Here is a 72,089-nt window from a genome sequence, read left to right on the forward strand (position 1 = left end):
ATTGTGATAGACATATTTTAGGAATAATATTGATAATCTAGAGAGCTACAGAAGAATGAAGAGACTTAAGTTCATATCTTATGAAGTTTGACTGAAAGTGCTGATAATATTTGACTCAGGAAGGATAGGTAGAGGTCCTCAAGTATTTAAAACTCTGAATTAACTTCAAGATCAATTTGACTTCATCTCTTTGGTATATTTACAGCCCTCTAAGTCTTGCTTTTCTAGTCTTCCCATACCTTACTTAATTCCATAGACTACAGGATCTTTGCTTTCTTCAAGCATGACATCCTATCTCCTACTTAAGCACTTAGACCAGTGTCTGTAAGTAGGTGATGTTTTATAAAACTTAATGGACTGATCCACTGGCTTTGACTCAACTATTTTCTAGACCAAAAATGTTCATATCTTGGTTTGTCTGAAGTTCTCTAAGATTCAGCTCAAGTCACATGTTCTAAGGACACATTTCCTGATCCTTCCTGGCTACTACTTCTTGTTTTCTCTGAGAACCTTCCTTCTATTCAATGTAGGACTTGCATGTACTTAGGTAATTTACTGTTGTCATCTCCATTAGGAGGTTCTTTAAACTTCCTTTATTCCCAGCAAGTAACAAGGTGCCTGGTACGGAGTAAGACTTTTTATTTTGTTCTCTTATACTTGTCTGCACAGTTTGTTTTGTCAGTTTCATTTTTTTTCAAATTTAATTCAATTCAATAAATTTCAGTGAACAAACATCTATAATTTCTCCCTTGACTCCCCCTTCCGAAAATGGAAAAGAATAATGAAATGACAGCAACAATAACAAGAATAATCAAAACCTTGTAGTAAAGCAAAATAAATCCCCACCTTAGTTATATATATATTAAAAATTCAAGTATGAAGTATCAGTGGTTTGTTAACAAATGCTTAACATCTGACTCACCAGAAAAAAAAAGTCACAATAAGCTTTTGACTATAATCTGCATAGAGAGCATTTTCTCCAATTTTTAAATCTAGGAAATCAAAAGCAAAACAAATCAATCCCTTATTTGTACAATTTATTCATTTCCAAAGTATGAATGTTCATTTTGAAAAATAAACCATTATCCTGAAAGCAAGTACAATCTGGCTCAAGCATACCCCTGGATGTTTTTTTCCCCCTTTATGGAGTCAATTATCTGTTTGTCTGGAAGTGGAAAACATGATTTGCCATTGATTCTCTAAAATGTTGATCATTAACTCTTAATTCTCATTCAAGATTGCCTTTATTGGTCATTTTAATTATTAAACTTACTGGGGGTAGATAAAATTACTGTTATTTGCTCAGGGCCTTGCAGAGCCCATCTTTGAGTATGACTGTAGGCAGAATTATATACCATAACATTGAACTGAGAAACAAAAGCTTCTGATTTGCTATGTTTGTTCTCCTAACTTCCTTTGTGATCTTAGAAAACAAATTTAAATTCTTTGAGCTTTAGCTTCCTAATTGTAAAATGAGGGAGTTGGACTGGCTAAATGTTACTTTCAGGTATGACATTCTATGTTTTTTTATTCTAATATTAAAAAATTTTGAGTCCTAATATTGCCCTTTCATTTTTTCTTTTAACATTCTTTGTTCACCATTTAATATTCTTATTCCATGCTGGTGAAGATGTGGTACGCTGGTGTGCTGGAGGGGGCTGCTCTATTCACCATCTCCACTATGCCTAGGGACCATGTTCACATGTCCCACCCCTCTGCCCAGCAGATGAATTTGAAAAATTTCTCTCTCTGCTATCTGAGATAAAGTGGGGGGCTCACTGGTATCTTTTTATTTTTATTTTATTTTTATTTTGACTATTTTCCCTTAGTTACATGGTTCACAGATATCTCGAAGGTGCAGTTTGGGCATTCAGTCTCTAAAAGGTTTGCCAACACTGCTCTGATTCACCATCCTTTCCTAAATCTTTGGATTTCAATCCAAAATCTATTTTAATGACCTATCTGTCTTCACAAGGCAATCTTCATCAAGGAACTTTTCCTCTTCCTCTCATTGAGCTCCACCTATAGGCTTATACTTGAGAATGAAAAGAAATGGGAGGTTTGATTTCCTATTTGCTGTGTTATTCAATTATTTCTTTTATTTTTCTTCTTATTCTTTTAACAATTCTCCTAGCTGTAAAGGAAAAAATTACTTTAGTACCAAGGGAAGAACCATGTATAGTGAATGAATGATATAAAAATATGTCAGGAGATGTTTGTGTTAGAACTAAAATAGATATCTAAAAATAAATAAGTAATATATTTTTAAATGATGTAGTTCAGTAGTGAAAGAGGTCAGAAGACAGAGAAAGAATTTCCTATTGCACAGAAGGTAAACTTTATTCTAGTTTGCTATTACATAGAAGGAAGACTTTATTTTTTCTAGTTTTTGTCAGGGCAGAATCAGACATATGAAGTTGGAGGAAAAGAAAAAACAATTTGGAATTGATATCAGATAATGAAACAAATTAAGTAGAGTCTCAGATCTGAAGTCAGGAAGGAAGATATCTTTCCACCTTCAAATCTGGCCTCAGATACTTACTGTGTGACCGTAGGCATGATATTGACCCCTGTTTGCCTCAATTTCCTCATATATACAATGAACTAGGGAAGGAAATGGCAAACAACTCAAGAATCTTTGCCAGGAAAATGCCAAAAAGGGTCACAAAGAGTTGGGCACAACTTGGAAAATGAGTAAACAACAATGAATGAACAGAAATATCCCAACAAATGAGAATTGTCCAAAAATGACTGGTGTTGTAGGAAATACTGTAATCTATAGCTCTAGTAGTTTTCAAATTCCAAGATGTGATTTTTCTAAATATTTTAAATGTTACTCTTTCTAGGGTTATCTGTTGAATTATCTGTTCAGTTCTATTATTCCATTGAGGACTAATCAGGAAAGTCAATAATAAGGGAAATGAAAGAAAAAGAAGACAAGAAAATTCAATATTCTTCAAATAGTCATTTTTAAACACATTTCTAGATACATTTCTTCAAAGCTTTTATTGAATATTCTTCTGAAGTAGAACTGAGGTATCATAACTTCTTATTCAATATTCACTATTCACATATAAAAGAATCAAGCTGGGCTGCTCTCAATAAACATTAAGTAGAATCAGGCAACTGGATGCTTTTTTGCAGGACACTGACAACATTAGTGCTCCTAATAAAACTTAGGTACGAAGTAGGCAGAATGATCAATCAATAAGCTATTCAAACCATATCTACTAAGCACCATTAGAATAAGAACCAATAAGATATTATGTTAATGTTATTGCCTCTCCCTTATCCTACTTTTCCATATTCCTTTAAAATCCAGGTTGGGGACAGCTAGATGGTTCAATGGATTGAGAGCCAGGTCTAGAGATGGGAGTTCTTAAGTTCAAATGTGGCCTCAGACAATAGCTGTGTGACTCTGGGCAAGTCACTTAACTCCCATTGCTTATCTCTTACCCTTTTCTTCCTTGGAACCAATACTCAGTACTGTTTCTAAGACTTAGATAAGATTTTTTGTTTTTGTTGTTTAAGTTCATGTGGTGCTATGACCAGAGTGGAAGTTTTCTAGTGCAATAAGCTGTCTACCACAACAAAAATGAAGGTAGGTTTCTGCTCTCCAAAAGCTTGCTAGTATGATGTTAGAGCTGATTCTGCCCAGGAGGCTTTTAATTCACACAATCTATATTTTAAACAGACTGAACTTTGAGACATTAGAAAAGAATTTAACCTCCTGGAGTTCCCAATTTCCTCATCTATTAAATGAGGATGTTATCCTAGATGTTAACTGAAGTCCCTAAATCTATGACCTTTTTATCACATGACAACCATCAGTTATGCTGTTTCCTCCTGCTTTTCCATATGTCTGTGCTATACCCTGTGCTGGTTGGGCACTGTTCCAACATCTTAGACATCTTTGTGTCCCCAGGGCCCAGCCCAGAATAGTAGGTACATATTAAGCACTTGCCGATTGATTGATTGATTGATGTCATTTCTTATATGTAAATCGTCATTGCCAATGTGCTACAGGCTGCTTACACCCACCATCTGTCTTTCCTTTGTCCTTTGGGCTAGTACAATCGTTATTCTTCCCAAAAAGTAAAATTCTAAGAATAAATAATTTTCTCTATTTATTTTGAACTTGAGATGGCTCACTACTCAATGCATTCTCCCCGTAATAACATTTAACAGGTGAAAAATCAGAGAGAAGATTTTATCTCTCATGGTAAATGAAGAATTGTTCATTGGCCCCTAAGATGTCAAGGTCCCTAAAAGCTGACATCTGCAATAATATTTTAGTCAATTGAAAGAAAGAAGAACATTCATTCCAGAAAGGATGTGCCTATTGCTTCTTCAGGGATAACCTCTTTTGTTGTGATTCCAACACTGGCAATATGAACTCATACCTTTATATCTCCACTCTAACTAATGATGCCTTTCACACATGACAAGCCCTCAATAAACATCCATTGAATAAATGAATATCTAAAGGAAAATGAAAGCAGACTCAGAGGAGAAAGTAGTATTTTCCATCTATATTGGGCCCACAAAAAAGCAGATGACTTTAAATTATCTGAGAATGAGTTTTCACTCTGTATAGACAAACATAGTTGAGTGAAAAGAGCAATGTGCTTAAAGGTGAGAAATATATGATTTTCAATCTCATCTCTGGCACTTTCTAGCTTTGTGATCCTAAGTATGTCAATTAAGTTCTCAGTCTCCAAATTCTCAAATACAAAGTGGAAATAATGAGACCTTCATAAGCTAGCTCAGTATTGTCATAAGATTGAAATCAAATGAAATGATCCATTCTTATCACATTAACATCAATCAATCAAAAAGGTATATCAGGCACTTTTCTAGATATTAAAATACACAGGTGAAAGCCCAATGGTGCCTGGCCTCATGTAGATTATATCAATGCATAGAATTTTTCTCTAAGCTAAAATTCTCAAAGCAGATACAAAAAAAATTCTTGATCTTAGAAAAAATCCAATCCTTCATTTCAAATTATTCAACTTTCAGCAGATAGCACATGAAATAAAAGGCCTTGGAATTCATTGATGCCATGTACAATATAAACTCCTCAAGGTTGCTGCTTTCTTCTTCTTCTTCTTCTTTTTTAGCATTATCTTGTGTCTTATAATCAATTGATTGCAAAGTAGAAGAATGGTAAAGGTTTTGTAAGGGTTCTGTGGCCAGATTTGAATTCAGGACCTCCAGTCTCCAGGCTTGGCCCTTGAGGCACCCTGCTGCCTGATTGCCTTATTTTTTTTGGTAACTTCCCTAAACTTGCCACAAAAAGGAAGACTATTAATGAAATTTCTGATTATGACCACATCTGGCAATGCTTCCAGAATTCTAAAGTCTCCCATCTCTCTGCTGATAGGAGATATCTTTGTTGATTGACTAGTTCTTTGGTAGGATTGTTGGCATTTCTGTTGCTCAGAATTTGATTTCAGGTGCTTCCATGTTAAAATACATCCTACTATCCCCTCTGTGAGAGGAGTCTTTGTCCCTTATCATGTGTGCTCCTGCCCTCATTTTTTCTTGGTCTGCCTCCACTATGACAGATGGCCTGGATGTCTGACATCAAGTAATGGATACATCTTTGGCTGAGGGAAAAAGGTATTTGTTTACTTCCTACTTGGCTTCCAAACTCTGGATTTCCAGGGTGTTTCCCTGTTACCAGTTACAATGAACACAGACTGCCCAGTGATTTTAGTCCTAGGTTTAGAACTGAGCAAATCATATTCATAAAGATTGCTTTTCCTTGGTGTGTGTGTGGGGGGGCTTAACCTGTCTCCTATGTAGGTATTTTGAAAAGAAAAATGGCTTAACCCCATCTGAATTCTAGTCCATTCCTCTGGAGAGTCATGCTTCAGCCAGCAGACACTGAAGAATTAAATGTTCTTGGGACTTCTAAAGTGCTCAACTCATCCCCTTTGATCTCTTCTTTAAATCCAAGGATGAAAGACAAGTTGGCTCAGGACTCCCTTAGGTTTTTCTGGGAGACTGGATCAGAATTTGGAAAGAGCATTAATGCACTATGGGGTCATTTGATCTTTTAGCCTGAAGGAGGAAAAAAAAAACAAACTAGTACATTTCAGGAATAGATAGAGGCAAAAGGAAGTTGGAGGAAGGAGGGGAAAGATGTGTGTTGTCTAGGCCAAGTTCCTGGTGTTATCGGTCAGAATGTTAGATAGTTCCTACGTTATTGGTCCAAGGCATAAGTGGCTGGGAAGAGAAGTTTGCTGAATTAGGATGGGTTGGTCCCTAGGAAAATATATATCAGGGTAGGTGGAAATTCTAAAATACTGAGTCTTTTTGTCTTGGGCCAAGACCAGAGATAACATAGCACAGAGGCAAATATTGGCTTCAAAGAGTTAATGCTGAAAAGTTACATGCAATTTATAGCTGTTGGTTGCACAAAAAGAATAAGGCAATATCACATTTAAGGAAAATTGATGAAAAAAGGCCAATTTCTGCTTTATTCACTAATAATAACAACAGTTCATTTAATGGGAAATGATTGAGATAGTATTTTCTTTGTAATATCCTTATTTGGTAGATTAAGGCATAGTGGATAGAGTTCTGAACTTAGAATCAAGGAGACATGAATTAAAGTCCTTTAGTTCAGTCATTTACTACCTTTGAAATCTTTGCCAAGTCATCTAAAATCTCCGAATGGCAGTTTCCTTGCCTGTAAAATTTGAGAATCGTATTTGCTCAAGTTTCCTTTCAACTCAAAATCTCAGATGCTATCATCCTTTAGATGATACTCATTTTACAGATGGGTAGACTTCAGCTCAGAGGTATGAGGTAACAAGTTCATAGCCACATAGCAAAGTTAAGAGTCATTACTCAAACCCAGGTCTCCTAATTCCCTCTAGACCTAGCAGAATGATTATAGCAGTTATCAACAATGAGATTTCACACTGGGTTCATACAGTAGAGATTCACTCTTGTTAAGAGGAGCACAAAATGATGGATGCAGGAAAATAAACTTCTCTACCTCATTTCTCCTTTCTGTATTTCTATCTGAGATTGTCATTAGAGGAAGTTATCCAGTGGAACAAAGACTTGAATCCTTTTATTGAGGCATCCAGATCTCGGAGGACAGCTAAGATAAAGTTAGTGTTCCAAAGTATTCCAAGGGATACTCTTGCTTGGTAGCATTTATTTTCTTGTCAACATGTCAAATCCTGAATGCTTGCTTGAAAATGAAACAAAAAATGCAATTACAAATAACTCTTCTATCCTCTACCAAGGTCAGATGCCACGTAGAGAATTTTTTAGCTTTATTCATCACTTTTGGGAGAAGACATGGGTAATCATGGAAGTTTTCCAGGGAGGGCAACCATCATGGGGAAGGCACTCAAATGCATGTCATATTAAGTTTACTTCAATGAACTGAGGATATTTGTCTGGAAAAAAGAAAAAGCACTGGGTGACACAATTATTTTTTTTCAAGTATTTCAATTGCTATCACATCCAAGAGTGATTCAACTCATTCTGTTGGCTCCAGAAAGATAGTCCAGAAGCAATGGCAGAGAGTAGTAAAAAAAATACTAAACTTGATATCAAATATCAAAACATCAAAAACTTTCCTAACCGGGGGCAGCTGGGTAGCTCAGTGGATTGAGAGTCAGGCCCAGAGACAGGAGGTCCTGGGTTCAAATCTGGCATCAGCCACTTCCCAGCTGTGTGACTCTGGGCAAGTCACTTGACCCCCATTGCCTACCCTTACCACTCTTCTGCCCTGGAGCCAATACACAGTACTGACTCCAAGATGGAAGGTAAGGTTTTTTAAATTAAAAAAATAATAATAAAATAAAATAAAAAAACTTTCCTAACCATTAAAATTATCCAGAAGATGAACTACTTTGATAAATAGTGTCTTCAAACACACACACACACACACACACACACACACACACACACACAAATACACATGAGTCCTTTAGCCTTTTATACCAGAAAAAGTTGTATACTTATTGGGTTACATGTGATATTAGCTATATCTTTTGAGGTATGGTTGATAAAATTTAATGTTATTTCTAAATGAAGTTCTATGATTCTGTAAGGTCACTCAGGAAAATTAGATCCTTTTATTTTGAATGATTTTGGAAAAGCAAAGAATCTAAAATGTTATGGTATGGGGGAGGGGAAAGAAAGTTGAATTCATCTCTGGAAATGAGAGTTTGCACTCCTGGTGTATTGCTTTCTCATTTTTCGAGCATGAGAAAGTCATTATTCCATTTTTGTCTTTGTTTTACCCATTTATAAAACAAATACCTTAAAATTAATATATTTTTCTAACTCTAGTTAACATGAGGAAATAGTATGATTAAATGTAATATATGGTATTATTTGTTATGACACAAATGTCCAAGCAAGCCCAAGTTTTACATTTTAACTTTATATGTTTTAGCAAAAGGCTACGAGATAAAAATAAATAATAATAACAAAAAAACCTGCCAACATCACAAAAAGATTTCTTGAAAAATATCAATAAATGGCAAATTCAAACATGATGTTTCCTTTCATAAAAAATCATTCATTTGCTCCTGACCATTAATGTTATTCAGGTATTTAGGTCATATACAACTCTTCATGATCCCATTTGGACTTTTCTTGGCAAAAATAGTAGAGTAGTTTGCTATTTCCTTCAATAGGTCATTTTACAGATGAAGAAACTGAGGTGAATAAGTTTAGGTGACTTACCGAGAGTCTCAATGAAAATATAAATGTTAGGCTTGCTTGAACTCTATATTCTGTGTCATCTAGACTCCTTGCTATCTGTTACCTTTATGATAAAGTAGTACTGCAATTATTCTGTCTGATATTTAAAGTCCTTTAAAATTTGGCTCCAACTTATATTTGCATATTAATCTTACATTAATTCTTCTGGATGCACTTAATATTTCATCCAAACTAGCCAACTTCAAAAAAATTATATTCCATCTCCTTCCTATATATCTTTGCATAAAATGCTTCCACAGCCCAACCCATCAAAAATGTTCTTCCTCACCTCCATCTCTTAGTCTCCCTATCTTTCTTCATGATTCAACTAATTTACTTTATCAGAGAAGAATTTTTGTTGATTCCTCACACATCTTGTTAGTGATACTATCTCAACACTGAAAATACTTTGCATTTATTTACTCTCAATATTTCCTCTATCATGATTTGTTATCTCCTCTTCTCTATAGTAGAATGTGGACTGTTTGAAGGCAAAGAATATTTGTTTTTGTGGTTGTTTCTCAGGGGTAAAACAATGTCTGGCATGACAAACAAGCAAAAAATAAAATTGTTGCATTTAATTGTTTTTTGAATTGGAGTACCCCCAAGGGTCATTCAGTTAAAGCTAGTAATATCCTTTACATTTCCATCCATGTTATCAACGACTTTTTTCTTTATTCTTTTTCACCTTAAGGTCAGACTTAGACACAAGAGTAAAGTGGGTACCTTTCATTCTAATATAATTCAGTGCACATTAGTCCAAATGCTCGAAGTGTTTTCTATGTCAGGGACTTTACTTTGTCCTGGGGGCACACAAGCAATGGCTGTTCCAAACAACCTTGTGATCCAGTCATACTTTGCTTAACTCTGTTTCCCAAGAAGATCAGGGAAAAACAAAAAGAAGCAATATGTTTCAAAATATTTTAGAAGTCTCTTTATTGTAGCAGGAAACGGGAAGTTGAATGGATGTCCACCAATTGAGGGATGACTGAATTAATATTGGTAAATGAATGTGATAGAATATACTGCACTGGAAGAAATGATAAACAGATTAATTAAAAAAACAACTTGGAAAGAACTACATGGAATAATGAAGAGTGACATGAATAGAATCAAGTGAACATTATATACAGCTACTATATTTGAAGAAAAATCGATGAATGTTCGACTGAGAGAATGAACTGAAAAAGGGGAAAATGAAAGATACAATCTATATACACATATTTTAAGAGTTTATAAAGATATTTGTTTTACAAATAACATACATTAACCATTTTACATACAAGTTTTTTGAAGTATAATAATCCAAATTGTCTTCCCCATTTCCCTCACTTCCCCTTCCCATAGATGGTAAGCAATTTGATCTGGGTTATACTTGTATCATCATGCAAAATGTGTTTCCAAATTCTTCATGCTTATAAGAGAATAATCATATAAACCCCAAACCCTACAATAAAAATGCAAATAAACTAAACTGAAAAATAATATGATCTGATCTGCATTCAGACTCCAAAAGTCCTTTCTCTGCATGTGAATAGTATTCTTTGGCATAATTCCTTCTGGATAATTCAGAATGATTATATTGCTGAGAGTAACTCTTTCACAGTTAATCATTCCACAATATTGCTATTACTGTATACTTTGTTCTTCTGGTTCTGCTTATTTCACTCTGAATCAGTTAAGGTAAGGTTTCCCAACTCTTTCTGAAATCATCCTGTTCATCATTTCTTACAGCACTTTCTATTTCTTCCTGCTGGATTTTTTTGGTAAAATGTAGATATGCAGATGATTTATGTGAGTTTATTTTGTATTCTGCAACTTTGCCAAAGTAATGATTTATTTCCGCTAGTTTTTATTAGATTCTCCAGTATTCTCTAGTTATAGCACCATATCACCTGCCGAGAATGATAGTGTACTTTCTTTAATGCCTACTTTACTTCCTTCAATTTCTTTTTTTCTCTTATTGTTAAAACAAGCATTTATAGTACAATATTAAGTACTTGTGGTGATAATGGGCATTCTTGTTTCACCCTTGATTTTATTGGGAATGCTTCTAAATTTTTCCCTTTGCAGATTGTACTTGCTGATGATAGATAATACTTAACATTTTAAGGAAAGACACATTTATTCCTATGCTTTCTGGTGTTTTCAATAGGAATGTGTGCTGTGTTTTGTTGAAGATTTTTTCTGCATCTATTGAGATAGTCATGTGATTTCTCTTAGTTTGATTATTGATATGATCACATAGGTAGGTGGGGATACAGCATGATTGTAACCATTGTTCGGGTGATAAACTTAGTTGTCACCAAGTCAACCAGGTGTATTCAGCAGAAATTCAATTATCTGGTGCTGAGCTATCAAGAGAATGAGCAGTCATCAACCAGAAGTTTTCTTATTGATTGTTGTTGATCAAACAAAACAGTTCTTGATAAAAATTTTCCTTGAACCTATTTTGTTGTGGTCCCATACAAACATGAAGTAAAATTTAATTTCAAAGAAACTATATTTATTATTTTCTATACCCCACCCCTCACTCCATAATTCGGTGGCAAGATAAAAAAAACACCTAGATCTGAAAATGGGTTTGAATTAATACAAAGGCAGAGGAATCACCAAAGGGGTAATTGATCCTTCAAGACTATAGTCATGAACATGATTAGTACTTTATTTGTCCATTGATGCTAAATTATTCCTGAGGTTATTTGTAAAGTTCAAACAATTTCATTGATTAAAAGACAGGGCTGGTTATTTTAATATTTTATTGTTAAGAATAAAAGATCCAGAGTTAGAATTGTGATTCATACAAAACACAGACTCCAACACAGATATGCAGAGGTTGGGATATGACCTAAAAAATAAATATATGGTTTCTTATGACAGTAAGGGAAAAAATATGATCAAAATAGTGCTATTGTTTTCTTTTTTTTCTGGAAGGTAGATAAATAGTATGATTGTTGTCTTTTTTCCTTATTGCTATTTCACAAGGCAGAGTTTTTTTTCTTTCTATCTTTTCTTTCTTGATCACTCTTTGCACTGATTACATGATCCCCTGTATCTTAGGATTGTCTAGCATCCCCTCTCCAATATATCTTGAGTTTTGTGAGAGGAAAAACTGTGTTATATTCACATATATCATTTCACTCAACAGTGATACTTAACCCCTTGAGTCCCTCGGAAAATAAATCATTTCATTGACATTATTTGAGTTTATGTGCATATTGGGTTTCATCATTTGTATATTTACCTAAAATCAAATTAAAAGGCATGATAAAGTGATGAGCATTTCTTCTTTCATTTAACAAGCACTGCACTGTAATTATTGCTTGTCTACAGTAATTGTCATTGTTTTGAAAATAATATTATCATCAAAACACTGGTAGGGTGAACAGAAAGGAAGACATAAATTCAAGTCTTGTCTATGATGGGTACTTACTGTTTGAACAAGGTTGAATCATATTTTGATACTTTATGATCTATTAGAAAAAAATTACAGTGGATAGAGTATTTGACTTGGAGGCAAGGAGAAATCAATTTAAATTTTGTCTCATTCATTTATTAGTTACATGACAATGTCATAAGTTAATTGGGTCTCATTTTCCTCATCTATAAAATGGGATAATAATATAGTATCAACCTCACAGAGTTCTTGTTAGGATCAAATAAGGTAACATATATAATAGGATTTTTCAAATCATAAAGTGATATACCACAACAATAACAACAACAACAACAACAACAACCAGTTCTTCACTTAAAGTAGCCTAGAATCAGAGAATGGAATGAGTGAAATAATGTAATAAAAGGCAAAGTCTTTGGGGGTAGAGACTATTTAATATTTTATCAGTTTTATCAGAAACTACTGGGATGCAAATGCTTGCTGAATGAATGAGTAAATGTTATCATTATAGCATACTTTGTAATTTGATGATTTTAGTAAAATTCACAACTAGTATAAACACATACATAAAGAGAAATATTAAATTAATCCCAAAGAATGGTACGATTTCCCAGGGAAACAGAGACTTAAGCACCAAAAAAGTAACTGAAGGTTCTTTAAATTCCACAATTTGATGGAGAATATCCATTCTCTCATTTCAATACCCTCTAGCTACAGAACATCTTCCAGTTCAATATTCCCACCCTAACTCAATTTTGTCTCATCAAATTTGTACCTCTCTATATCCCATTCTTTCTCAACTAAAATCTGAGAGGAAAAATAACTAATCAGAGTATTTAATTAACCTGAAAGTGTTCATTCCCATTTTATGAATAGTTCAAATATTTATGACTTGATTTTGTTTACAAAATGCTTTCTTCAAAACAATCTCATGGAACAGTAAATTATCACACTCACTTTACTGATGACAGATATGAGGTTCAGATAGATTAAATAATTTGTCCTGTATCATTCAGGGTGATGTCACTAGGGTCCAAGTTTAAATTCAATTTTCTTCTTGTCCATATCTTTTTCTACTGTTCCACCATAAATGCCAAATTAATCTCAGGTTTACACATGTGATTGAAATATAACTAATATGAAGAGTCTTTGGATTTAGAAACTACAATCAAATTAAAATTGCCACTTAAAAGCTTTGTGTCCTTGGGAAAGACCCCTTGCCCGACAAGTCTATATCTTCATTTGAGAAACATTATTGGACTTCATCTCTAAGAATCCATCCAGAACTAATTACATGATCTGATATTGATCATTTCAATCAATAAACATTTTTAAAAATTCCCACCATGTGCCAGTTATGTGAGAATCACTGGGGATAATAAAAGAGACATAAGTCAATCTCTGCCTTAAAGGAAATTATAATCTATACGAGTTAAATTCATAACACAGCTCTGCTTCTTATAACCTTTGGGACCTTGGGCATGTCCTTTAATCTCTTGGAGATTTTTTCATATGTAAGATGAGATTGAACTAAATGTATCTAAGGTCCTTTTTCATTCTAATTCTCTGATCTCATTAGACCTTCTTTAATATACCTACACTGACTGTGGCTACCTGTGTGGCATTGGATATCAACCTTGGCTTTGTTATCAGCAGGAAGCCATGTGGATCAGTGGAAAGAGCACCATGCCTGGAGTCAGGGATTCTTTTAATTGTGAGTTCCAATCTGGTTTCTGAAGCTGACTGGCTGCATGACCCTGGGCAACTCATTTAACCTTGTCTAGCCCAGTTTCTTCATCAGTAAAATAAACTGGAAAAGGAAATTGCAAATCTCTCTAGTATTTTTGCCAAGAAAACACTAAATCATCTCAAAAAGGGTCAAGCAGGAGTGGAAAATGACTGAACAACTTATTTTCCATATGTTTAAATTAGGGAACCTAAAAAGTATATTAAGTATGACATTGGACTTAGATTCAGAATGTCCTGAGTTCAAATTTTGGTCATTTACTATTTGTATTACCCTGGTGAAGATGCTGAACATGTCTCTGCCTCAGTTTCCTCATCAATTTCATGAAATTATTCTGCGTTCCAATGTTCTCATAAGTCTGAAATGAGGTGTCATTTGTAAAGAACATTTCGAATCTTAAAATCATAGCTATTAATAACACTAATATTACTATTTGGATTTAGAGCAAATGTCCTCTAAATGTATTCTAGGGCTAAACATATGATTCTATAGTCTGTATCCAAATACAGTTCTTTGAAATTTGAATCGTTTCACATACACATATTCTCTTTTATCATCAAAATAGTCTTGTGAGATAAGCACATCAGGGGGGATATCACAGAAGAGAAAATTAGAATCAGGGAGGTCAAATCAATTAATGGAACAATCAGCATGCTTTTTTAAAGCTCCTGCCCTATGTCACATATAAATGCTGAGGATCCAAAATCAAAAGAGAAACAATTCCTACTCTCAAAGAGGTTGTGATCTCATGGAGAAGAAACATGTACTTAAAAATACGTATGTAGAATGCATACACTATGATTTCCTCATAATTACAAACCTAGTGAGCATCAGAGCAGAGAATTGGAACTCAGGTGTTTCCAATTTCAAATGCATCCCTCTCGCAGATAATTTGCCACATTATGGAAAGCTGGGTCACATTTGATGCTCAGAAACCAGCTTCTAGACAACCACTTGCAGGATATGATAGTTACGAAACTCTGAGACTAGCAGCTGTCCAAGGTCTGTGATTTTGAACTGCTCACAGAATCATTTGCTAAAACAAGATAGAAAACGAGAGGAAATGACTTAAAATATAAAGATTCTGATCTTTGTCTCTGCTTAAGCTAATAACCATTTCCCTCCCCAAGGGAGCCTTCTCAGCAAACTGTACTGTTCCCAAATTCTCTGCCTTGATGTGTCCCTGCAATTGCAAATCAGCACAGTGCCTTAAACCATGGGGCATGGCATCAGTCTATCATTCTGAAAGCATATTGCATGGAGCCTGGGAATGTGCGAGGGGGACAAACAAAACAGTGGTTTCCTGACAAAGTAGCTGGAATAGTCTTCCGTTTGAATGTGCTTGCAAAGCACATCGGAGAGCGTCCTTGTTTCCTCCCCTGATTCCAGCAGCTATATCACACTGAAACAGCTGAACAGGAAGGGCATTCTGGGTAATGGCATGCAAATGTAAGCATAAACTATCTCCTTTTGGCTTCTGAGCATGGATGATGGAAACTGAAAAGCCATTCCAAAAATCGAAACCTTGTTCATACCGAGTTGGAATATCCTTCACATTTTTTTTAAATATTATCTGGGAAGTAAAAGGGGACTGAGAAAGCAATTATCATTTCACTTCTTCAATTTTCATTTCCACTCACTTGGGAAGGCCCTTGATAGGTAGTAGTGATGCATTGAAGAGAATGCATCTCTTAGAATCATTAAGATATGTTCAGATCTTCATTCTGAGTCAAATGTAGCTGTGTGACTCTGACTGAGTAAATTATTTAACATCTCTCTAGTTGCGGACAACTAAACTTTAAGTATTTACCAACTAATGATGCCCCAAGCCTGTTGATGCAGCATGTCCCCCATGAAATTATTCATACTTCATCTATTGGTTGCTGCTCACTTGAGGACATGCAAATGAGGAAAAAAGGGGGGGGGAAGGGGAAAAAAGAAACAAATGATCAATTTCTTCTTTGGTGCTAATTATAACCCCTCTGGGATTATCTTGAGTTTACCCTGCGTATGTCATGTATATATGCTATTGTATTCCCTTCTTCATATTATTGCTAATTTATTTTATATCTTTTATATTTATACCTTATTTTATACCATTTATACCTTATTTGTAAATTTCCCTTTGAGCATTTCCCTCCCATTAGATTGGGAACTCCAAGAAAGCAGGGAATATCATCCTCTCTCTTTGTTTCCCCAGTGGTTAGCACAATGCCTGGCACATACGAGGTGGTTTAAAAATGTTTATTGCCTAAATAATTATTCTCAAATTGATTTCCTCATTCCCATGTGGACTTCATGAATTCAGGAACTGTTTTTACCTCTATTTGCATCCACAGAGTTTAGAATAGTGGCAGATAGCAAAAACCTAATAAATATTTTTAGACTTGCTCAACAATTTAGAATGGGGCAGTCCAAGAATGATTCCAGTCCCCCTGAACTGTTTAGCTTGGGACTTCCTAATGAATCTTCATTTCAGAATGGCAGTTAGTGTAGCCAGAAAAGGTGACATTTGCTAATGCTGTATTTGCAAAAGACAAGCAGAAACTGACTGCTTAACAGAGGCCTCCTACTCTGACAGTAGCATGCTTTTTTTCTTTGATAATAATAAAGGGATTGTAGTATATTCGCTTATGGGAGAAGGACACTTTCTAGGTGATGGAGTTATCATTCTATAGCAGAGGAAAAAGAGGAAAGTAACTGTGTGACTGCTTTGTCTCTTCTACTACCATTGACATGAGTGTCTTTGCCCTCATCTTGTCTCGTGAGGCTATTTATTATTGGGATATGGGTGTTTTACTGTTCTACAAGTCTAGTATCCAAGCTGGAAAAATAAAGCCTGGGAGGAAATCGAGCTGGTGTCTGCGGTTAGAGACATATTTGTTTATTTTATGTTAACTTTGGAGATTTACCATTAGCCCAGGTAGGAATCACAAAGAGGCTGAAAAAAGAAATTTGCTTTTTACTCAAGGGTAATAGCAGGCCATGTCTGGTGACCTGGAAAGATATAATGTTCAGCGTGTTGAAAAAGAGAAACTCAGTATGACCTAATGATGTGGGACATCATTCAAGGAAACCAGTGTGATCTTAGTGGGGGGTAAGTGATAGGCAAGCCCCATGCCTCATTGGCATCCATCTAACAACGAAGGAGTTGGAGCAGGGATTCTGCAATGTGTGTGTGTGTGTGTGTGTGTGTGTGTGTGTGTGTGTGTGTGTGTGTTGGTTCCCTTTGATAGTCTGCGATAAAGCTTATAAACTGTTATTGAGAAAAGAAATATAAATGCTTAAAATAATATACCCCAAATCACAGATGGAGAACAAAATGGTTTTATAGAGAGAATAAAATGACATATACCATATTCAATTGATGAAATTAAAATCATTAAAATAGTCTTTAAAAAAAAGTCTACAGACCCTACATAAGGATTCTTGAACTAGAGGAAGAAAGCCTTACCAATATTGTGTGGACACCATGGAATGATTTCTAGAAAGACAGTGGGGAGAATTGTCTAGGATCAATTAATCAATTAACAAATATTTGTTAAGCAGTTACTGTAGGTCAAATACTGTGCTAATTGCTGGAAATGAAGAGACAAAGAAAAGGAAAAGCAAAATTAATCCATTTTTGTTCCCAAGGTATTAATCTTCTTTCATTAGAAAAAAGATGATCACATTAATAGACATGTACAAACACATACACAGGATCATGGTATGTTTTGGGCCGAGTAGGGGGATAACCCAGGGATATCAATAAAGATCCCAAAGAATTTTTTGCACATGGGCTTCCTTTTGAAGAAAACTAAAGATTTTAGGAGGCAGAATTGAGTGAGTGTACGTTCTAGGTGGCAGCCATGTACAAAAGTGTTAGAAAGTAGATGGAAAGCCATATGTAGTAACAACAAAAAACATTGTTTGGAATGGACTGAAGAGTATGTGAAAGCAAGCTATGTAGGGGCAGCTGGGTATCTCAGTGGATTGAGAGTCAGGCCTAGAGATGGGAGGTCCTAGGTTCAAATCCGGCCTCAGACACTTCCCAGTTGTGTGACCCTGGGCAAGTCACTTGACCCCCATTGCCCAACCTTACCACTCTTCCACCTATAATTCCAATACACAGAAGTTAAGGGTTAAAAAAAAGAAAGAAAGCTATGTATAGGAGGCTGTGAAGATAGGTTGAGGCTGGCATGTGAAGGCCTTTACAAGATAAATATCTGCTTTTGCATTTCATATGAAAAGGAATAGGGAGCTAAGAGAGTTTGTTGAGCAGAAGAGTAACATGGTCAATCTAAAGCTTGGTTACTCCAAAACTGAATGGAGAAATGAAAGCAGAGGAGAGCAAAGCGGCAGTGAAATATGTTAAATATTTTATGCAGTCATGCAGGAGGGAAGCAATGAAGGCATAGACGCCTTGTACCTGTATTGTTAGAGATTAATGGAACCCCAGATCCACTAGAATGGGTAGGATTATAGTAGAACGGATGGTTTTCTGTTCCTGAAGCCACAATTTAGGAAGGACAGTAATAAGCTGAAGAAAGTCCAGAACTATGGTGGTGTCTTAAATTTCTGGCACATGAGAAGAACTTAGAGGGAATAGAGGCTTTTAGTGAGAACTTTAAGAAAAAGACTTATGAGAAACATAAAGGAATATTTAGTGAATAGGATGTACACTTGTTTTGTTTGAACAAAGAAGGCAAGACTAGAAACAATTTCCTGAGTGTTAGAAAGAGGCTTTTTTTAGGTTTGCTATCAGGGCAGAAAAAAATCATAAAAATGAGAGCTTTCCCAAAGTCAAATGGTCTGCTGATGGATTTGTGTTTTTTGACTACTGGTCAGAGTTTGTATAACTGAAGAGGGTTGTGCTGGTGTCCTGATGAGCTCTGATTTCAGTGCAAAGACCCCAGGAATAAGTGCTTTCAACACCCTTCATCAGTCTGCTCATAATAGTGTTCACATATCCTGGAAAGCAGCCAGGCCAGAGACTACTAGCCAGGGAGATGGAATAAGATGCTGACTGGGATGAAGAAAAATTGATGGCATTTATACAGTTCTTTAAGGTTTGCAGACCGCTTTACAAATAGAAATTCATTTAATTTCACAAGGATCCTGGGAGATGCTTTTATTTTCCCCTTTTTACCAATGAGAAAATTGTGATGGAGAGTTTAAGAGACTTGTCTATGTTTATGCTGCTTGTATTTGAAATGAAATTTGAACTCTGGTGCTCCTAACTCTAGGCGCAATGCTCTATTTCCTGTACCACCTAGCTGCCTCCACAGGGAGCCATGGCCAATGACCATCTCTCTTCTCTAGAAGTCAATGAAAATATGAAAAGTGAAAAATGTGTAGGCAGATGATACTACTATAAGTATTTCAAGGCCTAACTTGGTAGCAGAACTTTGCCATGGGTATTCTTCAGGTGCTGGGAATATCCCTGCCCACTAACTTCTATCTCAATAAAATCGAAATGGTCTATTATGTGCTAGGCACAGTGCTAGATTCAAGGAATAGAGCTTAGATGACAGTTTATTTCTTCAATTCCCTTAAATCTCAGTAGGGGAAAAATTAAATCTGAACATAAATATGTAGATTATAGACACATGTATTGAGAATTAATGGTAATTAATAAGAAATAATGAGCATTTATTTAGTATTTGAAGGCTTGAAAATCACTTTATAGATTTCTATATTTACTTTTCATGTATTGTAGATAAGTATATACACACACCAAAAAAAATCCATATGCATTATCTACATATAATTTTAAAGTAATTTTGAATGCAATGATAAATTTCATGAGAACATAAATTAGGCAATCAACAATTCAACAAATATTTGTTATTCAGTTAACATATACTGGGCAAAATAATAAATCTGATGATTAACATCTTTATCATTTTGGGTAAGTTATGCGCCCAAATTGTCAGGTCCCCATTAATTAAATGAGTAGGTTGAGTTCATTGGCATCTATTCTGAGTATATATATATATATATANATTAATGGTAATTAATAAGAAATAATGAGCATTTATTTAGTATTTGAAGGCTTGAAAATCACTTTATAGATTTCTATATTTACTTTTCATGTATTGTAGATAAGTATATACACACCAAAAAAATCCATATGCATTATCTATATATAATTTTAAAGTAATTTTGAATGCAATGCTAAATTTCATGAGAACATAAATTAGGCAATCGACAATTCAACAAATATTTGTTATTCAGTTAACATATACTGGGCAAAATAATAAATCTAATGATTACCATCTTTATCATTTTGGGTAAGTTATGCGCCCAAATTGTCAGGTCCCCATTAATTAAATGAGTAGGTTGAGTTCATTGGCATCTATTCTGAGTATATATATATATATATATATATATATATATATATATATATATATATATATACACATGTGTGTGTGTGTGCATAGATTTCTGAATGTTGTTACCCCCAACTCAAATGGGAGATGCTTAAGGTCTGTTTCTGCTTTTCTCTATAACCTCAGCATTTAGTATAGTACCTGAAATAGAGTAGACTGAATGACCTCTGAGATCCCTTCCAGCTTTATATGTAATATATTATGTCACTATCCTCAAATCTTTTCACCTTTATAGGACTCAGTTTCCTTATCTATAAATCAAAGAGTTAATCAGTTTCCCAAATCTTTGGTATCTCTTTTTCTTCTAGATCTAGGATCCTAATATTTATGAAATAATGTCTGCTCTTACCTATTATCAGAAGGTCTCTTTTAAGAGTTAAAGAACAATTGAATTGAATCTGGAAGGGAGGGATCTGGTTGTCAAAAATTGGAGGTGAGGAACAATAGTATTCTAGCCTTTGGGGAGAGTCAGTGCAAAGTCAAGAAGGTACAATTTGCCAAACATGGGGAAACAGTAAATAGTCCAGATTGACTTAAACAAAGAGTTTTAAAAGGCAAATGAGTGTGATCTTGATAGAAGGATTAGTTGGGGCCAGATTTTAAATGCTAAAGGGGAGCTTGCATTTTATCCAAGTGATATTAGGGAGAAATTGAAGGGTTTTAAGGAGAAGTATTATTTTTAAAGCCCTTTGCTTTAGAAAAATTATCTTATCAGTTAGAGGATGATGATGGGGGCAGATGAGAGGTGTTGTGGTATTAGAAAAGACAGGACGTGACAAAGGATCAGATATATAAATGGCTATCTCAATTGTTATGGATGTCTATAGGTGTATATATGGGTCTAAATAATATTATATATGTATTATAGAAAAAGGTGTATCATATGTACATACACATATAAATCTTAAAATATGTAAAGTCACAAACTATTTAATTTGGACCCTGGACTGAATGTGAAAAGAAAATCTTTGGAGGAGATATTGAGCATTGAGAACTGAAAATTCATTGAAAATAGTTCCTTTAAGTGATATTAATGGTATAAGACTTTAAAACTGTTGGTAATTCTGACTGATTTTTCAAAGTATCACTGTTCTTGTGAATGTCCTTGTAGTAAATATTAAGGATAAACTTCCCTTAAGTTGAGAAGTATATGTATTATCTGAATTTGATAGATGAACAAACTGAGGTAGAGTACCTAATGGCTTTGCTCTAAGAGTACAAAACCAAGAAGAGCTAGGATCATGATTTCCATCTTTTGATTTGACATTCAGAACTTTCTTAAGAAGATGCTAATGTCCAACCATGGCTATAAGAATAGGAAAAATGGTCATAATAACAGGAAGCACATGGTTCTAGATTTAGAATCTTTCAATTTACAGTTAAAGGAAACCAATTAGGATCTTGCCTCTGACATTTATTACATGTGAGATCTCAGGGAAATCATTTCTCATCCCTTGTCCTCAGTTACCTGATCTCCAAAATGTTAGTGAGCTTTTGATATTTCTAAGGACTCCCCATTCTCTACGTCTTTAATCCCATGCAAGATGGTTAGTTGTGTAATCTTCCTGTGAAATTAACATTTAAAAAGAATAAACTAAAAGTGAAGCAAACCAAAGAAATGCAAAGGAAGACTTGAGTCATTTCTTTTTCCCTCAAGGAAAAAAGAAAGGAAGGAAAGTCATTATTTTCTATCATGACAGCCCCTTTCACCATCTCCTGTATTCTCCTCCTTTGTTTGTAATCTCTGGTGTAGTTTTGGTAGTCATTCTACTATCTACCAATGCTATTCCTCCATCTGCATAAGATCAAAAACCAACTAACAGGCAACAAGAGTATTTTTCCTGTTTTGGACCAGGCTTGTGTTGCATCAATGACACACATGATACATTCTTGACTTTCAAGAGCTTGTATTATTTTGGTGTACTCAACCCAACATGTAAACATATACAGAGAGAAGCAGAGCTGATTGCTAAAACCTGATATTATTCAGTGTCCACTAGTTCAGCTTGGTCCATAAGTGAATGGGAGGTCAGAAGGACCATAGGACTACCAGCCAAAAATATTGATATTTTAATTTCCTTTTTAAAATACCCTACCTGCAAGAGATTTAAATTCTTTTCAAAAATAAAAAGGTTCAAAAAGAGAATTTATCGAGCTTCTTATTCCCCTCAAATTATAGACACTAGAAGGCATATGGCAAAGGGGATATATTAATCCCCCCCCTTTGCCATGGTCCCTCAGATACTCAACAGTTGTGTGATTCCAGGCAAATAACTTTTCTTTTCTTCAGTTTCTTCTACTATAAAATGAGAATAATACTACCTAATAGGGTTTTTGGTGAGGACTGTATCAAATAATAATTGTAAAACATTTCTCAAAGCTTGCTACATATATAGTAAATCCTATATAAATATTGGGTATGATGATAGTGATGGTGATGATGACCACAGGGAGGACTCTCTTTTTTGTCTCCCTCTTGTAATATATGGTATTCTTAGTGTATTTAGGCCCTGACATTCCTAGAACCTAGCTCCCATCCTTTGCCAACTGATGGTGCCTTTCAGAGCTGGTGGTGTTCATTCATAATCAACATGCATTCTCTATTCAGCTAGATAAACTCAACACAAGTGTTTACATTTCAAATGGAAGTATCATCAGAACCAATATTTTTTAATGATGCCAACTGAACACATTTTCTGATGCCAGCTCCCCTGGTAAGGTATTTCCAATGGGCATCTGGAGACTGCTATTCTCTCCTTTAACATATGCAAGGTGACTTCTTGATTAACCAAGTAAATAGATGGTTGATTGCCTTTCTATCAATATGCCCATCTCAGTAGAGTTATTGTCCTCAAATTGGTAAACTAGAATGGTGATGTCATCTAAATGTAGTCTCTCCATTGGCAAGAACCATTGAGGTTGGATGTAGTGTTCCCTAACAGAGGAGGAAGAGCTGGAATTGTGTCCCTCTTCCAAGTCTCACTTTTTGTCACCCTTAGCAAGTCATTACATATCTCTGACATTTTGTTAGAAATAAGGGGAAATTATAATATTTCTGTTTATCCCCTACAGAGGCTGGAATGTTCAAATGTAATATTTCTTTAAACTGGACTTGTGATTTAATACATTTAGGGAAGTCCTAGGAAGGGAACTGCATTTATCAATGCAGATGTGTACTTACTCTGCAATTTATAATTTTTTAGAAGTTGATATGGGCCTAAGAAGTGAAGTGACTTAAACTTCTATACTTCACAGTATATTACAGAGATGAGACTTAGATGAATCTATTTTCTTTTCTAAGTCTAAAATTACTTCTTTATCCAAAAAGTCACAATAATTAGATCATTGCATATGGAGTGATCTGCAAGTTTTAAATGAGTTCAAAAACATTATCCCTGAACCATAATGGTTATCTAATAAACATTGATGTATCATAGGAATAGTGATGAATTAATAAATATTGTGTCTAACATGTGCTAGATACTATGCTAAGCAAAGCAGTGTTGTAGGAAACAGTTTGCCTAGTTGTACAAGGTATACAAAGGCAATGGCTCCATCCATTTATTCAATAAATACCCATTTCTCAGTTGCCTTCAATATGAAACACACCAGCCTTTTTTTTTTAATTAGTGATGTAGAAAAACATGAACTTTAAGGTTTTTTCAATGCATTAAGGAGGGTATTAATTACCCAAAGGTGGGTATAATACAAGGTACAGTATAATGGGGATCCAGAAAGAAAACAAAATGAGTTCTAAGAAAATTTAAGTAGGAAAAGATCATGTTCATAAAAAGAGAAATACTGAAGGCATCATGGAGGTGGAGGTACACTTGAAATGGGTCTTCTTGTTTGCTGATAATTCAATAATTCACAGGGCACTAAAATATCTGACCTTTGAGACAGCTCTAAAGAGCTATTTGACAATAATATGTATGATTTAAAGATGAGATTACTAGAAAATCCAAAGGATGATGGGGAGGTAAAGGAAACAGGCAAGAATGGGGCCCAGGATCTATCTACCACTCAACTAACCTTGAAAGCACAGGAAAGTTTGTTCTGAGACACACAAGGAGTTGAATGAAATTGAATTCAGTAGTAACTTATTAATGGATTTAAACAGAATTTCTTAAAAATAGATAAACTGAAAAAAATTTAAAAAATTGATAAACTGATTAGATTAAAATTGTTATGATTCTTATATGTATTCTTTGCCATATTAAGGTATTACAGAAATTATTTTGTTGTGTATTTATGGTTTTATCAAGTATGTAGCTCCATACGTATGATTCAGTTGCCTGGACTTCCAGTATTACTTGTCATGTGTATTGGAATATAATCAAAAACAACAATAACTATTTGAATTTACATGAGTTCATTAAGATCTATCCAACAACCCTGTAAGATGAGGAAACAATATTATTATTCTCAGTTTACAGTGAAAACTGAAAGTCAGATAAAGGGAATGTCTTCCCCTGGACTGATTGTCACAACAGGTATAGTGATGTTGATTGGTCAAGTATATTTATAACTCAGTTAAGTATTTAAATATTTGAGTATTTATATTAATTAATTTTCATATTATTAATCCATGATTCCCTGAGCTCTCCCTCTCATTTTACTCCTTCTTAGATTTGAACATTTTCTTTTTTATGTCACCCCATAACATGGAAAATGCAGACCAGGGACATGAAGGAGACATGGTAGTCTTTAATATGAAAGGTCTTTTCAAAACAATAGCTACTTTTTAAAGAATATATACTATATGCATTGATTTACATATATTAGCATTAGAGTAGCATAGTAGATAGAATGACAACAAGCCCTTGATTAAAGTCCTATTTTTCCTACATGTGAAATGTGTTATCTTGGAGAAGACACAGTCTTTTAAATGTCAAGCAGGTCTTTTCATCCATACCCTACAGAGTAGATGCCAAAGCTTCTTTATTAGGGAAATATTATTTTATCAAACATTTTCCTAAAAAAACTCAAATCATTATTTTTATTCCATACCCCTTACATTATCATTATCTGAATATCAAAACAACTTCATAAGATACAGGGTGATGGTGGTGGTTCTGGAATTGCTTTTGTTCTCTTTTTGTTCTGACTTTCCTGGATTACTTTAATTCTCATTTAATTCTCATCTTCTGCAAGAAACCATTGTCTGTGCCATGACTTATTACATTCTCTTCTTTGAGTGTTTATAATTTATCTGCATCTGGTCTGTTTATTCATAATCATTCAGGTTCCTTAATAGACTAAGTTCTGCAAGAATAAGTCTTCTCTTTTGACTTTCTTTTGCATCTCTACGTATTACAATAGTGGCTGACACATAGTGGGTACTTAACAAATATTTGTTATTTCATAGACACCTTGTATTATTACTTCTATTTTCCCAATGAGGAAATTGATGTATGTATCACAAGTTGTGGATAACTTCCAGCACACACTGTTTTATTAGCAACAAAATCATTTCTGAAGCCCTTATCTTCTAAATTCAAATAAAATGCTCTTTCGCTGGCCCACATCTGCTTTCCAAGGTTCTAAAAGTTCATATTTTGGGAATAGAATTCCCAATCTCTTTATCCCTTCTGAGTCTCTCAGATTGATTCTCTCAATTCAGACCTGTTGGGTACCCCAAGGCTGTGGAATGCAAAGCAGAAAATCTGAAGTATTCACATGAATGTCATCTAGGTTATGCATATGTTTTCTATGATTACACAGTCAGCAAAAATGCTATCACCTCTTCTGGATGAAAGCATGCATCTCGTAAGAATGTGTACACAGAATGCTTCTTAGCATCCTGTCAATGATAGATGAGCTTCACAGCAGGAGGAAGTCCTCAGGGTATCATTTAGTATCTCATCTGCAGTCTGAAAACATCTCCCCTGAAGTGGGATCATAATAATCCATATATGATTCAACTGAACACACATTTATGATATGGCCGCTGTAGGCAAGGATCTGGCAGTACCAAGAAAACATTAAAAAGTCCCTACCCTCAAGGAACTTACCTTTGACTAAGGAAAATGAGTGCAATAGAAAAAAAAACTTAAAAAAGTTTGAAAGGAAACAGTAAGGTGAAACAAGCAGTAATGATGTATAGATCAGAGAAAATAATGGAGTCAAGGGAACTTCTTTTGGAATTTAAAGTGTAAAAGAAAAATCAAATGTGATTGCTTTTAAGCATTAAATTTTGGAGAGCACAATTATGATTGTAAATAAAGTTTAACATCTTCACATTGTTATGCTCCCTGAGGAAGCTAGGACATGAGAATATGATCCAAATGGATGGATCCCTAAGGTTTCTTCAGGACATTTATGAAATTACAGTTGGAAGAGACATCAGAGGTCATGCAGTCTAATAGATGTCTGAAAAAGAATCCCCTCTTTAAATTAGCCAACAAATGTTACCCCACCTTTATTAGAAGCCTTTCGATGAATCATTTGAGGCGGCTATCCACCTATTCATCAGCATCTCTAACAATCTAACAATTTGGAATTTTAAGAATATAATTCTAAAAATTCAAAATGAAAGAGTGAAAATTAATTTAAAACATTTCTTATGCCTTTTATGTTCTGTTCACTACTGTCCTAATCAGGAGACACATCCTCATAAAGAGAGAGAGGGGGAAGGAAGAGAGACATGCAAACAGAGACAGAAAAGAGAAAAACAAAAAGATACAGAGGGACAGAAGGACAGATATATAGCTATCATGTAGCAGTGAAAACAAGATTAAAAAAATCACAGAGATAGAGAGCAACAGAGACAGAGAGAGAGAAAAGGGAGAGATGGAGACAAAGAGACAGAGTCATAAAGAGGCAGAGATGGAGGGAACTATGGAAAAAAGAGAGAGAATAGCAAAGGAAAACATGAGAGCACTTTCCTTCAAGAAGTGTAAATTCTAATAGAAGAAAATAATATAGAAGAATAGGGATCAGACATGGCAGTGAGGTGGAAAGCAGGCTGGGGAAAACCATAGTCCAAAACTTGGAGACTCCATTGGGAAGACAGCAATACTTACCTGACTTGAGGTAGTCTTCTCTTGAAACTGGCACTGTCATTTTTTGAATATTTCTATATTTCAGTGTAAATGGGCAGTCCCATTTAACTCCCTATGTCTTGCTTTTTTCTAGGTCATATATTATTGAAGGTTCGACAAAAGATGACACAAATCTACCCTATCTAGGACCCTGAGACTAATGATAGGGGAATAGATGAGGAATTTTCCTTTTACTCTCTTGAAGTACACCAAACCATTCCTGCTGCCAGAAACTGACTGGTTGTGAACCCAGTGTGAAACCTTGTTCTATATATTATAAATAACTGTAGAAAATGGCTCATTTGCAGAAGTCCAATTTTCCCAAAAAGATTTCACTATGTGACGATGTTTCTCCTAGCATTGGCTTGTGATGAAAAAAAGTAAAAAGTAAAAACAAGTACCCTAAAATATTAGCAGTGGATTTTCTTTCTATGACATTGCACAATATGTGTTCCATTTTAAATACTAGGGTCTCCCTAAGAAAAATCAATTAAGCAATTTGATTCAATTTAATCATTTCCTTCCCCAAATTTATACAGACATATATATATATTCATATAGGCAATATGGGTGGAAACATGGGCAATAAAAATAAATAAACAAGTAAATAAATGGAAAAATGAATGAATAACTGATGATAAACATTAAAAAGAAAACTATACTATGTGAGATTTGGTGGACAGGCACTGCTTCAATAAAACTGTTTGCAAGCTATCCATAACTAACCATTCAATGGAAAAACCTGCCTAGATTTTCCCTTGAGAAATATAGTCTCTCTTTTCTCATCCCCTCCTCTCTCCATGAGAATCACTGATTAATACTGGGGAAAGCTCAGGAGGGAAGCAATTGACTGAAAATAAATGGGTTCATACATTACCATTTTATACAGAGTATATATTAATATAGTTCTGTATATAGAGCTAGATATAGACTCATATATGTATTTATATGTATATAAATATTTATATACACACTTCTATGTCTATACATATAAAACATATGTGTATTGTAGAACACATATGCTACTATAATACATGATATTACTTTTCTATTTCTTACATATTACTTATATATTTCTACTATATTATTATAAATGCATATTCACATAAACACACATACATGCATGTGTGTATTTGTGTGTATGTGCATGCATGTGAGCATGTGATACAGTATATGGTGTATCTGATGGGTTTGGACATAGAAATATTTCTCCCCTTGAATTCATATCTTGCCCTGGACACTTACTTTCTATGAGAGTGACCCCACACAAGTCACTTAAACCTTTTTGCCTCAATTTCCTCATCTGTAAAATTAGCTTGAGAAAATGGCAAACCATTTCAGCATCTTTGCCAAGAAAACCTCATAACAGAGTCAAAAAAAGTTGGACAAACATAAAAATAACTGAACAACATGTATACACACTCATAAACAATACCTGACAGTTTCTTCCATATGATATTCCAAATGTATTCAATTTCCAAGCAATTGTTCTTACCTAAGCTAAAATGGACATTAATCATATTTTTAAGACTCAGTATCACATAGTGGTATGCCTTATTTTTTTAAGGAACACTTATCATTAGTTAATACCTAGCTGAACAGCTTTACAAAAGTAAATAAATCTAGCCTCATTTCATTTTTTTTACGGATATTTGCAAAACATACTTTCCAGACCAAGAGTCATGCCAACTCATTGCTGACCGTTTTAATTAAATTAATTCCTTTCTGATTAATTATGGGATTTTAAAATCCAATTAGGATCACTGATTAATACCTTGGGAAGCTAAGGTTGGAAAAAACGGACTGCAAATAAAATAAAGCAAAAATAATATCAGCACTTCATTGTGAAAAATGAAGCAAATGTCTTTAACAAGATGGCGGGCAGGGGCAGACAATTTCTATGGTAGGATACTGAGTCAGCAAATCTAGGTTCTAATCCTAGCTTTGTAATTGACTAATTTTTTAATCTGTAATCCTCGGTTTCCCTCTGGGTGGAAAGGAGATTATAATAACTGTCTCACCTTCTCCATCAGATATCAGGAAAAAGAAAACAAAACATAAAATTTGAATATCACTGAAAAGGATTTCAGAAAGTACCAAGAGCAGGACCTATGGAGAGAGAAGGCATTAAAATGATGGGCTTATGCTTCAAGTGAAAATGCATAGTATCATATGAATCATATTCATGATGATGTTTATGCCTGACATTGGCTATGTCTCTGAACAATAAGCAAATTGAATTTCTTTTTCAACTGACATTGCTAAACCCTTATTTACTTAATTGTATTAAGATGTTGGAAGGGACACAGGTCTCCCCCCAACCCCTCAAAAATAATTAAAAGCGTACTTAGCCCAGGGAATAATCATCGGCAACTTTTGGCTGTTCCATCAACTTCTAAAGAAGATGTACCCTGACTCCAGGTTTACCATTTTCCCATTTGTTTTGTTTTGTTTCATTTCCTCAGGAAAACATTAATTCTTATTCACTTAAAACCTAATTTATTTTGTCTCAGTTTCTAATCTTCGATGACACTTCGTTGCATCAAATTATGTAATTTCAGTTCTGGAAAACATTCAGTTTAATGCTCCATATTATGGGCTATGAAACGGAGACCTAAGTTATGATTTATCAGAACTAGCATTTATGTAGTACTTTAAGGTTTGTAAAGGATTTTAAAGATATTATCTCATTTTATCTTCAAAATAACCTTGGGTTGTTGGGCCTATTATTACAGCAGTAAAGTGATTTACCCAGGGTTACACATCAAGCTAATGTACGAAATTGTATTTGTACTCTTTTCTTCCTGATTCTAGAGCCTGGCAGCACAGTGGATAGAATGCTGGGCTTGGAAATCAGGAAAATGGATTTCAAGTACGCCTCTGAAATATGTTATTGTGTTTACCCGGAGAAAGTTTGCCTCAGTTTCTTCAACTTTAAAATGGCCTTAATAATAGCACCTGCCACAAGGGGTTTTTATGAGGACAAAAGGAGATGAATTTGCTTAGCACAGTGTCTGGAACATAGTAGATGATATATAAATGCTTATTTCTTTCCCTTCTACCCCCTTCCATTCTCCTTTAAATAGGTCTTTGCCTTGTAGCTGTCATAAAAAAATTAACTTGTCTGAAGTTAATTTGAGTAATTTACTTGACTTAGGAGTCACATAGGTATCCTATATCTTAAGTCTAGGATTGTCAGGATCCTTATAGATGATCTGGTCTATCTATCATTTTACACACAAGAGAACTGAAGTCCCAGGAATTTGAGTAGCTGACTCAAGGTCACAGAGGTAGTACTATGGACTGGAGAGAAGATGACTCTATGTATTGTGAATCACTGGACATTTTGCTGTCATTGTTGTTCAGTGCTTTCAGTTATGTCTGACTTTTTGTAATCATTTCTGAGATTTTCTTGGCAAAGATACTGGAGTGGTTTGTCATTCCCTTCTTCAGCTCATTTTACATGTAGGGAAACTGAAACAAACAGGATTAAATGACTTACCTAGGGTCATACAGCTAGTAAGTGTCCGAGTTCAAATTTGAACTCAGGACTCAGGAAGAGAAGTCTTCCTGATTCCAAGGACAATATTCTATGTAGCACATCACTTAACTGCCCATTTTATCTTTATGTAACATATATATATATATATATCTTCTACTTGCAACAACAATAAATATGTATTATATGTAATATATTAATATAAGTATATATAATATAACCACATATGTGCTATATTAAATATAATTTTCTATTAATATAATATATTATATATAATTATTATTGTTGTTGCAAGTAGAAGATAATGGCTATATATAGCCATTATCTTCTACTTGCACCTTCTCTTGTCCACCCTGGGTTCTCTCAGGTCAAGTATATCTTTTTCTTGTCATGGCCAAAGTGATGACACCTCACAAGAACCATTAACCTATTTTCTAGCCCCTGCCTTTTGTTTTGCCTTTCCTCATTGGAATATAAGATTCTTCAGGGCAAGGAAGGTCTTGTTTGCTTTGGTTTTTAAAAGTAGTTTAGCACAAGACATGATATATAGTAAGTATTTCATATATGACCTTTCTGTATATATCTAGTGAAGCTAGGTAGCATGGTGAATAGAATGCCCTTCCTGGAGTCAAGAAGACACACCTTTGGAAGTTCAAATCCAGCCTCAAACACTTACTGTGTGATTCTGAGAATGGCTCTTAACCCCATTTGCCTTAGTTTCCTCCTCTGTCAAGTGAACTGGAAAATGAAATGGCAAACCACTCAAGTATCTTTGCTGAGAAAATGCTAGGATAGAGTCACAAAATGACAGGCATATTTAAAATCACTGAACCACAACAATATCTACCTTTCCAATGACCAGTCTATCTTATGTTTATCTATCACATATATACATATATCAATATATATTATCTCCTTTTAGAAATAATGGTTCCTGAGGCGGGGGTCTATTTTTTTCTTTGTCTTTCTCTTTTTCATTCTTAATATTTAGTATAGTGACTGACACAATGGGGTTAATAGACTTAGTTATCTGTCATTGGCTGGCAAAAACACAACATAATGATTTCAGATGGATGTTGAATTTGGAGTCAGAGGAACTGTGTTCAAATCTCAATTTCTCAAAGGTACTACCTGTATTGAGCAAGTCACTTATTCCCTCTTGTTCTTCCTCTGTTTCTTAATTTGGGTAATAAGAATCTTGAGTTGCATGTTCTTGAATATTACTTCTTGGTCGCTTATTCGATGATCTCTACTTGCAATTGGGTATTTCTTCTGCTCCCACTTAGCATCATTTTTATTAAAGAGATTCTCTGTGTGACATTTATTTTTTCCAGTTCAAGGTGGCAAAAAGGAAATATTTCCCATTCCTCTCTTAGTTCCCAGTGGAGGAAGATCCCCAGCTCTTAAGCAGCTCTAAGTCTCTACACAGATGTTCTTCTGGCATTCCAAGAACTTTTAACTAACTGGCTGCCTGTCAAGAAAACACTCAGCATGCCCTTAGAAGGGCAGGAACACTTGGCATAGAGCTCATCTGCAGTGTTAGTGGAGGTTTTTAGAGGAATTGTTTCCAGTCCATAAGGTTGGAGTAGTGGGCCAGCTTTATAGAAGGGGAGCTGACATGGATAGGGCTCTGGGCTTCGGGCACAAACCACTCAATAGTGCTTCTCTGTGTTCAGCTAAACAAGTTACTGAACCTCCCAGAACCTCAGTTTTTGCATCATCAATATTGAATTAATTATATCAATTACCTCTCAGGGTTGTTTTGATAATCAAATTATATAAACTATGTAAAGCACTCTATATCTGATAGTTCATTGTGGCTGTAGGTTCTTGGCTTCAGGTTAGGTGGTTGTCAAGAATAGAAGCATCATTAACCAGAAAAGACAGTATTATTTTAATTTACATTGAATTGGCTCAATTTTGTTTAAGAAAAAACACTTTTTTATAGAATTTATTGGGTCACAGAGTTTGAAAGAATCTTAGAAGTCCTTTAAGTAGAGCATAAGCCTTTCATTCCATGAGACTGCAAAAAGATTGGCATAAGGAAAGAGAGAATATTCTAGGTATCCAGGGCAGACTTTGCAGATGTATGGATGGGGTAGTAGGTGAGATTTTAAGTTAAAGGATCAGCAAGTGGAACATAATTATTAAAGTGGAACACAAAATACATACAGGGGAATGACATGAAATTATGTCTACAAAGGAAGACCACAGAGAGTTTATAAGGAAAAGCTCTAAAATCTATATATTAGTTCTTATTGGAATAATTAAAATAATAACAAGTATGAAAATTTTAAAGGCAGAAATTTTATTCTTATCCAATCACCTTTTTTTTAATAGAAAAGTCTGAAGCCCAGAGATATTAAACCTTCAATGTCTTAGAAAAACTATAATCATTAGGAGATTTAATTTCCTCAAGTAGAGTTCAATAAACTCATGGAATTACTTGATAATATTTGTTGGTTTTGTTGTTAATATTACTGCTATTGCTGCTGCTTTATCTGCTGCTGCTGTTGCTATTCTGTTGATGGTGGTCATTGTTGTTCCTACTGCTGCTGGTGCTGCTGCTACTCCTGCTGTTATTAATATTAGCACCCATTTGCTGATTGTTATTGCATTTCCTTGCTTTGTTCACCTCACACATGGACACCATTCCAGTAAGATGTTCAGTGAGTGTGGAGGGCACAGCTGTTCACTATATTTGACAGTCCCTATGGCTCTGGGAAAGGACCACCTTATTTACAGTTACTCAATATGTTCTGACATCTAGATTACTCCCCCTGGTCAAGCTACCTCAGTCATTTGAGCCTTTGATATAAATGGGAAAGATGACCTTTTTCCTCTCTACCTTTTGTGGGTAGCAGGAGAAAAAGATTATATAAAATCTTCAGTATTTTATCCATTAGAGTGATTTAATTTAATTCCAGAATCATTTCTTGATCATCAGTTATGATCCAGTCTCTATGTGAGTCCTTGGGGATACAAAGGCACAAATGAAAGTGATGTCAAGGAGGAAAAAAAAGAAGCATCAATAGACAAGTCACTATACAATAATTAGAAAAATGAATGAAATTAGATAAGAAAAAATGATTGTGTATCAGTAATTAAAAATACAAACATAATAAGTAGCTATACAAAAAGTATTATGAAAATATACTTAGTCACTGCAGGAGGAAAAATCCAAACCAATTAGAGGCAAAAGGAAGGGCTCCCTATAGGATGGTGATGGCAAACCTATGACACATCTGCCATTTTTATGACATGCTACTGCATGTGGCTGCATACAGAGAAGTATGGGGCCACATACCGAGGATGAAATATTTACTGTAGTGTAGTGTAGACACTCTGTGCACTATAGATGACAATCCTATCTATATTGATTTACCTATTTTGGTTTTTTAGATAGAGTTATATATTACAATTATACATTTTTGTTATTTAAACTCTAAATATCACAAAATTATGGTGATTTTTTTCTCGAAGTGACACATCACCCGAGTTATGCTCATTTTTTTTTTGGTGAATTGTGACACACCGAGCTCAAAAGGTTGCCCATCACTGCTATAGGAGATCATACTTAAGCTATGAGAGATGTAAGGACTTCTAAGGAAGGCCATTCTATCAGTATGAATTGATGGATTTTTAGCATATCGAAGAGTACTTTACTTGCCCTGATTTTTTAAAATTAAAAACCAAAAAACTGACATCTTGAAACTTCAAGAAAAACTTTTATGATACATGGACACAATGTCTTTGGGTCTCTGATAGTTATAAAGAAAAAGCAGCTGGAATGAGTACAGTCCTCGCCATCCATCCCAGGTGGCTGTATAAGAATTGAAAGATGTTCCAAACCAGCAATGGATGCATCTGGATTATTGCTGTGACATCTATTGGGGGATTTAGGGAGGCATTAAGAATGGGGTGCTTCTGCATGCTGAACAAGCATCATACTAGCCTGGCATCCAGGACCCTGTGCAAGCTGGCAAGAACCTCTGCTTTTCCCTTTACCTGAATTCTTTTGTACAATGTATTCTGGTTCAGACCTTGGCTTCCTCATATCTAAAGGAAGTTAAGATTTCATTAGTTTATCTTTTTAGCCCCTTCCACTTCTGAATAGATGTCCCTATGATTCTCTAGCAAACTCCACCACATAAGCACCCTCAGACTTCCCTGCTATAATCTATCCTGGCTTTCATTTTTTTTAATGTTGTTTTGCTTGATTTCCTGTTCTGTTTGTCTTTTTTTAAGTTGAATAGGAAGGTTCAGTTTCAAGTCACATGTGTTGCCTTCTTTTATCCTATATATTTTTGACAGGGAGAGACACAGAAAAACAGAGCAGGAGGAGGCAGGAAAATCCATCCTTCTTGGATAGAACACTTTAAAAAATTAAGTATTCTGTTTGGTTCCAGGTTTCAAAGCTTAGATAAACAAGAGTTGACTTCCTCACTGAAATGGAACCAAACAATACAGAAAACTGGAAAGTAATGAAATTTATGACCTAGATCTGATATAGCAACATGAGTGGGCGATAGGCTAAGCTGGTTAAGGAGTTTTTTTTCTCCCTGTTGTTTTTTGCTTTCCACTGAAGAATCCTCCAGGGTATAAAAGTCTATTTCATCTTTGCAACTAGCTTATTACAGCATTTTGACGTGATTTCCTATGACAAACATTATTGTGAAAATAAACCTTATACTTCAGACAGAGAAGAAGCATTGTAGTTTGATGGCTAGAGGGTCAGTCTCAGAGCCAAGAAGGCCTGGATTCAAATCCTATTTCTGAAACATAGTATTTATGTGTTTATGGGCAAGATAGCTAAATTTATGATATTCTAGGTAGTTCTCTAAGATACTAAGTAAGAAAGAAGGAGCTGATCTGTATTCATTCAAAGATTTTCTATACCACTTAAAACACAGGTCCAGGCCCTCATCACAAAGAATTTATTGATTAGTCTCTATCAACCTCAAACTTCTGCATACACGGCTATATGAGAGTTGAACCCTACTAACATGGGCATAGGAAACACGGTGATAGTGTAGGCTGTGGAAGATCTCAAGATAAGCATCATCCCACTCCCTATGTGAGAAGTCCATGCTTACTATGAAAAAAACTATGATTGAAATGAGAGCATCTACTTTTGGTACCCAAGATTGATAATTGATCGCATTATTGATTTAGTCTGTTTGTGGGTGGGTGTGCATGTGTGAGGGTACAGGCACTCATATATGTGTATTAAGCTAAGATTCATTTTTAGTCATGAAACCATAGAAACTAACACCAAAAACAATATCAATTTTATCAAAATAATTACTACTATACTACTACTACTACTACTACTACTACTACTACTACTACTACTACTACTACTACTACTACTACTACCACTACCACTACCACTGCTGCTGCTGCTGCTACTACTACTACTACTACTACTACTACTACTACTACTACTGCTACTACTGCTACTACTATTACTACTACTCAATCAATAAATATTACTTAAATACCTACTATATGTTAGGTACTTTGCTAAATACTAGAGATATAAAAAAGAAGATACTTATCTTCAAGGAGCACACAATTGAATGGGATAGACAATATGTAGATAATATATAAAAATTAGTAATATACAGGAAAAAATAGGAGATAATTAGAGTGAAGATACTAAAATTAAGGTTGATTGGGGAAAGTTTTCTAGAGCAGGTAGATTTTATGGGGGATTTAGAGGAAGTCTGAGAGTTCTACAGTTGAAACAGAGGAGGAAGAGTGCTCTGTGCATGAGAAATAGCTAAAATATGTGTGTGTGTTTGTGTGTGTGTGTGTGTGTGCACACACACGCACAGACCTGAGAGAGGGAATATCTTAATGGAATAATGAGAAGGCTGGTTTAACTATGGTACAAAAAGAAGGGAAAGGTAGGATGAGGTTAGGTTATGAAGGGCTTTGAATACCAAGCTAAGAATTATGTTTTAAATGTTGCATCTGTATTGTTAATATTGTTTTGTTGTAATTTCTATTTTCATTTTATATTTAATACTAGAGCTAATAGGAAATCTCTGGAATTTTTTGAGTAATGGGTTGATGTTGTTGGATTTGCCCTTTAGGAAATCACTTTACTGCCTAAATGGAGGATGAATTGAAGTGGAGAGAGATTTCAAGCAGGCAGGCCCATCAATATTCTATTGCAATATTGATGTATGAGGTGATAAGGGTTTAAACTGGAGAGGTGACAGTGTCAGAGGAAAGGGAGCATCTCAAGGCATGTTTGAAGTGAACAAGATAGATAAAGTGAGTACGCATGCAAAAAAAAAAAAAAACTAGACCACAAAAATCTGTTTACCAAGAACATGACATAAAAACAGAAGAAAACAATGTGAAAAGTAATATATATATACATATATATATGATATATACATATACACACATATACACGTAAAGAATATTAATCAGATGAGCACACACACATAATAGATAGATAGATAGATAGATAGATAGATAGATAGATAGATAGATAAAACTGAAGGTGAATTAAGGGACACAGTAATCAGAAGGAAAACACAGATTTTTGAGGAGGGAGAGGATAAAAATACAAAGAGAAGAATAAACAGAAAAAGGAAGCAAGGATGGAAAGAAGAACCCATGCAAACACAGGGCAGAGGGTAAATTGTACTTTTTAGAGGTGGAGAATTAGAGAAGAGGGTACAGGGGGTGGGTTAAGAGCTTGTTGGGCTGACCCCATTAATTGTATACAAAGAGTTCATTTGCCAAAAAGATTATTTTACTGAGAAGTCACATGAAGAAAGTACTCTCCCAGAGGTCAGAAGAAGCAAGGATATACTGAAGCGCTTCAGTATCTATTGTGAGGCATTTGAAACACTGGCACAGGATTATTTTGCATGGATGTCTGATCAAAGAAGGAATTCGGCTCTATGAACAAGGAAGAATAATAGTAACTCAAAGAAAATTTAAGATGTATGAATCTAGAGATAACTCTATCTTAAATAGTCCTACGGGCTATTTGTGTCCAACTTATGGTAGAACTTTCCAGGCCAACATTTGTCTAATCCATCACCATCAGACTTATTGTGCATCAACCCCACCATAGTGATTTAATTTTGATCCTCTTCAAGTAAATAGAACAACAACCTACCAGAAATCCTTATTTAGGACTAAATAAAATAACCAACTAATAGATACAAGATAATCTTAGAGGGAGAAGCCGAAACCCAAAGAGATGAAGTTATTGAATGAATATGAATCATCGTTGTGAATGATTCTTATGAATGAATCATTCTTATCAATCAACTTATGAATTCCTGGCCGGAATTTGAACCCAGCATAGTCTAATATTCCTTTAGAGATGTCATGTTCCTTCATGAACCAAAGAGTAGGAGGGAGCTGATCTATTGGAGGCAGTGGAGTGTGTGTGTGTGGGGGGATAAGGATGCTGAAAGGAACAAAATGTCCTCAAAAAAGGAGAGGGAACACCTGAATACATCCTTGACCACTTCACCAAATTGAGGATGGCCACACTAGAGAGTTTTTTTTGGCTGGATCATTAATTTTACAATTAACCCAGTAAACTCTGAATAACCTCCTACTGATGAGATATGAACTAGTTCATGGATGCACTAGCCTGAACAACAATCCCCCAGACAGATTCTAAAACAAATTGGAACAATGGCTCAAATGTAATGAAGGCAGACATGAGAAAATGTTGTTTACCCTACACAGCTCACTTTCTGCAATATTACAGTCATTAAGTTACATTAGCTTTATTGCTGCTAACTATTTTTCTCCTTGACCTCATCACTATACCGTGTGTGTGTGTGTGTGTGTGTGTGTGTGTATGTGTGTGTGTGTGTGTGTGTGTGTGTGTGTACATGGGTATGCATTTGAATTCATAGGCTTCTTTAATTTAAATGGACACATTTTGCACATAGGAAGAACTAAATTATAGCTTTATGGTTAGAATTTGCCATTATCTAACCAATTTATATAACTTCCTGAGGGTAAGAATTAAGTTTCAGCTTTTCTCTATACTTACATAGAGCCTCTTTTATGGCTTTAAATTGCCTCTCTTTAGATTGCATATGGTTGAAAAGTCTGATAGTTCTTAACCATTTTTGTATCATAGTTTTCACTATCTCTGGTGAAGCCAATGGACTCCTCACAAGAATTTTTTTTCAGAAATATATGGAATAAATTGACCTACTTGTAAAAACATATTCATAGCAGCTCTTTTATGGTGTCTAAGAACTGGAATCTGAAGTAATATACATCAACTGGGGAATGGCTGAGCAAACTGTGGTATATGATGGTAGTAGAATACCATTGTGCCAGAAGAAATTATGAGTCAGATCATTACCAAAATCCCTGAAAGAATTATATGCAGTGATGCAAAGTGAACCGAGTAGAACCAGGAGAACATTGTGTACAGTAACAGCAATAAAGTATGATTATCGATTGTAACATTTAATGATTCTCAGAAATTAAAGTATTTAGGTAATCTCCTAGGAACTCATGACAAAAAAGACTATTCATTGGTTTAGAAGGAATTAATGAAATCTGAATGCTAGGTTGAGGCATGCCATCCATCATATTATTTCTTCCCTTAATTTTTCTCTTGTGTATACTAGATGTGTCTTCTTTCATTACACGATGAATGTGGAAGTATGTACTGGATACAAGAACAACTGATATTACATTACCAGCTATGTTGGGGAGATAGGAGTGGGAGAGAATATGGATTGCAAAATTTCAGAAAGTTATTGTTAAAAATTTTATCAAAATTTAATCCGGGAAAATAATACTTTAAAATATTTAAATAATATTTATAATGAAATAAATTGTAAGGAATGCTGAATTTCATTAGAAGTTACTGTATGTAATATCATATATATTATTTTATATATAATTATAGTATATACTACATATTTATATTATACATTTATATATAACATTTCATAGATTAGTATAACATAATTCATAATATCTACTATGATATATAAAATTATATTATATTATAGCATATATAGTACAGAATAGCTTGGTATAGCATAGCATAAGATAGCATAGTGGAGTAGAATATACTTCCCTCCCAATTCTAGTCCACAAATCAATGTGGGAGTCAATGGACCTCATCTTAAGAAGGAATGCTTTGTATGTACTTTTAGGCCCTTTACAGATCTAAAAGTTTATAATTTATGTTCTAGGGTCATTAATATTCAATGGTCTATGGCCCTTTCACCTCTGAAGTTCCGAACTCAAAAGTTGTTCTTAGCCCTAACATCATAAGAAATAGCTAATTTTGTATATTCTCTCACCATTAACACAATATTGTGCACATAAAGAGAAGAATAGAATCTTCTTTGTGCTTAGCTCTTTAGGACTTGAAAAGAATTCTTATGTGAATCAAAATCTTTGATCTTTACCCTCATGTAATTAAGTAGACAAAGACATGACTTAATTGTGTATTATGCTAATAAATTGAGGGCCTGAGATTATCATTAATAATGTCAGAGTTGGAGGGGAAGTCAGATACCATATATCTGATCCAAACCATATCTAGATAAGAATTTCTTCTACCAAATACCTAACCAATAAGCATCCAAATTTGCTTCATTATCTTCCAATATGAGGCAAACATGGAGAGTATATTCCATCCATGATATAGAAGTATGACTTTTATTACACCATGCTTTAATTTATATGCTCAAAAATTTCAAATATTATTTGTCAATTGGTTCTTATGTTCTAAAATGTCAAATGAATTCCATTGTTAAGACAGACTATAATAATATGATGTTAATGTGGGATATAATAATATAATAATTTTCATAATACTTGAAGATATCTATCAACAAAATCCCTTCTTCTCCAGGCTAAATATTAATTGATTTTATAAACTGATTCATATATTGAATTGGCTGGTATCTTTTAAAAGCTTTCTTAATGTTCCCACTTTGACTATGCCCTTCATAAATAGGAATAAAAACTGAACTAAATGATTTACACTATGTTCAGATAAGGCTATAATAGCAACATGATTATCTCTTCATTTCTATACTTTGTGATTCTTTTAGTGTATACTTACCTTAAATTACTTTTCATTTTATTGATTTTGTTTGTTTTCTTTTCCATGTCACATGTAGAGTTAAATGTTCAACATGTAGTCTAATAAAATTCTTAGTTTTGTTATTGTTGTTGTTTTTGTTCTCAGGTACCATCTTACCTTACCTCCCTCAAAATAATCTTCTTAGACATTTTCATAGTGTTACCTCATGCCTAGGCAACTCCTTTCTCAGTCTTTAAAATACTTTGACTACCAAGTATATCCTCAGAAATTTTTTTCTCTTTTATCTCATGCCCTTATTTACTTTTTCTAATCATACCTTTCCTCAATCAATAATCTGGTTTCTGTTCAGTCATGGATGATTCTTTGTAACCCCATGGATTATAGGTATCCATGTATTTTTGTTTTTATTTTTTGACAGGGAGACTAGAATAGTATGCCATTCATGAGAGCAAATCTTCCTTAAATAATATATTCAGCCTGCTTAACACATTTATAATACATGTAGTACCTTGGAGAGATCACTTGGAGAGTCAGGCAAAAATTCCTATTCAGAGACACTTCTTAACTCTACAACAATAGGAAAAGCAATTGATCTCTATCTGCCTTAGTTTCCTCATTTTCAAATGAGGGAAAGAATAGCAGCTTCCAACTGTAGCTGTGGTGAGGACTAAATTATACTTACTGTTCTGCACATTTTAGGTGTTCAATAAGTGCTTGTTTCCTTCTTTCACTCTTCCCCACTGATCTATGGTGAATAGAAAACAATTTAACCTTTCTACCCTTCATAGCTCTTATACAACCACAATTGTATCCTTGTATCTTTTTAGAAAACATGATTTAATTTCTTGTTCATTGAAAGAAACCTCTCTGTGGACTTCAATTTATTACTCCTCTTTGTACTGTGTTTACTATCTAGGTAGATGCATACAGCCATTTATCAGGGTGCCAAAGGGAAAGTTTGATTGTTTCCTACTCTTCTCAAATATAACTTTCAGAGATCTGAATTCTTTCACTTGATTTACATAAGTCAAGTACATATTAAGCACTTCTGGTTGCTGTTCAGTCATGGATGATTCTTTGTAACCCTTGGATTACAGGTGTACATGTTTTTTTCTTATTATTATTATTTGACAGGGATACTAGAATAGTTTGCCATTTCCTTCTCTAGTTGATCCAGAGAATCAGAGGTAATTAGTGCTTAAGTGACTTGCCCAGGGTCACCCAGAAAGGAAGTGTCTGAGTCTGCATTTGAAGTCAGATTTTCTCTTCATTCCAGTAATCAAGAAAGACTTTGTATATTTGAGGTGCTGAATTTGGTATAGTTGACAGAGCATTGACTCTAGTGGTAAAGAAAAAAAAATATTGTTTTTTTTTAATTCAGCCTGTCATTTACTAGGCATAAGATTATGGTTCTATCATTTCTTTTTTAAAATCATAGTTTTTTCCTCTATAAAATAGGATGATAATTCTTGTACTAATTCAAAGTGCTTTGCAAAACTTCTAGTACTACTGAGGAACAGACTTTGATATTTTATGTCATAGAAATCTAAACAGTTTCCTGTCTGTGGTGTGACTGCTAATTGTGGAACACCAAAGTTTCCAAATAAGTGAAGCTGTCAGTAAGCCAAGGGGCATTGGAGAAGTGAATGGTGACCGTGACAATCCTGTGACACATTGGATATAATGAAGGAGAAAAAAGAAGCAAAAAAAGAGCATGACCAAGGTGGGGGGGTGGGGGACAATGTTCTCACCCAATGAAGATAATTACCTAAAGGAAGTTTGAATAATTAGTGAAGTCCAGAAAAACAGTTATAGATTCTGAAAGTGTGAAAGAAAGCCAGTGGTCTTCTAATCCCACTAATAGATGAAAAGAATCCTCACTATATCATACACACCAGCCAAACATATAGGCTCATCTTATTAACCTTTAATGTTGAGGTGCCAAATATTATCTCTTAATGAAAGACCTTCAACTATTGGGAGATAATTATTGTCTTCCTGCCTTAATTTTCTCTTCTCAAACTAAACTTCCTTTTTTTATTCATTCCTCTTTTCTCTGAACTACACTGTTTTCAAAAGCCCTCGTGATTATAGGAAGATAGAATAGATGGAGGAAGGAACCCCAGAATCCATTGAATTAAGTACCTAATTTACCCATTTACACTCATATGAAAAAAATCAAATTGAAATTTACCTCTTTGCCATTTTGACACATTTTTTTCTAGTTATAAATTTGCATCTCAGGAGAATAAAAAGGAGTCCCCTTTTCCAAAGCAGACCCATATATATATTTGAAGTATTCATAAAAATATGAATACTTCAAATACACATATGAATAATGGAATATTTATTTATTTACAAAGCATTTTTTCTTTTGCTTTTCTTCCTTTTAGGGACAAGGAATAGTTTTCTGAACTTTAATGGATTTCATTTTTTTTCAATAGGTCCATCTCTAAGTTTTCTTCAGTCAATCATGGCAATATTCCCAGAGAATGTTGGACTTGAGGGGGTACCTGTACATGGAAAAATAGATAACTTGGCAATGGTTTCAGACAGATTAGATCTTCTGAACTGAAGATATATTAACAAGACAGGTGTAGCAGTATTCTGGGCTACTAATATGTGTATAGTTTAGAAATCAGTCAAGCAGACATTGATAAACTTGACTGATTTTTGAATTAGTTCATCAATGTCTGCTTGACTAATTTCTGAAATATTCATATATATTTTTTCGTCATTGACTAATTTTTTTATTTAAAAAAAATTCCATGGTTACATGATTGATGTTCTTACTTTCCCCTTCACCCCCTCAAAAATCTCCCCGCCCCCATAGCCAACATGCATTTTCACTGGTTTTAACATGTGTCATCTATCAAGACCTATTTCCATATTATTCATAGTTGCATTGCTGTGGTCTTTTTGAGTCTACATCTCCAATTGATGAACATTACAGAAATATACAACAATGGCTCATCTAGTTTATGTTGCTTGGATCCTGGGGTGGGATTTTTCTACTTTGAGATAATCAGTGGATCCTCCTTATCTAGGCTTTTACCCCCCTGTAATATGTAACACTGCTAATGAAGTCAGGAACAATGATGGCTAAGAGCCAAGGGAGCAGCTCCAATATAGATTTATAATGTTTCTTTGGTGCTGAAATTGATTTTCTTCTCAAGTAAGTCTTTATACCATCTCAATCACTTAAATATGAAAAGAAGGGCGAAAAGGGCCATTTATGACTTAAAGCTTCAAAATTGTACATCTACTTTGCTTCTCTCTATAACATAAGGCTTATACCAATGGGCAATCTCCTCCAATGAAAAGGTATTTAAAGATTGGACAACACATAGGACCAGTTATGTACAAAAGACATAGGAATAGTGTTTTGGAATTGAAAAGTACATTAGAGATCAAGTAGTCACTCTTCTTCCCTTCCACAAATGAGGAAATTGATATCAGGAGGGATGAAATGAATTGTCCAAGATCACACAGATAGGAAGGGAAAGATAGGATAAATATCTGTATTCAAATATAATCTAATTTCCTCTAGATCCTATTTTCCATATTATCTCCATATATTCTACATCTTATTTCCTGAATAACATGACAGTCACCATGGATCCAAAAAAAAAACCATAAGAATATTGATATGCCATATCTACTTCAGAAAACATTTCCTAGGAGGCTCAGGAGCCAGAAACACAACACAAGCATGGAGGTGGGGCTGGTGTTCATAATACAGGCAATATAGTGTAGACATGTCAATAGATTTATTGTCATTAAACAAATATTTTATTAATTATGCACAATGTTCCAAGTCTTGTGTTTTATCCTAGAAACAAAAAGGCAAAAATTAAATAATCTATACATTCAAAGATTTTGCCTTTTACATCAAGAACATAGCAAGATTCTTAGAAAAATAAATAGCATGCATATTCAAAGAATTTAGATATTGATACTAGCAATGGAGATAGAAAGGGCCTCATGTAGGAGGTAGAACTTGAGCTGATCTTGACAGCAAAAATAACCCTTCTTAGATGTGAAGATGAGGAGAGAGAACATAGGACAATCAGTACAAAATGTGTAGAGATAGAAGAGAGTCTTTTTTATGTAAAGGAAACAGAAAATATATCCATTTTGATGCATTGTAGAGTTTGTGAAAAATTGGAAATAGTCAGAAAAGCAGAGGAGGACTGAATCAGGAAGGATTTTTCAAAACCATCCAGGAGAATTGGATTTTAGCCCAGAGGCATCCACTAGAGTTTCTATCCTGGAATTTACATGGTCATATCTATGCTTTCCGAATATCAATTTGGGCCAAAGTTATCTTTTTAAGCCAAATCACAAGACTAAATTGCTTCCCTATGGTGTAGAAGGCTATTTGCCATCTTAGTTATTGGGAACCCCTGTTGGGGTAGATGGTTTTTTGTGAAAAATAATGGCTTTAATTATCAAAATGATCACCTATGGGCAAAGATAAAGGGAATCCTGAATTTCTCATTGTACTCTATTGTAATGACTGCCTTTATCTCTCTATCTCTGGGTACATGTATCTACCCACACATAAAACATACATATATGCAAATAATATATAACAATAATGTGTGTATATACACACTTGTGTATGTGTATTTATATTTATGCCTACATAATTATTGTATATATGTGTGCATGTATGTAATATAGATACATGTCTAATGAATCAGAATTGTCAGGCTTTGAATCCAAGCTCTAACACATCATTGGATTACTATTGTTATGCTAGTCAATTAAACCCTCTCAAAGATTAGGAGTTATATCTAGGTGGTATTGTCTCTTGATAGAGATAGATTGATAGATAGATAGATAGATAGATAGATAGATAGATAGATAGATAGATAGATAGATAGATAGATAAGATAGAGAGAGAGAGAGAGAGAGAGAGAGAGAGAGAGAGAGAGAGAGAGAGAGAGAGAGAGAGAGAGAGAGAGTGAGATTGCCTTGGATGTTGAGCACCCTGTTTTTCATGAAGAGGAAATTGAGAGTACAAAAGTATTGATTCTAAAATGGAATAGTGGTAAAGGCCAGGCAATGGAGGTTAAGTGGCTTGCCCAGGGTCACACATTTAGGAGGTGTCTGAGGATAGATTTGAATTCATGATCTCTTAACTCTGAGCCTGGCTCTCATATAATCCTGAATCTGTNGAGAGAGAGAGAGAGAGAGAGAGAGAGAGAGAGAGAGAAATAGATTGCCTTGGATGTTGAGCACCCTGTTTTTCATGAAGAGGAAATTGAGAGTACAAAAGTATTGATTCTAAAATGGAATAGTGGTAAAGGCCAGGCAATGGAGGTTAAGTGGCTTGCCCAGGGTCACACATTTAGGAGGTGTCTGAGGATAGATTTGAATTCATGATCTCTTAACTCTGAGCCTGGCTCTCATATAATCCTGAATCTGTTTCCCTTTTCTATCTAGGACAGCATGTCTCTTATACTACATGAGAGCTTTACAGAAGATAATGTATGATTGTAGTTTAGTATACTCTTTCTACCAGGAAAAAAAAATAATTGTTGATACCTAATCTAAGCAAAGATGAATCTAAGAAAGAAAACTAGGGAATGATACTATTAAGGAATATTGATGGAAGCAAGTGAAATGGAATATTCACAAAAATAATGTAATGATATAGCTCAAATTTATTGGTTATGGTTATAACAGGATTTATATGTAGAAAAATTGTGGTTTCATTCCAGGAAATAATAAATTTAATAAATATCATAAAAAACAAGAAAAATTAAGACATTATCCTATCATTTGATCAATGGAGAACATAAATGTAATAGGATAATCATTTATGTTAAAACATAAAAAAACTTGATAGAAATAGAAGCATTGATTCAATTCACTTTGGAAATCATTTACTGCCATCCTATTATTCAATAACACTGTTTTAGAGGTACTGGAGTTTTTTAAAAAAGCACTTAAAATGACAGTGACCCAACCCTCAAGGAGACTACATTCCAATGAGGTGTAGAGAAAAGTATCTGTACTTATTATATTTTATCAGATACATGTATATATATAATATAATTATATGTTATATAACAGGCTATAACAAAAATTAAAAAATAGTGTATACCAAGTACATGGAGAAGAATTAGAGAGAACAAATACAATTCCATGGAAGAGTTGAAAGTACATTTGAGACTTTTAAGCAGTTGGAAATTGCAAGAGGCAAGGATGAAGAGGAGCAGTGTTTCAGATAGAAAAATCTGTGCATAATCAATTGCAGTAAGAGATGGGAGTGTCCAAGTGTGGAGAACAGTATATAGTTCAGCTTGTTTGGATGGTGAAGGGAAAAATGACAAATCAGGGAACCTAGTTTAGAACTGGTTTTTGAAAAGTTGTAAATTCAAATGAGCATTCATTTTTTTTTTCCTGAAAGTTTTCAAGTAGTCACTGAGATTGCTTGAACAAGGGGGTGGCATAGTTGCTCCAAGGGAGTGACATGGTTGTGTTTTGAGATGATCTGATTGGTAGCCATGGAGCGAGTAGATAATAGAGTAGAGACACTTGAGAAAAGGTAATCAAAGGAGAGACTATTTGTCCAGCATTTGAAATAATGAAGTCCTGAATAAGGGTGGCGTCTGGAGAAGGGGGTGGAATGAATGGCATACAGAAAGAAAAATAATAATACATTTTAGCATTCACAAGGCGAGTGAGCAAATGTTAGGAATGACATCAGTTGGTTAAAATGATTCAGTGGAAGTTTGGGAATTTAGTCTACTGAATTATATACCAAAAAAAAAAGGGAAGCAGGAGGTTGATGGGTTCAAATACATGTGGAACATAGAGGTTGAGATTATCAGCAACAATGTGGTGATGTAGGATAAATTTCAGGACAGAAATGAGCACTGTGTGAATATATGTCAACTATATTGAGATGACAAATGAACCCTTGGGGACTGATTTATAGATTTCCATAGTTTAATGAAAATATATATACTCTAAACCACGAATTAATACCATTCACGATGGGTAAACATTATAATATTCATGTTAATATGTTTTAATGATGTTCATTCTCTTCCTTTTGTTTATTATACTTTTAGAGATTTTAACAAAAACAATAAGGTAAAGAAAAATAAATTAAAGGGCTAAGTATTGTTGCTGAAAAAAGTTAAAATATCCATTTGCAGGTAACATGACGGTATACCTAGAAAAAGCATGGCAATAAAAAGCAAATGAATTTTAGAAAATATCACAGTATATAAACCCTGAAAATTATATTCATTTCTAGGGCCAAACATAAAGAGAAAATAATGAGAATAGAAGTCCCTTTCGGGCAAGGAGATTTGTGTTTCTAGACCCCACATAATCTGATAAATCTTATGTTCTCTTTCTAAGAATATTCATAAGTGAACAAAATAAAATTTAATACATATTTTATCAAGATGAAATTGATATTTTAAAAACATTGAAGACAGTAATTGTCTTCAATATTTTGTATTGAAGTATTGAAAGAGTTGTCTAAATATAAACAATACAAGAAGTTCAGAAATCCTCCAAATCCCTCTGTGTGCGTGTGTGTATACACTCATATTCACTATGAGTTGTTGAGAGAGGACTAATATATCACATGTGAGGGTTTACCACGTCCTTTTCAGGGCTGCATGTTCAACATTTGGTGTCTACTAGTTAGTAAATTCCCCTGTGGCTCCAAGAAGCTGTAAAAGCACCAAGACCACACTCTTGTAAGACTGTCTCAGCAGATGGGCTAAACCAAGTGGAAAATAACTGACAGGCCTTAACACATTTGGCAATTAGGGTGATGTCTACCTCAAGCTTGTGAAAACTTCCCTGCAGGCAATGGGTGGATGAGACAGATTTGATCCAACCATCATAAAAGCAGCTAAGAGATGTTGTAGAGCACTTAGAGTTTGGTCAGGAGTCCAAGACACCAAAGTCATTCGCTAAACTCATGCCATTGCCAGTCATCCAGATTAATGTCTCGACACTGGATTTTAATAATTCTAGAAGAAAGAGTGAAGCTGCCTCCTTCCTGTCTGTCTCATTTAAATCAAATTCACACTCAAGGCAAGAGATCATCCCCTAATAGTGATATCTTTGGTCCTCTTAAAAAATGTAGGAGGAACTACAACACAAATACAAATGCAGGCATCTATCTTATTTCTATATCTATCTATCTTACTCCTTTATCTATCTATCATGTATTATAAAATGAACCTAAGCCCTGGGAGAATACATCTCCCAGGACTCTCAGCTGCAGCTTCCTTTGACACTTCCCATTTCTTTTGTGGGAGGTGCCAGAGGGAGAATAAAAGAAGAGAGAAGCCTGGGTTTTTGTGCCTCCTTCCCTGCCAATGGAGGTGGAGATTTTTGTCCCTGTGTAGCTGTTGTAACTGTGGAGATCAAACTTTCCCAAACCTTTCTTTTCCTTACCCAAAATAAATCTATCTAACTATCCCTAGAGTCTGGCTGGATTTAATTTAATTCCCTAGCTTGCCAACGAGAAGACTCTGGTCAATTCCCATACCTGGAGTGGGAAAGGGATGTTTTCTTTCCCTCCTTTTTCAACACTACACTATATTATCTCTTTATTCATCCATTGATCTATCTATCTATCTATCTATCTATCTATCTATCTATCTATCTACCTACCTATCTATGTATATCCATCTATATCTATCTATGCATGCATGTCTAGATGAATATATGTGTATATATATATATAATATGTACATAAATAATTAACTTATATGTCATTAACTCATGGTCATGGGAGAGGCATGCAAGTAGAAAATCTGAATTGTTTTTAATAAATACACCTTTGAATAATACAGTGTATGTCATGCTCACAGAGAGATAGAATGAAAAGGAAGGGATGGGGGAGATGAAGAAACGGAGAATTGGAGAGAAAGAATGAGGAAGGCCAGACTAAATTAATATAGCCTACATGAAGTCCTGGGAAGGGAAATTGTAGAGATGAAAAAAATTAAAAAGCATATTATTGGCTTGATTGTTTGTCCATTCATCTATTTTCTCCCGTTTTGTTAAAAGGAAGAGTATAGAGTGGCTCCATGGATAGAAAGCCAGGCCTAGAAATGGGAATTCCTGTGTTCAAATTTGACCTCAGATATCTTTCATCTGTGTGACCCATTTTCCTAGCCCTGGACACTCTTCTGCCTTGGAATCGATAATTATTGATTCTAAGATGGAAGGTGAGGGTTTTTAAGGGCATAGGATGAGATCATTTTCTTTGTTTTCTATTTTTATTTCTTTTTGAAATGATTTTATAATTTATAAGTAGAGGAAAAGCAACAAGACATACAGCTCAGTTGGCCTCATCTAACCAACCCTTACTTTCTGCCTCATATCTGCTACATCCTTGCTGCGTAACCCTGGTCAATTTGTTAATCTTCTCAGTGCTGTAGGGAATCATTTAAGCTAAAACATTTCTGAAATGGTGAAAAGAAATATTGTGAGAGACCACTTCATCCTCCAGGAAGTTCCCTATTTCACTGAAATCAGATGTGCACTCTTTTTTCCTAACTCTGAAAAAGAGGGAAAACTCACTCCAGTTTTCTCTCAGTGAGATGAGGAGGAATTCTACAGGTGGGAGTCATTGTGCTGATTTTTACATAGAATGACTTAAAGCAATCATTGCTCTAGGTCCTAGAGTCTAGGAGAAAGCTTGGCATCCATCTTTGTAGAAAAGGAAGGATGTTGAGAAACCCTTGAAAATAAAGACAATTGCTTGAGTCTTCTCCAGGTTCACTGATAAAAGATGTAGGAGGTTAGATCTTTGGAATGAGAAAAGATAGAAATTAGCAGTTCTTCATGCTATATGGGATGAGGGCAGATATACATGCTAAGGTGAAGGGCAGAATCTAATATCACCCAGATGAGTCTAATTTCATTCACAATAAGCTAGAAATGGGGAAAAGGTGAACAAATCATCAGGCTGGTCCGTCATGACACAGATCTTGGATTGATATTGAGAATATTTTTTGGACCTATAAATGGATACAAGAAATAATGCAGCTTTTTTCCCTCCCTTTGGAAAACTAAATGGTTATTCAATAACCCCCAAACAAAAGGGTTTATTTCAATAACAATTTTCTTTAGGAAATGTCAAGTGATGTTGAATTATGAAACTTCTCAATCTTGGCAGGAAGGGTTCCCTTATCCTGAGTCTAAGTACCATTGAGTGAATCCAGTTAAATCATAAGTACTTATTAAGACCCTACTCAGTCCAAGAGACTAAATTCAAAATGCTGAGAATATACAGAAAGGTAGAAACAGCCCCTACCCTCAAGGAGAGAGTAAGAAGCCAGAGAGTTTTTGACTCTCCAAAAAGATTGTGAGTAAATTACATTTTTTATTTGCCAAAACCATATTGTATTTTTAAACTGAAATCCAGTTTTAAAAAAGCATGAAATTTCAACTGGGCTATGAAAGAACATTCAGAGTCCTTTAAATGATTTCATGCTCACTAACCAAATACATATTTAAGAGAAAAAATAATTGCAAAGGATCCTTTTACTGTTTTCCTTCACAACATGGAGCTAGAAATGGAGAGGATGGAGACCCTTTCCATAAAAGGAGAAAAGCAATTTACTTAACAAAGAATGCTTTCTTTTTTCTGCTCGAGATATAAAAACATTGCCACATATGAAAATTCTATGCCGTCTGTTCAATACTCCCAGGAGATGAGTAAAAAGGAAAAAGAGTTTAATCCCATTTTATAGATGAAGGACCTGAGACTATGTTATTTTCTTTAAGTGACCTAATTGATGGGATTCAAGAAGTACTGTTGATAAGTTTAGATGTTTAATTGAGAATTTGAAAGCAAAAAAACAAAAGCCATATGTAACTGCTCCTACTACTGTATTTCTGTGTGCATGTATATGTGTGTGTGTTGTGATCATGTAAAAAAGTAAGAATATGAAAGGCATGTTTGATTAAAGGAATATGTCCGATATACAGTTAATTTTTGTGGTAGCATTCCACTTTAAAAAAAAATAAATTCCTCTATTTATTAGGATCAACATAGAACAGTAGATTTAGAATGGGAAGACACCTCTTAGACCATCTAGATCAGTGATTCCCAAAGTGGGCGCCACCTCCCCCTGGTGGGTGCTGCAGCGATCCAGGAGGGCAGTGATGGCCACAGGTGCATTTATCTTCCCTATTAATTGCTATTAAAATTTAAAAAAAAAATTCCAGGGTGCTAAGTAATATTTTTTTTCTGGAAAGGGGGCAATAGGCCAAAAACGTTTGGGAACCACTGCTCTAGATGAATGACGAGTGTATAGTAAATCTCTCATTTCCTTTTTCCTGAAAGCCATAACTCTCTCTTATCCTTTTGTACTCACTTTCTTCTTCTTTTAAATGAATTACCTCTACTATTGAGCTCTGGCTCAGCTCTAAACATATGGTAATATGAACTCTGATCATACTGTCTTAATGAATTAAAGATCATACAAGTATTTTTGGCTGTCATTACATGCTGAATTTCCAATGTTTTAAGAACATATGATCTTTTGGGTGAAAACTACCATCAAGGCATGCTTTCCTTAAGTTGTAATTGAAGTAGGTTCAAATGTATGATCTTAAAAATTTCAGAAAAAGACCTTTTGCTATAAAAGATTCTTAATTTTTGGATTCCATGATAATTCTGCTGACATTCATCAGCAAAACATGACAAAGTGAAAATAACATTACTTCTTCTGATCCATGCATGTTATTATGTTCCCAGAAATATATTTTTGCTCACTAATTATGTCTCATGGGTAGCTTTGTAGGCATCAACATATAGATATATTTTTGTCACCAGCATACATGAGTACCCCCAAATCTTCCTCAGCTTCCTCTTGGTGCAACAAACACAATTACATATTATAGGATGAAATCGTATTGCTTTTCCACTTATTTTTTTCTCAAATATACAAGATACCTCTCAGAAACACCTAACCTGAATCCTGCATGCAGGTTTTCATTTTGTTTTTATTTTTCTTAGTATTTCTTTTTATATCAGCTTTGTCTGTTTCCCAAAATGTGTGTGTGTGTGTGATATTTTCTTCATTTTCCTACTTTAAGGGATTCATAAGTATAGAAACTACTTTCACATAGCACTTGGACCCATCTTCATTTTCTTATGCCATATGACAGGGGACTCTATCTCTCCTTTTGATTATTTGGCAAGAGTATACTAATCAATCTCTCCTTTTCTCATAACTCTTCTCTCTAATATATCTTCCACAGAGCTGTCAAGTGGATGTTCTTTCAATGTAGATCTGACAAAATCACTGAACCACTTTAGAAGTTGTTAAGTTTTCTGGTGTCCCTACAACTAAAATTATATGTGATTCTAAGCCTTATAAGGGATCATTAAGACCTATTTTACCTGTCCTGACCCATTTTCTTTCTCTCAATTTAGTCTGCCTATAGATCAAATACCACTTCCTTCCCCCATACATTTATATAGACTCCCCCCATCAATTCTGTGAATAAATTCCCTCCTTATTTCTAACTTATAGAATTTTTTTTTCAAAGCAAATTTAGTTGCTCCCTTTGACAGAGGAAAATTTCTTATTCCTAAATATGTAATGTTCTACATCTCTTGAAATTGCTACGCAATGTCACTTTTTATTTTTTCTTAAAACTCCAGTTTGGGGCTCTTTTGACTTTGTTTCCCTAAGACTTTACAAAAAGTTTCACTCAATAAATGCATGTGGTTGTAAATGAATTTGTTTGTTCTGTTATATATGGAATATTAATCACATGTTCTGTCTCATTTGTATTCATTTGAATATTGAGAGTGCTAATGTGTTTATTAATTATAGAGGCTCTAGATGTTCTCTGCCATTCTGACAGACCCATTGTCTTCTCTGTCCATCCTCAACTTGGATTAAAATCTCACACTCTATTCCTTGTATGAAGTTCTTCATTGGAAACATATTATTTTGTTTCTCCCAACAATATTTCCATCTATATGTTTTCAGAACCTCAACAAAATACTATTCGGATAGTCCTCAAATTTTTGAAACATATGTCTTAACCCTCTGAAATTTAGTTCCAATTACTTTTTCCAAACACATTTTCAATTGCTCCTATTTGGGCATCATCTAATACTTGTGTTATCTACTCCTCTTTGGCTTTAACTTCTGCATCTAACAAATTAGAAGCTTATAAACCAGATACTCTCTAACATTCCTTAATCTTTTAATCATTCTGGCTTTTGACCTACCATGTTGTAGGATCATTTCCATCTCTGAGGTTCTGGGTTCTGGGGGCCTTCAAAACTCTCACATGATGTTCTAACCTCCTGCCAATGACTGAAATTCTTAATCTTTGAGACTTTCCTAGCTCTAAAAATGTAATGCTATAAAAAAAGAATTTCTGTGCAATGACAGTTCCAGAACTAACTTTCAGTATACTATAATCTCTTCCAGCAATGTGTAGAGATTAAAATTAATATACAAGAACTAAATATTATATTTTTAAAAGTTTCATGAATAATAAACTAACATAAAAATACCTAGAGTGAAAAGGTGCTAAACTAACCCAGCCTTCTCAGAAGAGCAAAAGAGAAAGAATGAGGAAGAGCCTCAGAACCTATACAAAACATGAACATGCAAATGTAGACAAAAGGAAAAGCATTCTAGGTAATACAGAAAGGAAGTTTGGATAATGTAGTTTTGGGGGGGATCAAGATAGTTCTAATTACACAAAGGAAATGTATATTCAAAGTCCTTTAAAATTCTAACAGTCTTTATTCTAAGATCTCTTTTCATTTTGCCATGCATTTAAAAGGCTTGTTTTCACTCTACCATACTTTATTCTAAGATGTCTTCAAACTCTGACACTATAACCAAAGATTGCTTTAAGCAATGAAATTATTTGATAGTGACCCATTGGAAAACAATCACATAGTCAAGTAAAGTTGTTAATGACCCCTAATGGCTCAATCAGGTTGTTATTGTCATTTAGTTGTTATTCTACCATGTCTGATTCTTTGTGACTCCTTTTTATGGGTTGTCTTGGCAAAGATAATGGAAAGATTTGACATTTCTTACTCTAGCATATTTAACAGATGAAGAAACTGAGAGAAATAGCATTTAGTAACTTGCCCAGGGCCAGGCAGCTAGTATGAATTCAGATTTGAATTCAGGACTTGGAGTGCTTCTGACTCCAGGCTTGGCACTCTATGCCATGTGCCTTTTAGCTGCCATAATTGGGTGGTATCATATGCATTTAAGAAAGAAAGCCTAACAAAACTTCCATCCTTCCTTTGACTCTCCATTCCCTTCTCTCCCCCAAACAAGATTTCATAAGAACAGAATTTCAAGCATTCTGGAAACTTTAATCAGAAGCTGTAGACAGAAATCAGCACAGTGGTGACCAGGTCATGCTATTTTGGGGACATTAACTCCCTTCCTCAGAAAAGACTGGTATTCTTTTTAGGTTGTTTGCCATTAGCTCTAGCTAATCCAAAAGATACCAGGGGATGGTATAAACAATATATGCAAAATGGTCATTTTTATACTTGGAAAACTCAAGATGGGGCATGGGGAAATCTTGTCATCCATTAAAAGAAGCTCAGCAATCAGGTGCTTACTACTGGAACACCATAATGACCACTATTTGTCATCATCACCAACATCATCATCACCATCACCATCACCACAGCTCATTATTTTTGTTGTAGTTGCTGTTGCTGTTATTTTAAACTAAGGGTTGACACCAAGCTGGGAAGCTGCACAGAAAAAAGCATTCAAAAACACAGGATGCTAAGTAGGTACCTGAATCCTTGTCAAACTCTGAATGCCTTAGGGTCAGAGTGCCTGAAAGTCTCACAATTCCCTGAACTGGTAATTGCAACTTGTTTAACCAGGAGGGAAGGTAGGCCAGAAGGACATTTCCACCTTTCCTTTGTACATGACAAAGAAAAGAAAAACATGGACTTTCTGACCCTCAGCACACACAAAGAGTACTTAGCTGTACCAGAAAAGCTCTCCAAGGGATTGAGATGCAATTAGGGAGTGAAGTGAATAAAAATTGAGACCTATTTTAAGCTATATTAAATGCTTGAAATGGAAGGAGGGAGGGAGGGAGGGAGAAAAAGGGAGAGAGAGAAAAGAGAAAGAGAGAGAGGAGAGAGGGAGGGAGAGAGAGTCTGAGCCCACTTTAGAGTGTTTACTTTTTTAATTTGAAGGTGAGAAACACTCATTTTACAAATGAGAAACTACTTTACCAATCTTATCTTGTGTTTTCCTCACAATAAACCTGGGGGAAAATCCTATTATTATCCACACTTTAAAATTGAGAAAACTGAAGCAAGAAGAAATTAAGTGATCTACCCAAGGTCATATAGCTAATAGGTGTCTAAGGCTGTATTAAAAATCAGATCTTCTTAACTCTAGACCTAGCATTATATTCATTGTCTCACATAACTGTTCCTATACCATGTTCATGAGTAAATGGATAAATAAAAACGATCATAAAAACTTTAATGCAAGGATCTCTAAGCATTTTATTTATGTTAATGCATAATGCATTAGCCAAACAGTTTTCTGGTCCCTGACTTTAGATAGCAAAATTAGATATGCAAAGGGAATTCCTGTTTTAGTCAGTCAGTGTTAATCAAGATAACTCCTAAAAGATTAATTAAAATTCAAACCAAAATAATTGGCACATATTTTCTTTAACTCATGGCAATGATTATTACTATTTCCAGTTCCCCTTTCCTTTCTAAAAGGGATACTTTCTAAGCTAGTATCTTTATTTTGTGAATTATCTGTTAGGGTCAAGGAGATCCTATAAAAGGGTCCATCTCCTTGCTCTGTGCCTTTTCCCAAACTGTCCCTCATGCCTAGAATATTTGTTCCCTCTGCATTTTGGAAAGCTTAACTCCCATCAAAACTCATCTCACTTTGCAAGCAAGAATAGTCATTTGTGATATTCTCTGGTTATTAGTGCTACACCCCTTCCATAATGTAATTTTAGTTTCTAATTTTGTATATAGGTATCTGTTTATATGTTGTACTTATCCTCCTATCACCAGGAAACTACTATTCTTGAAGTCAAGAACTTTGCTTTTTTGTTTGTTTGTTTCTAGTTTTGCCCCTAGTGACTAGTTTAGTAGTTGTCATAAAATTTTGTGGCATTTAATACCATTAGAGTGTCATGAGATCCCTAGATCGAATAATTTCCCTGACTCAGATCTTATACAAATTATCTCCATCCTTTTTTTTTTTAATCTCTCTGTATTAAGCAAAGAATCTGCCCCATAGTAGATACTTAATAAATGATTGTTGAAATATAGTCAAACATCTTTTGTTAAGCACTGTTAGGAACTATGCTAAATACTAAAAAAAAACAAAAGAAAGAGAAAGAAAGAAAAGAAAGGGGGGAAAGAAGGAAGGAAGGAACTACAAGTGTTAAAATTAAAGGTTTGGCTACATATATGAAAATTATTTTTTTTTAATTTATAAAAGAGGTGAAAGTTAGAGAAATATAAAAGGATAGAAAAAAGACATTAACTTTTCTAACTAAATATTGTTCCAGTGCTTGGCTCAGCCAGGACTTATTAAACTTCAATCAGAATTAAACTATCTCCAGAAGACAGGAAGGGAAAACCAGCTGTCTACTCACACAAGACAATGACTGGAGCTGAAGGTGACTCCTAAGGCCTACTTTCTTTTTTGAGCTGCCCTCCTTCTTGAAGCCGACTTCCTTCTTGGAGTGACTCTCTTCTTTGAGTTTACTCTCTCCTTCTTGGAGTGACTCTTTTCTTGGAGTTCACTCTCTACTAGCCTCCTTCACCAGATTCCTTCATCAGCTCTCTCCTCAGGGTTTTATGGTGGTTTCCTGTCCCTGCCCATTTACATGGGGGGCAATCACAGTTTCCAAATTCTCTGAGTTCTCACCTTTTGGAACCACACCTTTCTGAGTGTTTGAACTCTTAAATTTCTGGTTTGTTCTCACCTTGCATCAAGTAAAGTGTGAACTCATAAAGAACCAAGAATTCCCTTTCAGAGAAGGAAAGAATTCCTTGTCTTTTAGGATATTACAATAAAATAGGGGAAGATAACACACAAAAAGAAGAAGTAAAAAAAAAAGGTGGATAGGGGATCAGAGTATGGGGATAAATTCCAGATATGTGTAACAGGCTTGTAAAGGAAAAGATATATGACCTGGGCATGTTCCTAAAATGGAGGTTTTGATACAAGAAAATAGATTAGATTTAATCAAGGGAGCTTTGAATTCTATAACATAACCATGATGTGATTATGTGATTATTTAATCACATTGACTTATTTAGTGTAAAAATGTCCAATCAGCCTTGCATTCAAATTCCTACATTAAGCCAACATAGACTATCATTTTTATTATGTGACTCAACACATATGACTTGACCTTTTTTTTTATTATTCAAAGAATTCTCTTTGAGTTTTCTAAGAAAGTAGAGAGGGTTTCAGAGTTGCAATGGTCCATGGATAGACTGCAGGAGTATGATGCCTTAGTAAGACTTAGCTCTTTTATGTATTCTTATATTTATTCTCCCAGAATCATATATTTAGAAATTGAGGAGACCTTAAAGGTCAACTAATCCAATCATCTCTTTTTGCTGATGAGGAAACTTGGCCTCAGGAAGATGAAATGTCTTGGCCAATCTGACACAGGTTCTAAGTAGCAGAGCCATCATTCACAAAACCTAGATGGCACTTCAAATCTCAAAGCACAGTGTGTTATGGCCTTTGATTTTTTTTTTCTTAATCCTCCATGGAAGTCTGGGGAAATGATATTGTACATTAGTCCCATACAGCCACAGTTCGAGGAAATAAATTATTTCCTCAGGTGGAGAAATCATGTATACCTATAAATGAGTATTTAAAACTCTTTAAGGAATCCATCTATTCCTAGGCAATTCTCTTGCATGCCATAAATCCTGTGCTGACCTACTGAAGAAGCTTATATTTTACATAAAACAAAGACTTATTTCACTCATGTGCCCATATATTCATTTATCACTATGGCAGCAATACTGTCAAATATTCATATTAAGCACTGAATTTATTGGTTGTGAATGATAGAAGGAAGAGCTTCTTGTCTTCATGATCAGAACATAAAATAAAACACACACACACACACACACACACACACACACACACACGCACACACACACACACACACACACACCAGAACACAGAATCCAAAGAGAAAAATTATTTTGATTGTCATCATTTTTTCCATGCTGGAATCCTATATTGAGTTTTCTGGCTTCAAAAAGACCTTCACCCAGGATTCCATGAACATAGACCATCATTTCTTATTTGAAACAGTCAGAGGCAGAGAGGAAGATACAGAAACAAAGAGGCAGACAGAGGATTTATTAAGCACTCTGTGCCAGAAACTGTGATAAGCTCTAGGAATATAAATACAAACAAACTAGAGAATTCTTGCCTTCAAGGAATTGACATTCTAATCAAGCAAGGCAAGGCATAGTGGGTAACCAGGACATGATGGTGTGTGAGAGAATATCTGTCATGATGGTGAACAGGAAAACCAAAGACTACAGTCAGAACAAGAGTGGAAGGGAACAATGCTCTATCACTCTGGGTAAAAAATTCTGTAGTATTCTGGACAAATCATCATGAAGCTGGGGGCTAAACCATAGGATAGATTCTTCTCCATGGTGGCAATGGGATTACACAAATCCCAAAGTCCATTCCAAAAAGGAAGAGGTGAAAGAGTTGAGGATATTCAACTTGCATAGTCATTTCAAAGGAGTCATGCTTACAATTTTTTGTGTAGTGGAAGGCTGTCTAATGGAAGTGTCATCCTATATTTTGTATTTAACTCCAAAAAGCAAAATCAGAGGAGAGAGAGAAGATGTAAATATATTCACTTAACCCTGTAATCATGAAAAANTTTCTTTCTGGTAGATTGCATTAGTTGACTTCTAAAGGTGTTGAAATCCTGGGATTTGGTGATTCTATAGTTGAGGGAAAAGGGTGGAACAGGGATACCACACCCTTAAAAGAGTTTAGATTTAGATAGATAGATGAATACATTCATACATAAGGAAATATATACAATTTGGAGGAAGAGATGAATATTATACATTTAAAAATGGCAGTTTATCACTCAGACTCCAAATATTATAAAATTGCCTGGTGGCATTTGGCAAGGCTACCATTATCATAATTTTATGCCTAGAATAGGTCTAATGAATATTTTATGAGTCTTAAAAACTATAATAACTTCCTTTAAAAATATCATCATGCTATTTAAAAAATAAATTTTCACTTTCAGAAAATAAAAGGAAGTACCTAAAAGGGTGAAATTCTCATCTTGGGGTAGTTTAAGTATTACCCAGTCCAAAAATGAGATGGGATAAACTTACTGCCCTCTGGAGGTCATTTATACCCTTTGAAACACATCACTTAATCATTTTTAAATGAAAAACTACTGGAGAAATGACCAAAAGAGGAACAACATTTCACTTGTTAGGGCTGGGTGGTATTTTTGTTTCAATGAATATTTTCATCTCTGCTTCTCAGGGCATTCCAAAAATAATAATACAGGTGTGTCTTTCTATCAGAGATGAGACAGAGATGTAGAGAATGGAAAAGTAATTTCACTGGCTTATGGGAAGCCCAGGTGAAGAATCTCCTTCTACTAATGGAGGTCAGAATTTTCTTTGAAACTTACAATCTTAGAAAATTTCCAAGATAATAGAGTCAAGAGATTTTCCCTGTGTTACTCAGTGAATATTTGTTTGGAGGCAGGTCTGGAGAAGAATTTTTTTTTCCTTTTGCTTTTTCACCATTTATTTAAAGAATACAAACAGATGGAAATTTAACCTGAATTGTTTTAAGTTTAAGTGCACACCTAAGTGGAAGTTGCTTATAACATCCAGGTAGCTACAGTTAGGCAATAATCATTTCATAAGCACTTGCTGTTCACCACTGTTCTAATTTGGGGGTATAAAAAGGACAAAATAAGTTAAAAATAAGAGTTGTTACCCCCAAGAGTAGAGAGATCAGAAGGAGAGAATAATGTGGAAAATTTATCAGTGCAGTCCAAAATCAGGCTTTGGGATTTTCTATCAGAAAAATATGTTTCCCTTCTGAATAAATTTCAAATTGATATCCATAGCAGTTTGTTCTTAGATAATCCTGGACACTTTGTAAATAATTTCTGAGTTAATATAAAGAATTAAGTGTTATATGATAGAAATAATGCATTAGTTAGACTCAGAAAGACCTGAGTCTAACTAATGCTTCCTCAGATGCTCAATAGCTAGGGGACTGACCACAATGGACTTGAGTAACCTCTGTAACTGTTTCCTTATCTCTAAACTGAGGATGACGCTACTAGCACCTGCCTCATAGGATTGCTATGGATCAAATGATGTTCTCTTTATGAAACACTTTAAAAAATCTAAGTTGAATAGATCTTTGAGTAACAATGATATTAATAAATATTATTTATATTGCATGTTGTAGTGTATAAAGACTTTTCTGTGCATTACCTTATTTGAGTGGTGTAATGACCATCAAAAATAGATTTGATTATTATTCTTGTTTTACAGAGCAGGATATTGAGACTTAAAGAGCTTGAGTGATTTGCCTAGAGTCACCGACCCAATTAAGTATCTGAGGTTGTCCTTTTTACTGAAAAAACAAGCAAAGTGAGAGTTACAAATACTGTAATTGGTCTATCGCCATCTGAATGGGCATTTGAAAACCTTCCAATTTTTCATGTAATGAGCAATGGCATTGGTGCTTGTAGTCTCTTTTTCCCTATTCAAATGACTGGTGGGAACTAGAATCCTGTGTTCTTAGGAGGCTTCTAGGCTGTGGTTTTGCTGGAATCTCTTTTTGATAATGTTTCAGTTCTGCCGAAACCCAAAGCACTTTTTGTTTTGGTTGGGGAGGCAGCCTCCTGAATCAAGAAACAGATTCTTCATTAGAGTTGTGATATCCTCTTTTGGCCTTGTGGGCACTCTGACATGACTGAATTTCAGGAGTCTTGGCATATGTGGCATAATCAGTATCTTCAAGGATCAGAAAGGCTGCCATGGAGAAGAGGGTTTAGACATTCTTCTTGACCCTAAAAAGCAACAGGAATGTATGGGGCATTCAAGGAGGACTAGCACTTCTGGTGTAGTGACTTACCAGGTCCTTTCCAGGGCTGCCTATCAGCCTTTGGGGTCTACCTTTTGCCCAACTCTCACATGGGACTCCGAGAAGCTGTAGCATGCACAGTTGTCACAATCCAGTAAAGTCATCTTGGCAGACGGGCTTAAACTAAGTGGAGGGTCACTGATGGATCACAAACTCATCAATGAATTAGGGTGTATCTAACCCAGGCACATGAAGACTTCCCCTAGTGGAAAGAGAGGATGAGAACAATGTGCTCCAATGGTCATGGAGGCAACTGAAGCATGCACTATGGAGCTCTTAACACTTGTATTTTTTTCCCTCATTGGCTTCTCATTTATCTTTTTTTTATTTTAACCCTTATCTTCCATCCTAGAATCAATACCATATATTGGTCCCAAGGCAGAAGAGTAGTAAGGGCTAGGCAATGTGAGTTAAGTGACTTGCCCAGGGTCACACAGCTAAGAAGTGTCTGAGGCCAGATTTCAACCTAGGATTTCCCATCTCTAGGCCTGATTTTCAATCCACTGAGTCACCCAGCTGCCCCCAACTCCTCATTTATCTTAAATGTACAGTCAAGCAAGCTTGTTGATATATATCCATTTCCTTGTTGTCTCCCCTATTTGCTTATAAACACCCTGAGTGTAGGAACTGTCTTTTATCTCATTTTTGTATCCTTAGGACTTAGTGCAATATTTGGAAAATAGCACATGTTTAATTAATACATAAATAAGTATAATATATTTAAAATATGTATTTATATTATATATACACACACACATATATGCATATATATATGCATTGGCTGACTGGCTTATAGCTAAAAGCACATACACACAAACAGATTCAGTCAGGCTTACTATAAAAGTCAAATTAAAAAAAATGCAGGTGAAGCACTTTTCCAATCTTAAAGTCCTACGTAGGCAAATCAGTGTTTTTATTATTATTAATATTATCAGCATCTGGTCCCCAAGTCTCAAGAGCAGCGATGGCTTTCTTCCTGGGGTCTTCTACTTTGCTCCTTCTGAGCTGAAGCTAAGTTAATCATAGGATTCAGGGAGGAACTGGTAAATGTTGAATAACAGGTTGTTTGTTTGTTTGTTATTTTGTTTTGTTTGTTTTGGGAACAAATAATGTACCCATAAACACTTTTTAAATTGTGTGTGTTACTGATGCTTTCTGGAATCTAGACCATAATCAAAATAGTAAATCAAGCACTAATCTGTATGCAATGACATTTCATAAGATACAAATGCTCCTACTGAAAATGTTACCCCAAGCAATCAAAAGTTGATCAGAAGGGGGCAGCTGGGTAGCTCAGTGGATTGAGAGCCAGGCCTAGAGATGGGAGGTCCTAGGTTCAAATCTGACTTCAGACACTTCCCAGCTGTGTGACCCTGGGCAAGTCACTTGACCCCCATTGCCTACCCTTACCACTCTTCTGCCTTGGAGCTAATACATAGTATTGACTCCAAGACAGAAGGTAAGGGTTTAAAAAAAAAGTTGATCAGAAGTGGGTCTAAGGTGACTCAGTGGATTGACAGGTAGGCTCAGACATGTGAGGTCCTGGGTTCAAATATGACCATAGACACTTCCTTACTGAGTTAGCCTAGGCAGGCAAGTCCTTTGATTCCCATACCACTCTTCCTGCCTTGGAACCAATTCCCATTATTTATTCTAAGATGGAAAGTAAGAGTTTTAAAGAAAAAACTCATTAGAACTGCCTCCAGTTCACCCATATAAGAATCAATGAGCAAGCATTACATGTATGTATTGCTTACAATTCACCAGGTACTGTATATAGACTAAATTTAAAGCTATATTTTGAGGGTTCTCTAGCATCTAGAGGAATCCATTTGAGGGGGGGAGAGGAGAGTCACACTTGAATAAAATCCTTTACTTGTGTGACAACAGGCAGAAGCAGGAAAGAAGTTCTGTTTAGGCATGAAGTACACACTCCATACAAAGGCATGGAGGCTGGAGGTGAAGGACCTTGTGAAAGGACCAGATGGGGGCATTTGGCTGATAGGGAGAGTTAGTGGTTGAATTGAGAATGTGCAGTCACCGAGAAAAGATAAATAGAACCAGACTGGGAGGACTTCAAAATAAAGACTTTAGAATGGGAAATAATTCCAATAGAATATGATTAATGTTGCTCAGGAAAGAAATTTGGAGGTCAATCTTCTCATTCTAAAATTGAGATATTAGAGCAAAGAGAAGATAAGTGACTTGACTAATGTCACACAAATTATAAAATGCATCTCTGATATTTTTTAAATCTAGCCTCTAGTCTACAACCACAGTAATTTTATCTTTTTTTAAAAGATCACTTAATTATATATTACATAAATGCACACATAGATCTTTTGAAGGGGTTGCCTTCATTCATTTGCAATTATTTTGAGTAATATCATGCTTGAACCTGAACTCACCACAGTTAGTTCACTGCCTGAGAAATGAGTGCTAGTGACCCTTTCTGCCTTTCTTGTCCTGAAAAGTGCATATGTCTGAATATAATTTGCTTACTGTTTTCTGACTCATTTCTCTGGGAGTCTGTCTATTCTGTTTGGAATGCTGGTGGTTTCCAAACATCAAGCTTCCCTTCAGTTTTGGATGAAGATGTCATATTTCAAAAGCAACTAACAGGAAATTTTATGGAAGTCCTTAATATCAAGGGAAAGTGCTTATAAGGAAGCGAGATATTTCTATACACATAAGCTCTGTATGTAACAGCTACCAGAGGTCACTTGCTCTCTAAGATATTTGATTCTAAAGCATGCTGATAAGAATAATTCCTGAGTCATCCCAGACAGGAATTGCATAAAAGAAAGTACTGTAAACAGTATTATCTTCCCTCTTTCTGTGTAGTTATCTCCATAGATGTTGCCCTTGTCTCTAGTAGAATGAACATTTCTTGGGGGCTGGGGCTGTTTTACATTTGGTTGTATTCCCAGCATCTAAAATAATTCTTTACATATAGTTGATATTTTATATATTTTTGATTGACTAATTGATTGTACTTCTTCAAATGATAATATAATGGCAATGTTCAGTTTGGAGTCAGAAGAAACACAGGTTTACATCCTGGATGCAAGAAATGCCAGCTGCATTATCCTATGAATATCACTGACTCTCTGATTCTCAGTTTCTTCATCTGTAAAATGAGGATAATGGAATCTGAAGTTCTTACTGCTCTTGGAAAACATGAGGCCCATTGTGGGAATGTCTGGAATGATTGGTAAACCTCAATGTGATCTACTTCTCAAACTTTGCTAGAAATCTTTGTTTTTATTCGATGAATCAATAATGTTTTTTAAGCATCTACCAAGATGTATAAGGTATACTCATCACTGGGAATATGAAGGGTAAAATGATTCTTTGCCTCCAGGTAACTTACGTTCTATCAGGAAAAATAATCATTTTTTGTAGGTATCCACATATTTGATGTTGGTGATAACATGTACAATATGCTATGATGGCTTTAGCCTTGCTCCACTTTGTATCCTGGCCATTTTCCCATCACTTGTCTTTCCGATGGTCCTCTCTTCTCCCTTCCCTGCTTCTACTTTCCAGTTCTGGGACCACAACTAAATCACAAAAATTATTGATAATGGGAAGCCTGTGTCAACCTACTCCTCTCTGCCTCTATTCCTCTTCACTGTCACTTCTCAAATCAAAAGATCCCACCTTGATCACACCCTCTTCTCTATGTATGATCTCCCTTTAATCTCACTTTAGGATATAAATTCCATGAGGTCAGAGACATGCAAATTGATAGATGGATAGATAGATTATAGACAGATATGAAATATTATATATGCAAATACATTACATGTAAATATAGACATATATGTATATATCTATTCTTCTGCCTTCATCAGTAATCCATTATTAATTGCAGACATTCTATATGTTTTGTTTTCCTTGTCCAAGATTTGTTTTTCCTTTTTTCTTCTTTTCAGCTTCAGCAGCAAAGGAAAATCAAATTAATCAATGCAAATCAACTCAACACATAGCACTGCCTAGTTTATGCCAGGCCTTGTGGTAGGTTCTGGAGAACAATGCCAAACCAAGATAATCTCTGCTCACTAGGTACATAAATTCTAGTTTTAGAATTATGGGAATGGGAAAGAACAAATGACTGGATAAGTAAATATTTGAGGATCACAAATAGCTGAAGAACAGGGGCAAATAGTGAAATGCTTCAGGCGGAATACAGTACACAAACTGATCATATAAGGGAATGATGGTGTTCAAAGAGGAAAAGATTCAGAAGGGAAATATCCTAAGAGAAGGAGAAGTCAGAATGGGCAATTAATTAAGAATCGTATCTGTATTTGAAGAACAAGGGCGAGTATTACAGGGTGCCTGATCAGCAAAATATTTCTGTAGTTTTGAAAACTTACTTGAGGTTTCATCTACCCATCAGGCCACCTATATCCTTGCAGCTTAGCTTACCCTACCCTCTCTAGATCCCAAGGCTTGCTCAAGAAAAGATATCAATACAACGTTAACAATTTTTAAATTATCTGCTAGGCATTTTTTGTGGTTAAGTCTTGGTTTCAGTTGTGTCTCACTCACCATGGCTCCATTTGTGGTTTTCTTGGTAAAGATACTGGAACGATTTGCCATTTCCTTTTCTGACTCAATTTACAAATAAGGAAATAGAGGCAAATGAGGTTAAGTGATTTGACCAGGGTGGCAAAACTGTTAAGTGTCGGAATCCAGATAGAAATTCAGGAAGATCAATCTACCCGAATCCAGGCCTGGAATTCTATCCACTGTACCTCCTAGCTTGCCCACCTGCTATGTATGGAATATTTTATTATTGCTGCTGTGATTTAGACAAAAATTCAATAAGCTGAAGTTCCTGCTAATGTGAAGTTGATCATCTACTAGGTATAAGTGCTACGATGACCTTCCTACCCTGCAATTGACTTGGAGAAGAAGATTCAATTACCCTGGATCACTCTGTTAAAATAAGGCATGTAGCCACACGTTAAAGCAGCACTGGAGAAGTATTGGCACACATGCCCAGTTAGCACTCAGAGAGTTGCTCCATACTCCCTCTTCCCAGTGTCTGAGGATATTTTTGTATGCCCTGTCCCTCTATCTAGCCACCCAAAGCAGGCACTTCATCCCCCTAAATCTTAGGTAATGTGGGGGGGCGCACATACAGCTTTAATTTGTCCTCTAGGCAATCAAACTCAAAAATGGTCACCAATGTTGCCCTAAAGCATCCCATTTTCCTCACTGTAGGGAATTTCAATATTAATTATCATTGGCCTTAGTTGGTACCCATGATATCCCCAGCATGACTTGCACAATCCCTGCAGTTTTTCTTGTCCAATAGGTTAAAGATATCTACCCATTTCCTCATAACTTGATTTTTGTTTAATTCTATAAGAAACTTAAAAAGAAAACCCTGCTCAAATGACTGATTTTGATGGCCAATTCCATCAATGACACCAGCAGATTTGACTTCTGTCCATTTTCACTAACTGCTCTTTCTTCTTCCATTTTGTCCACTATATCTGGCTCATTTTAATTTCTCTCTATTGAGTCTGGGTCCTGTTTTCTGGTGGTCTACATCCTAGTGTGACACCTTGGAATCCTTAACCTTTTTCAAATTGAACTTAGATAATGGAAATATGTATATACATACAGATTATTGAATAACAGTCAATAAAAACATAGAACGTTGAAAATGCATAGTAGAAAAATGAGTATATATTTTGCAACTAATATTTTGCAAACAGTATAATAACCCCTGGGGAAATAAGAAAAGGTAAAAGAAATAAAATCTTTTCTGAAGGACCTCATATTTCAATGAGGGAGACAGCATGCTAGCAACTGTGTCAAACAACATATATTCAGGGGCAATTGAAGACAATCTATAAAAAGAAGACACTATAATTAAGGGAGTTTGGCAAAAGGCATTTTGTACAAAGTGGATTTGTAGCTGGTATTTGAAAAATCAGGGAGAGTAGGAGATAAAGTTGAGGAGAAAGAGAATTATAAGCTTAGGAAAAAGGTAAATAAATGCATTGTGTGAAGATATTGAGTGCCTTTTATGGGGATTCAGAAAGGAGGTCTTTAATATTGGATCAGAGTACAGAAAGATGAGTAAGGTATAAGAAAAATACTGAAAAGGTAAGAGATGATAAATTATGAAAAGATGTGAGCAACGACTGGAATATTTTTTTATTTCTTACTTGAGGTGACACGGAGCCACTAGTGTTCATCAAATTTGGAAGATGAGCATGGCATGATCAGATTTTATTTTGGGGAGATTTCTGTGATATTGGACTAGAGAATGGGGTGAGTCTATAAGGGACATATCTGAGAGATATTATGAAGTGGAATTGTCAACAAATTGGATATGAAGGGCTAGAATGTGCAGAGGTTCAAATGTCACCTAGTTTTTTAGATATCTGTGAATTTTGTGATGTCCTCGAGAATCAGAGGGAGGTTGTGGGGGAACGAGAGATTGTGGAGGGGAAAGATAATGAATTCAGGTATGAACATTTTGAGTTTTAAAAGCTTTCTGGACATCTATTTTGAGATATCTGAAAGGAAGTTGGAGATTAGAGACTGGAGGGCAGTAGAGATGTTTGGGCAACATAGATAGATCTGTGACTTATCAGCATTGTTGTAGTTCAGTCAGTCATGTCCAACTGTTTGTGATGCCATGGACCATAGCCACCCCACAGGATTTACTTGGCAAGGATAATGGAGTATTTTAACATTTTATTTTCTAATAGTTTGTCAGGCATCAGATATGACATGATTCACTCAGAGGTTACACAGCTAGGAAGTGTCCAAGGCCTGATTTGAACTCAAGACTTCCTGACTCCAAGTCCAGCATTTATCCACTAAGCCACTTAGCTGTCTCTTAGGAAAACAGAGGTTAAGTGACCTGCCCTTGGTCGTACAGCTAGAAAGCATCCAAGACTAGATTTATACTCATGTCTTCCTGACTCTAGGTTCAATGCTATAAACACTGAGAAGCAGCTGCCTTTAGAATCATAAGAATGATAATTAAATCCATGGAAGCTAATGACTTCACCAAGAAAAATCTTAAAGAGCAAGACCACGAGAGACATCAGACTGTAATCTTGAATAGCCTCTGTGTGTAGTAGATATGACTTGAATGAAGATCCATCAAAGTAGAATATGAAGATGTGATCTAATAATAGAAGGAGAATCAAGAGAGATCCACATTTAGAGAGAAGGGAACATCAAGCAATAGAAGATTATTTTATTATCCTGAGGCTGCAAAGAGATCAAGAAGGATAAAGACTGAAAACTACCATTGGATCTGGCGATTAAGAGATCTTTGTTTATTCTGTGAAATAAAGGTTGAGTCCTCACCCTCATCTAATGGACTTGATTAAGTAGCTAGTTTTAACTTCTAAAGACTCTACTTCTATAGATCTACATACTAACTGAGAGGTTAAAGATTGCAAGGTGTCATACTAGGAAGTAGAGCACCAAAAAACAGGGGAGAAGAGGAGAGGTGAAGGAGAAGAAAAAAGAAGAGAAGAGAAGAGAAGAAAAGAGAAGAAAAGAGAAGAGAAGAGAAGAGAAGAGAAGAGAAGAGAAGAGAAGAGAAGAGAAGAGAAGAGGAGCCATGGAATGACAAAATTTGGGGGAAAATGCTGTGAGGAGTGAAATAGTAAAATGATATCCTTTTCAGAGTGAGGATCTAGTTCAGAATATGGGACATAAATTGGCACTAGACTCAGTCAGCATGGTGTCTAGATCTTTGCTATCCTTGTTCAGCAGCACATCAATGTGAATTATGGAAGGCAATGATGGGAGAAATCCAAGGCTGAGGCTTGGCAGAGAAAGATAGGGAATGAGGCAAGTATAGCCTGAGTCATGGTTTAAGAATGACCTAAGGAACATAAAAGTAATGAAAAATGAAGGTGCTGGGGGCAGGGGAAGGAGTCTCCCTGGGAACATATTGCAGAGGATCAGAGTTTGAAGATTGGAACCCAGAAAAGAATCATGGAATGAACATGGCTGATCTTAGGCACTTGCCTTAAAATGCAGATTTTGAGGGGAAATGACCAAACAATGGCAGAGGCTACTAGGGCAGAGAAATCTTCCAGGGTTAGAACTCTGCAAGTTCAGGGTGGAGAAAGTTGTTCAAGAGAGTCAAGAGTGTGGTACTGTGAGAAATGAAGTGAACAAAACTTCTTTCTGTGATTATATCCCCAGAAATGTATTAGCTCTGAGAGTTTTGAAACACATTGTTTTGAAAGGATTTAAAAGCAAGAGAAAAATTATTGTTGCTTTAATCATGTGTGGTCTTGTCATAATGCGTAAACAAATGAGATCTTTCAAAGTCTCTTATTTTAATGCTTCTCATTTCTCTATTCTTACCTCCTCCTGTACTAGCCTTCAGTTAAAAAGAAAAGAAAAGAAAAGAAAAGAAAAGGAATAAAAAACTATCCCTCCTTTCTTTCTTTTTAAGAATGTTTATTGTTTGGTACAAATAATCTAGAGGCTTTAATGTGTTTTTCAACACTGGGATTCTTTGTTAGCTTTTAAGTATATAAAAATGTCCCTCCTTCCCCAAAGTGCAGGGCAGAATGGGTTATTACTGCCATTCCAGTGAATTAGATTACTTAAAAAGAAGGGGGGAGGGAAAGAGAAAGAATTAGATTGTGAAAATGCCTAGCCAATGTAGGTATCCAGCTGACTGAACATTTATAGGCACTTTGCCATCAAAGTAAGGTAAATTCACCTATAAGTAGCTATTTAAACAACATCTGGATAATGAGAATTGTTAAACTCACCCAACTGAATTTCACCTAACTTTAGACAATGGAAAGAAATAGGGATAATGGGAGAGGATGACATTATGAAAGGTAACATCTTAACCCTTTAGAAGCAAACAGCATGTTAGAGAGCAGAGAACACTGAATTTGGAGTCAAGAAAACTGGGTTCAAAACCTGCCTCTGATTGTTTTTGGCTATACGATTGTGATTTGGCAATATAGGACAAAGTTAAGTCATTTAAATAAGTAATTTGGTAAGATATGTGGAGGAGGAGGAAGAGGAGGGGGAATGGTGGGAAGAGGAAAGAAAGGAGGAGGAAGAGAAGAGAGAAAGAAGGAAAGAAAGAGAAAGGAAGGAAGGAAGGAAGGAAGGAAGGAAGGAAGGAAGGAAGGAAGGAAGGAAAAGAGAAGACAAGAAAGGAAGAGAGAAAGAAAAAAGGAAGGAAGGAAGAGAAAAGGAAGGAAGGAAGGAAAAGAGGGAGGGAGGGCAGGAGGAAAGAAAAAGGTAAACTTCAAGAAAGTTTCAAGACCTTGACTCTCAAGTAAATAAGACTGTTTTCCATAGGCCTGATGTTTTCTCTGTCACACAGGCAAGGCATTAACCTCCCCACTTTAATTTCTTTCTTCAGGCACCAGATTGGAATTCCAAAATATTTTCTTCTCAGTCTACTAAATAAATCTTGAAATGCAGGTTTATGTCGATTCCACTTGCAATCATATATTTACTTCCCAGAGAGGACCTCAATGTTTCTATCATTTAGTGGCTAGATCTACAGAAGCAGAGCCTTTAGAAGTTAATACCAGCTAATTAATCCAGCCCATTAGCCCCAAACCTCCCTGAATACTGAAAGTACTGCTAATGTAATAAGCTTCTCAGTTAATGGAGTCAGAGCTTACTTCAGAGAACAGGCAGCGCCTCATTCATTACTTTAATCAACTGTCCGCAACACTTCACTTACAGTATATATCCTGATGGGGAAGCCATAAAGATGAATGAGAATGCTCTGTTTCATTAAGTCCAAAAAAAAAAAGGAAAAAGAAAAAAAGAAAAAAGAAAAAGAAAAACAATAAAACCTATTCTATGTTGTCTATATTTTTAAGAAACTGATACAGGAAGTAGACTTTGTCCCTGGTTAAAGGAATATCTACAGAAGAATACTGATCTGTACTTTCTAGCCAGAGAAAGTTTTCCAGTGCAATGAGAGATTAAGTAACTTGCCTAGGTTTCAGTCAATATGTGTCAGAAGCGA

The sequence above is a fragment of the Gracilinanus agilis genome, chromosome 2 (assembly GCF_016433145.1).
Source record: "Gracilinanus agilis isolate LMUSP501 chromosome 2, AgileGrace, whole genome shotgun sequence".
NCBI lineage: Eukaryota > Metazoa > Chordata > Mammalia > Didelphimorphia > Didelphidae > Gracilinanus > Gracilinanus agilis.